This window comes from Oncorhynchus nerka, linkage group LG15 (genome assembly GCF_034236695.1).
Source record: "Oncorhynchus nerka isolate Pitt River linkage group LG15, Oner_Uvic_2.0, whole genome shotgun sequence".
Lineage (NCBI taxonomy): Eukaryota > Metazoa > Chordata > Actinopteri > Salmoniformes > Salmonidae > Oncorhynchus > Oncorhynchus nerka.
This window is the reverse complement of record NC_088410.1, coordinates 53,036,209-53,108,297: the sequence shown is the minus strand read 5'-3', so window position 1 is coordinate 53,108,297 and position 72,089 is coordinate 53,036,209. Positions and strand designations below refer to the sequence as shown.

Sequence of the window (72,089 nt, the reverse complement as noted above, 5' to 3'; positions counted from 1 at the left end):
ACAACCTTATTCTAAAATTGATTAAATCGTTTTTTCCCCCCTTACCAATCTACACACAATACCCCATAATGACAAAAGCAAAAACAGGACTTTTTTTTGTTTGTTGCTAATTTATTAACATTTTAAAACTGAAATATTGCATTAACGTAAGTATTCAGACTCTTTACTCAGAACTTTGTTAAAGCCCCTTTGGCAGTGATTACAGCCTCACGCCTTCTTGGGTATGACACTACAAGCTTGGCATACCTGTATTTGGTTAGTTTCTCCCATTCTTCTCTGCAGATACTCTCAAGCTCTGTCAGCTTGGATGGGAAGCGCCACTGAAGGACATTCAGAGACTTGTCCCTAAGCCACTCCTGCGTTGTCTTGGCTGTGTGCTTAGGGTTGTTGTCCTGTTGGTAGGTGAATCTTCAACCTAGTCTGAGGTCCTGAGCGCTGTTGAGCAGGTTTTCATCAAGGCTCTCTCTGTACTTTGCTCCGTTCACCTTTCCCTCGATCCTGACTAAGTCTCCCAGCCGCTGAAAAACATCCCCACAGCATGATGCTGCCACCACCATGCTTCACCGTAGGGATGGTGCCACGTCTCATCCAGACGTGACGCTTGGCATTCAGGCCAAAGAGTTCAATCTTGGTTTCATCAGACCAGAAAGTCTTTAGTTGCCTTTTGGCAAACTCCAAAAGGGATGTCGTGTGCTTTTTACCGAGGAGTGGCTTCCGTCTGGCCTCTCTACCATAAAGGTCTGATTGGTGGAGTGCTGCAGAGATGGTTGTCCTTCTGGAAGGTTCTCCCATCTCTAGAGAGGAACTTTAAAGCTCTGTCAGAGTGACCATCGGGTTTTGGTCACCTCCCTGACCAAGGAACTTCTCCCCCGATTGCTCAGTTTGGCTGGGCGGCCAGCTCTAGGAATAGTCTTGGTGGTTCCAAACTTCTTCCATTTAAGAATGATGGGGAGCACTATGTTCTTCGGGACCTTCAATGCTGCAGACATTTTTAATAGACAGTTTTGTGCCTTTCCAAATCATGTCCAATCAATTGAATGTACCACAGGAGGACACCAATCAAGTTTATCGAAACATCTATGGAACCAGGATGCACCTGAGCTTAATTTCGAGTCTCATAGAAAAGGGTCTGATGGGGCCTCCCGGGTGGCGCAGTGGTTAAGGGCGCTGTACTGCAGCGCCAGCTATGCCACCAGAGACTCTGGGTTTGCGACCAGGCTCTGTTGTAACCGGCCGCGACCGGGAGGTCGGTGGGGCGACGCACAATTGGCCTAGCGTCATCCGGGTTAGGGAAGGGTTGGCCGGTAGGGATATCCTTGTCTCATCACGCACCAGCGACTCCTGTGGAAGGCCGGGCACAGTGCGCGCTAACCAAGGTTGCCAGGTGCACAGTGTTTCCTCCGACACATTGGTGCGGCTGGCTTCTGGGTTGGATGCGCGCTGTGTTAAGAAGCAGTGCGGCTTGGTTGGGTTGTGTATCATAGGACGCATGACTTTCAACCTTCGTCTCTCGAGCCCGTACAAGAGTTGTAGCGATGTGACAAGATAGTAGCTACTAAACAATTGGATACCACGAAAACGGGCTAAAATTCAAAAAGAAGAAAAAAGAAAAGGGTCTGAATACTTATGTAAATAAGATCAGTTTTCTACTTTTGATAAATTTAGAAAAAGTGAAGAGGTCTGAATACTTTCCGAAGGCACTTTGTCTGCAAGACCCCTCAGTCAAGCAGTGAATTTCAAACATAGATTCAACCACAACAACCAGGGACTCGCACCACGCAGGGCCAATTGTGCCGGTTGTGATACAGCCTGGAACCGAACCAGGGTCTGTAGTGACACATCTAGCACTGAGATGCAGTGCCTTAGACCGCAGCGCCACTTGGGAGCCCGGTGACTTTAAATCAGTCAAGGCTAGGGGGCGGTATTTTTACGTCCGGATGAAAAGGGTGCCCAGTAGATTTGGATAGAAAACACTCTGAAGTTTCTAAAGCTATTTGAATGATGTCTGTGAGTATAACAGAACTTATTTGGCAGGCGAAACCCCGAGGACAAAACACCCAGGAATTTTTTTTTTGAGGTCACTCTCTTTTCAATGAGTTTTCAATGGGAATCTAGAATTCTAAGGCAGTTTCTTGCAGTTCCTATCGCTTCCACTAGATGTCAACAGTCTTTAGAAATTGGTTGATGTTTTTCCTTTGAGAAATGAAGAAGTAGGGCTGTCCAGAATGAGGGTCGAGTGAAATGTACTGTTTGTTAGAGGCGCGTGACCTGAAAAGCTCGCTCCACTTTGTTTTCCTCCGGTATTGAACACAGTTTATCCCGTCTTAAATTGTATGGATTATTTACGTTAAAAAATACCTAAAGTTGTATTAGGAAAGTTGTTTGAAATGTTTGGACAAAGATCAAAGGTAATTTATGAGATATTTTGAAGTAATTTTGCGCGAGTTGGAACCAGTGTTTTTCTGGATCAAATTAATTGAACAAAAGGACCATTTGTGATGTTTATGGGATATATTGGAGTGCCAACAGAAGAAGCTCGTCAAAGGTAAGGCATGAATTATATCTTTATTTCTGAGTTTCGTGTCGCGCCTGGTTGGTTGAATTATGATTATCTGTCTTTGTTTGATGGGGTGCTGTCCTCAGATAATAGCTTGGTTTGCTTTCGCCGCAAAGCCTTTTTGAAATCTGACACGTTGGCTGGATTAACAACAAGTGTAGCTTTAATTTGGTGTATTGCATGTGTGATTTCATGAAAGTTTAATACTTAAATAAATCGATCCTGCTAAAGGGATTTGATCCCTAAGAAGTTTTTAAAGATTTCAATAGCTGTGATAGGAGAGGATGGAGCAACAACATTGTAGTTAATCCACAATACTGTAACGGCTTTCCTCCTCTTCATCTCAGGAGGAGTAGCAAGGATGGGACCAATACGCAGCGTTGTAAGTGTCCATGATACTTTAATAATAACTGAACACGACTCAATACAAAAATAACAAAGTGAATGGAAACGAAAACCGAAACAGTCCTGAATGGTGACACAAACAACAAAACAGGAAACAATCACCCCCCACACAGGTGGGAAAGGCTACCTAAGTATGATTCTCAATCAGAGACAACTAACGACACCTGCCTCTGATTGAGAACCATACCATACCAGGCCAAACACAAAACACAACATGGAAAAAAGGAACATAGACAACCCACCCAACTCACGCCCTGACCATACTAAAACAAAGACATAACAAAAGAACTAAGGTCAGAACGTGACAAATACTAACCTAAATTATTGAAAAGAAGGAAGCCTGTACACAATTAAAATATTCCAAAACATGCATCCTGTTTGCAATAAGTCACTAAAGTAAAACTGCAAAATAATGTGGCAAAGAACTTAACTTTATGTCCTGAATACAAAGCGTTACATTTGTGGCAAATCCAACATCACTGAGTATCACTCTTCATATTTTCAAGCATGGTTGTGGCTGCATCATGTTATGGTTATGCTTGTTATCGGCACTGGAGTTGCTTACCAAGACGACATTAAATGTTCCTGTGTGGCCTACTGTAGTCACAGTTTTGACTTAAACCGGCTTGAAAACCTATGACAAGACTTGAAAATGGCTGTCTAGCAATGATCAACTACTTGACAGAGTTTGAATTATTTTTTTAAGAATAATGTGCAAATACTGTACAACCCAGTTGTGCAAAGCTTTTAGAGACATTTACAACTGTAATTGCTCTCAAAAGGTGATTCTAACATGTTTTGACTCAGGGGTGTGAATACTTATGTAAATGAGGTATTTCTGTATTTAATTTTCAATACATTTGCAAATAATTCCAAAAACATGTTTTCACTTTGCCATTATGGGGTATTGTGTGTAGATGGGTTAAAAAATTTTTTTGTTGAATCAATTTTGAATTCAGGCTGTAACACAACAAAAAATGTGGAATAAGTCAAGGGGTATGAATACTTTCTGAAGTTCCTTCTCTGAAAAAAAAAGCTATTTTATTTTTAATGTATTATATTCAAAGGGTTTATTCTATTCTATCCATAAAGTAAGGTCTTACATTTTTATAGAGATTTAACATTGTGAGCTGCTTTCAGAACAAGATTCATGACGAAAAATGCTAACCTGCAAGTCTCATTGTTGGCAAAAACCTCCTCAAAACGTTTAGATATTTTCATTTTGCACCCCACATCCCCAACCAGAGCAGCATCATATGATTAAGGGAGGAGTTTCAAATATAAAAAGGAAGCAATCAAGATCAAAGCTCCAAGTTCTATATACACTGGCAGGCCTGCCTCCGTTTTCTTTTGAAACTAGGTTGAGAAGTAGTGGGAGAAATTGATCAGACTGCTAAAACAAGTGCCAACTGCTTGTGGTTGGCACATTGATTTGAACTCTTTCGTGAGAGGAAGCGCTTGTCAGCTTCAAGTCACAGCACTGATATGATATCAAATATTCACAACATACTGCACATTTCATAAAGACTTTCTAGACCATCTCATTTGTTATTTATCCGGCACATTAAATAACATTTACTGTTTGATTTCTAACATACATCAAAACAAACCGTAATTAAAGCGGCAACACAGTCTATAAACTACAGATGGCACCAAACTCCATAATGAAAAGGGCAAGACACTCCATTTCTCTTTTCCTGCAGTTATGGCAAATGTTTCCATTTGCTTTGGAGGCTGCGTTTTTCCATACACTTTTAATTGATAACTTGGGATTTTATCACTTGACATATCAATAATATAGTGGGAAGGATCCTATAAATCAAGACTGTGTCTTTGAAGGTTTGTTTCATGAAACTACATTAGAGACAGGATGTCTATTACAAAGTCCATTCTGAATGTTAATAGATTTTTTGATTTATTCTCATCAATGACAACATTCTAGAACTGAGTTATTACTCATATTATTAATATCAAGTCTGGTATCTGGGGTAATCTAGTTCATGATTATATAATTGATTAAGTGGCCCTTTCCCTGTAGAATGTTGACAGCAGTATAGATCCCATTGTATTGCTAAGATGCCCAAACTTAACTTAATAGCTATACTCACCGACACAGGACAAACTTTAAACCTCATGCTGGCCTTGACCAAACCGGTGAATTTCCCCGCACTATAGCTGCACTTCTCCACATGGCCAGACTTGTCCCCTTTTAATGCTCATCCTTGAAAAATGCCATAAAGTCTGAAATAGATATCAAAGTAGACATACTGCACAAACAATTATCTAAGCTTAAGTGATAAGAAAAAAATAAAATTGAACTACTGCTCTGCTAACTGACTAGCTAAAGTGTAGTCAGGGGCTAGCTAAGACAGAAAGGGGATGGAAGAAGTTCCAACACTATTCATTTAATCTCAATACAGCACATGGATTCATCATGGATTGGGCAAAGGTCTTTAATCACGCTGGTGAACGGTAGCTTTGTCAGCTAGAGATGAAAGACAGAAGCTTCCTGCAGGAAATTAGTAGTCTTGCTGAGGGCTTCTCTGTTCCTAATTAGCATTTCACATTTTTTAAAGTAAATTGAGGTGAATATATTGATAAACCCCACCTTGTCCGAGAGAGAATTGCACGCTTATCAAAACATCATGACACATACTGAGTTTGAAGTGTTTGTAAAATTCAGAGCTGGTGTAAGGAGGGCAAGGAGGCCTACAAACCTGGCTCCGTTACACCAGCTCTGTCAGGAGGAATGGGCCAAAATTCACCCAACTTATTGTGGGAAGCTTGTGGAAGGCTACCCGAAACATTTGACCCAAGTTAAACAATTTAAAGGCAATGCTACCAAATACTAATTGAGTGTATGTAAACTTATGACTTACTGGGAATGTGAAAGAAATAAAAGCTGAAATCATTCTCTACACTATTATTCTGACATTTCACATTCTGAAAATAAAGTGGTGATTCCTAACTGACCAAGCACTATTGAGCACATCTGCAGCAATTACAGACTGACTGACTAGACAGGTGACTTGACCGGTGATCTGCCATGATACTATGCCTTTATGGGTGGGGGGTTATACATATTCACAAGTTATCAGTCTTTTCTTGCAGTTTTTTTCCCTCTAGTAAAACAAGTTGTTTTTGTTCAACCAATACTTCAATAAAATACATATAGGCCTATGTGTTTTCTTGCTGTGTTTTCATCCAGTACAACTGTTAAGGAGTGTACGTTAGCATACAAAAACTGTCCTCATTCTTCAGCTCCAAAGATGTCCAGCTCGAGTTATGATATTGGCAAATAATGTTCAATACTGTTTGTGTGTGTGTGGTTTCTGAAAGTACAGAATAAAGATGAATTAATAGTCAGTAGAATAAAACATCAGGATATAGCAATAAAACAATATTACAAAGAAGTGACATAACAATGCTATAAAAATTATAATTTTCATTGACAAAATCACACATGAGTTATATAACAGTAAGAAACAGTAACTGTTATGCTCCACAAGGGGGCAGGGCAGAACAGGGCTATGCTAAACAGGCCAAATGAAAACAAACCATGGTCCTAAGGCCAGGGTCGCTTCAAAAGACAACAAGCTAATACTTCTCTGATGCAGTTAGCATTGTTTTACAGAGCTAATAGAAGAATGTAGCTAGCTACATAAGCACGATTGAGTATAACACCATAAAGGTTGTGAAATTAGTAATTAGACCTTGCGTGTCCGCGATTATAAGGAATACACACAAATATATTATGCTCCATACAGTGAGCTACAGTAGAAACGATATAAAGACATACAGAAACAATTATAACGTAATAAGGCACTTACTTTGATTGAACCTCACGCATGTCCAAAGTTAGTATCATGTAGTAATGAAAACAACAATGAAGTGGAAGTGGGCACCAGCCCGGAAAATGTGAAAAACTTTGTGCAGGTCCTGTTCTAACTGGAGATGCGCAAATGTCTGCATACTTGATCTGCGGAAACAATGGGGAAGTGCTTGGGAAAGTTTGTAATGGCCAAAAAATGTATTGTCCGCAAAAGTCAAATGGCTTACTTTTATGTGAATTAATGAGGCAGAACACACCTCAATTCAAACTGTTCATAGAAAATAAAACTTGTTAGAAAATAATTTGAAATAGACAAGTTAAAAACAGCCTATAAATAAAAGCAGGCAGCGTGCCTTAAAAAAAATGCATAAAAAACTGACGCTGGGGTGACCGTTATAGATATGAGGTTAAGAAAATGACTGTAAAAACTGTGAAATCCCCGTGGATTGATGAGGTATTGAAAAATGTTAATGTTTATGGGGACGAGGAAAAGCAATGGTAATAAGTCTGGCTGCAAACGTACTGCAAATTGAGAAATCATGTGACTAAACTGAATAAAAAGAAGAAGAAACTACACTATGAGGCAAAGATAAATGACAAGGAATGTTAGTAAAATGCTTGGAGGACCTTAAATTACATTTTTCCAGAAAAGGTCAACTCAGCCCCATCATTCATTGAATCATTGAATTCATTACAAAGCCTACTGATATTGCCAAATGTTGAATTCCGTGAGTGTGGAAGAGGTGAACAAAATATTGTTCTCTATCAACAATCACAAGCCAGCGGTATCTGACAACTTAGATGAAAAATTGCTGAGAATAATAGCGGATGATATTGCCACTTTTTTTTGCCATATCTTCAATTTAAGCCTACTAGAAAGTGTGTGGATGTTGTGGGTTACTGTGTATAAATAAAGCTGGACAAAGTCCAATTTGATGGGTTTTCATTCCAGGCTGTAAAGCAGCAAAAGGTGAACATTTTGAAAGGGGGTGGTGACTTTCTATACCCACTGTAGTGCATGTCCTTGCAGCACTTATACGGGTAGTTTGCTTACCATGTAGGAGTGGACAAAATGGCTGAGGGCTCCAGCTACCTTGGAGAACTCAGCCTTTAAAAGGCCAAAGTATGCCATGTCCAGTGGCTGCAGGACATGGATGTAGTGTGGTGGAAGACAAAGAAGTATAACCCCTTCCCTTAGTGCCACCGCGAACACCTCCGAGTCCATGTGGCTCTCTCGTTATTTCCAGCGCCTTCATTATCTCAGCCAATCATGACTAAAGGGAAGGTTCCTTGCTTTTTCTGTAACTAAACCAACTAGGCTCGTACTTTAACAATTTTATTTGTATTTACAGATGGCATACAAGTTTGTTATTAAGGCACATGAAAGTTAATATGTTCCAGAAGGCATTTCTGCCCAAAATAACGCATTTTGATTTAAAAAAAAGTTTACGTTCAAATAGGTTTCCTGTGAAGTAGTGACGCGCGACATACACATTGTTTCCTGAAATGAGTCACATATGTGCAGCCATCTGTACCTCTGATCGTTTAACCACAGATAGAACAATGACACTGTCACGTTAAAGCCTTATCCAGAATATTTTTTTCCCCTCATCAATCTACAAACTTGATTAGAGTCCACCTGTTGATTGGACAGGGTTTAGAAAGGCACACACCTGTCTATATAAGGTTGGACAGTTGGCAGTGCATATCTGTGCAAAAACCAAGCTATGAGGTCGAAGGAATTGTCTATAGAGCCGCGAGACAGGTTTGTGTCGAGGCACAGATCTGGGGAATGGTACTTAAAAATGTCTACAGCATTGAAGATCCCCAAGAATACAGTGGCCTCCATCATTCTTAAATGAAATAATTTTGGAACCACAAAGACTCTTCCTAGAGCTGGCCGCCCAGCCAAACTGAGCGATCGGGGAGGAGGGCCTTGGTCAGGGAGGACTCTGACAGAGCTCCAGAATTCTTCTGTGGAGATGGGAGAACTTTCCAGAAGGACAACCATCTGCAGCACTCCACCAATCAGGCCTATATGGTAGTGGAAGCCACTGCTCAGTAAAAGGCACATGACAGCCCGCTTGGAGTTTGCCAAAAGGCACCAAAACTACAAACCAAAATTTAACACTTTGGCCTGAATACCAAGCACCAAGCATTTTTCGGGAAAATCTGACCACGACTGCATTTTGTTGCTCCCAGCCTATAGACAGAAACTAAAACAGGAAACGCCCGTGCTCAGGTCTGTTTAACGCTTGTCCGCCCAATCGGATTCCATGCTTCAAAATTGCTTTGATCACGTGGACTAGGATATGTTCCGCATAGCGTCGGACAATAACATTGATGAATACGCTGATTCGGTGAGCGAGTTTATTAGCAAGTGTATCAGTGATGTTGTACCCACAGCGAATATTAAAACCTTGCGCAACCAGAAACCATTGATTGATGGCAGCATTCGTGCAAAACTGAAAGCCCGAACCACTGCTTTTAATCAGGGCAAGGCGACCGTAAACATGACCGAATACAAACAGTGTAGCTCTTCCCTCCGCAAGGCAATCAAACAAGCTAAGCGTCAGTATAGAGACAAAGTAGAGTCACAATTCAACGGCTCAGACACGAGAGGTATGTGGCATGGTCTACAGTCAATCACAGACTACAAAAAGAAAACCAGCCCTGTTGCAGACCACGAAGTCTTGCTCCCAGACAAATTAAACAACTTCTTTGCTCACTTTGAGGACAATACAGTGCCACTGACAAGGCCCGCTACCAAAACCTGCGGGCTCTCCTTCACTGCAGCCAACGTGAGTAAAACATTTAAACGTGTTAACCCTCGCAAGGCTGCCGGCCCAGACGGCATCCCTAGCCACGTCCTCAGAGCCTGCGCAGACCAGCTGGCTGGTAGTGTTACGGACATATTCAATCAATCCTTATCCCAGTCTGTTGTTCCCACATGCTTGAAGAGGGCCGCCATTGTTCCTGTTCCCAAGAAAGCTAAGGTAACTGAGTTAAATGACTATTGCCCCGTAGCACTCACTTCCGTCATCATGAAGTGCTTTAAGAGACTAGTCAAGGACCATATCACCTCCACCCTACCTGACACCCTAGACCCATTCCAATTTGCTTACTTACCCAATAGGTCCACAGACGACGCAATCACACCGCTCACTGCCCTAACCCATCTGGACAAGAGGAATACCTATGTAAGAATGCAGTTCATCGACTACAGCTAAGCATTTAACACCATAGTACCCTCCAAATCGTCATTAAGCTCGAGACCCAGGGTCTCGACCCGCCCTGTGCAACTGGGTCCTGGACTTCCTGACGGGCCGCCCCAGGTGGTGAGGGTAGGAAACAACATCTCCACCCCGCTGATCCTCAACACTGGGGCCCCACAAGGGTGCGTTCTCAGCCCTCTCCTGTACTCCCTGTTCACCCATGACTGCGTGGCCATGCACGCCTCCAACTCCATCATCAAGTTTGCAGACGACACTACAGTGGTAGGCTTGATTACCAACAACGATGAGACGGCCTACAGAGAGGAGGTGAGGGCCCTCGGAGTGGTGTCAGGAAAATAAACTCACACTCAATGTCAACAAAACAAAGGAGATGCTCGTGGACTTAAAGAAACAGCAGAGGGAGCAGCCCCTTTCCACATCGAAGGGACAGTATTGGAGAAGGTAGAAAGTTTTAAGTTCCTCGGCATACACATCACGGACAAACTGAAATTGTCCACCCACACAGACAGCGTGGTGAAGAAGGCGCAGCAGCGCCTCTTCAACGTCAGGAGGCTGAAGAAATTTGGCTTGTCACCAAAAACACTCACAAACTTTTACAGATGCACAATAGAGAGCATCCTGTCGGGCCGTATCACCACCTGGTACGGCAACTGCTCCGCCCACAACCTTAAGGCTCTCCAGAGGGTAGTGAGGTCTGCACAATGCATCACCGGGGGTAAACTACCTGCCCTCCAGGACACCTACAGCACCCGATGTCACAGGAAGACCAAAAAGATCATCAAGAACAACAACCAACCGAGCCACTGCCTGTTCACCCCGCTATCATCCAGAAGGCGAGGTCAGTACAGGTGCATCAAAGCGGGGACCGAGAGACTGAAAAACAGCTTCTCAAGGCCATCAGATTGTTAAACAGCCATCACTAACATTGAGTGGCTGCTGCCAACATACTGACTCATCTCTAGCCACTTTATCAATAAAAAAATGAATGTAATAAATGCATCACTAGCCACTTTATATAATGCCACTTTATATAATGTTTACATACCCTACATTACTCATCTCATATGTGTATACTGTACTCTATACCATCTGCTGCATCTTGCCAATCCTGTTCGGCCATCGCTCATCCATATATTTTACGTACATATTCTTATTAATTCCTTTACACTTGTGTGTATAAGGTTGTAGTTGTGGAATTGTTAGATTACTTGTTGGCCTTGCTTAATACAATACATTTTAAATGATTTATACTTTTACTTTTGATACTTAAGTACATTTAAAACCAAATACTTTTAGAATTTTACTCAAGTAGCATTTTACTCAAGTTAAAGTGAAAGGCAGCAGCGATTACAGCCTAAAGTCTTCTTGGGTATTTAAAAAAAAAATATATTTGACCTTTAAAGTCAGTTAAGAACACATTCTTATTTTCAATGACGGCCTGGGAACAGTGGATTAACTGCCTGTTCAGGGGCTGAACGACAAATTTGTACCTTGTCAGCTCGGGGGTTTGAACTCGCAACCTTCCGGTTACTAGTCCAACGCTCTAACCACTAGGCTACATATGACACTACAACACTTGTATTTGGGGAGTTTCCCCCATTCTTCTCTGCAGATCCTCTCAAACTCTGTCAGGTTGATGGGGCGTGTCGCTACACAGCTATTTTCAGGTCTCTCCAGGCCCGGGCTCTGGCTGGGCCACTCTAGGACATTCAGAGACTTGCCCTGAAGCCACTTCTGCATTGTCTTGGCTGTGTGCTTAGAGTCCGTGTAGCTCTTCCCTCCGCAAGGCAATCAAACAAGCTAAGCGTCAGTATAGAGACAAAGTAGAGTCACAATTCAACGGCTCAGACACGAGAGGTATGTGGCATGGTCTACAGTCAATCCCAGACTACAAAAAGAAAACCAGCCCTGTTGCAGACCACGAAGTCTTGCTCCCAGACAAATTAAACAACTTCTTTGCTCACTTTGAGGACAATACAGTGCCACTGACAAGGCCCGCTACCAAAACCTGCGGGCTCTCCTTCACTGCAGCCAACGTGAGTAAAACATTTAAACGTGTTAACCCTCGCAAGGCTGCCGGCCCAGACGGCATCCCTAGCCACGTCCTCAGAGCCTGCGCAGACCAGCTGGCTGGTAGTGTTACGGACATATTCAATCAATCCTTATCCCAGTCTGTTGTTCCCACATGCTTGAAGAGGGCCGCCATTGTTCCTGTTCCCAAGAAAGCTAAGGTAACTGAGTTAAATGACTATTGCCCCGTAGCACTCACTTCCGTCATCATGAAGTGCTTTAAGAGACTAGTCAAGGACCATATCACCTCCACCCTACCTGACACCCTAGACCCATTCCAATTTGCTTACTAACCCAATAGGTCCACAGACGACGCAATCACACCGCTCACTGCCCTAACCCATCTGGACAAGAGGAATACCTATGTAAGAATGCAGTTCATCGACTACAGCTAAGCATTTAACACCATAGTACCCTCCAAATCGTCATTAAGCTCGAGACCCAGGGTCTCGACCCCGCCCTGTGCAACTGGGTCCTGGACTTCCTGACGGGCCGCCCCCCAGGTGGTGAGGGTAGGAAACAACATCTCCACCCCGCTGATCCTCAACACTGGGGCCCCACAAGGGTGCGTTCTCAGCCCTCTCCTGTACTCCCTGTTCACCCATGACTGCGTGGCCATGCACGCCTCCAACTCCATCATCAAGTTTGCAGACGACACTACAGTGGTAGGCTTGATTACCAACAACGATGAGACGGCCTACAGAGAGGAGGTGAGGGCCCTCGGAGTGGTGTCAGGAAAATAAACTCACACTCAATGTCAACAAAACAAAGGAGATGCTCGTGGACTTAAAGAAACAGCAGAGGGAGCAGCCCCCTTTCCACATCGAAGGGACAGTATTGGAGAAGGTAGAAAGTTTTAAGTTCCTCGGCATACACATCACGGACAAACTGAAATTGTCCACCCACACAGACAGCGTGGTGAAGAAGGCGCAGCAGCGCCTCTTCAACGTCAGGAGGCTGAAGAAATTTGGCTTGTCACCAAAAACACTCACAAACTTTTACAGATGCACAATAGAGAGCATCCTGTCGGGCCGTATCACCACCTGGTACGGCAACTGCTCCGCCCACAACCTTAAGGCTCTCCAGAGGGTAGTGAGGTCTGCACAATGCATCACCGGGGGTAAACTACCTGCCCTCCAGGACACCTACAGCACCCGATGTCACAGGAAGACCAAAAAGATCATCAAGAACAACAACCAACCGAGCCACTGCCTGTTCACCCCGCTATCATCCAGAAGGCGAGGTCAGTACAGGTGCATCAAAGCGGGGACCGAGAGACTGAAAAACAGCTTCTCAAGGCCATCAGATTGTTAAACAGCCATCACTAACATTGAGTGGCTGCTGCCAACATACTGACTCATCTCTAGCCACTTTATCAATAAAAAAATGAATGTAATAAATGCATCACTAGCCACTTTATATAATGCCACTTTATATAATGTTTACATACCCTACATTACTCATCTCATATGTGTATACTGTACTCTATACCATCTGCTGCATCTTGCCAATCCTGTTCGGCCATCGCTCATCCATATATTTTACGTACATATTCTTATTAATTCCTTTACACTTGTGTGTATAAGGTTGTAGTTGTGGAATTGTTAGATTACTTGTTGGCCTTGCTTAATACAATACATTTTAAATGATTTATACTTTTACTTTTGATACTTAAGTACATTTAAAACCAAATACTTTTAGAATTTTACTCAAGTAGCATTTTACTCAAGTTAAAGTGAAAGGCAGCAGCGATTACAGCCTAAAGTCTTCTTGGGTATTTAAAAAATATATATATTTGACCTTTAAAGTCAGTTAAGAACACATTCTTATTTTCAATGACGGCCTGGGAACAGTGGATTAACTGCCTGTTCAGGGGCTGAACGACAAATTTGTACCTTGTCAGCTCGGGGGTTTGAACTCGCAACCTTCCGGTTACTAGTCCAACGCTCTAACCACTAGGCTACATATGACACTACAACACTTGTATTTGGGGAGTTTCCCCCATTCTTCTCTGCAGATCCTCTCAAACTCTGTCAGGTTGATGGGGCGTGTCGCTACACAGCTATTTTCAGGTCTCTCCAGGCCCGGGCTCTGGCTGGGCCACTCTAGGACATTCAGAGACTTGCCCTGAAGCCACTTCTGCATTGTCTTGGCTGTGTGCTTAGAGTCCTTGTCCTGTTGGAAGGTGAACCTTCACTCCAGTCTGAGGTCCTGAGTACTCGAGCAGGTTTTCATCAAAGATTTGGTATTTGGTATTTTATTAAGATCCCCATTAGCTGTTGCAAAAGTACAGAATAATACATAATACAGAACATAATTAGACAAGAACAACTCAAGGACAGTACTACAAAACCAACTACATACATCTCTCTGTACTTGGATCCATTCATCTTCCCCCTTGCAGCTGAAAAACATCCCCGCACCACCCTGCTTCATATCAAAATCAAATCAATTTATATAGCCCTTCGTACATCAGCTGATATCTCAAAGTGCTGTACAGAAACCCAGCCTAAAACCCCAAACAGCAAGCAATGCAGGTGTAGAAGCACGGTGGCTAGGAAAAACTCCCTAGAAAGGCCAAAACCTAGGAAGAAACCTAGAGAGGAACCAGGCTATGTGGGGTGGCCAGTCCTCTTCTGGCTGGGCCGGGTGGAGATTATAACAGAACATTGCCAAGATGTTCAAATGTTCATAAATGACTAGCATGTTCCAATAATAATAAGGCAGAACAGTTGAAACTGGAGCAGCAGCACGGCCAGGTGGACTGGGGACAGCAAGGAGTCATCATGTCAGGTAGTCCTGAGGCATGGTCCTAGGGCTCAGGTCCTCAGAGAGAGAGAGAAAGAAAGAGAGAAAGAGACAATTAGAGAGAGCACACTTAAATTCACACAGGACACCGAATAGGACAGGAGAAGTACTCCAGATATACCAAACTGACCCTAGCCCCCCAACACATAAACTACTGCAGCATAAATACTGGAGGTTGAGACAGGAGGGGTCAGGAGACAACTTAGGGATGGTGCAAGGTTTCCTTCAGATGTGAAATCAAAATCAAATCTAATTTTATTTCTCACATACACATGGTTAGCAGATGTTAATGCAAGTGTAGTGAAATGCTTGTGCTTCTAGATTCCGACCATGCAGTAATATCTTACTTCTTATGGCTTGGGGCCAATATTTCGACGTCTGGATGAGAAGCGTGCCCAAAGTAAACTGCCTGTTACAGAGTTTTTGGGTTATAAAGAGGGACTTTATCGAACAAAACAAACATTTATTGTGTAGCTGGGACTCTTGTGACTGCAACCATATGAAGATCTTCAAAGGTAAGTGATTAATTTTATCGCTATTTCTGACTTTTGTAATTCCTTTACTTGGTTGTAAAATGTTTGTATGCTTTTGTAAGCGGGGCGCTGTCCTCAGATAATCGCAATGTATGCTTTCGCCGTAAAGCCTTTTTGAAATCTGACAAAGCATCTTTAAGCCGATGTATAACACTTGTATTTTTTTGGAATGATTATTATGACTATTTCTGTATTTTGAATTTGGCGCTCTGCAATTTAAAAGTAAAAGTGACTTTCACTTTAACTTGAGTAAAATGCTACTTGAGTAAAATTCTAAAAGTATTTGGTTTTAAATGTACTTAAGTATCAAAAGTAAAAGTATAAATAATTTAAAATGTATTGTATTAAGCAAACCAGACAACACGATTTTCTTGTTTTTTTAGTTTACGGATAGCCATGGACACAGTTCAACACTCAGACAAAATGTACAAATGAAGCATTTGTGTTTAGTGACTCTTCCAGATCAGAGGCAGTAGGGATGACCAGGGATGTTCTCTTGATAAGTGCGTGAATTAGAGAATTTTCCTGTCCTACTAAGCATTCAAAATGTAAAGAGTACTTTTGCTTGTCTTTCCACAAGTTACCACCAGCTAAATCTATGACGTTAAAATGCCTATTTACTTTGTTCCATCTGACTGCGCAGTCTACTGTCTCATCAGCCCGGCCAGTCAATTTCTAAACTAAAAGCATTAATTAATTTTCAACAGCGGAGATTTGTGTATACCTTGCTCTATCTCTCTGACATTTGCAACATTGTTTCAGTATTCAAATTCGATCTCCCGCTGTCCCATATGAACAATTTGGGACGAGACAGACAAGCAGGCAGTGTTTCTCAGCCAGTCGAAATCATGAATCAGCTGGCATAATTTTTAGCAGCTAATTTACAGTCTTTCCAGCTTCCGTTTGAAGTCATTGTTTTACTGTAGCTGTGTTGCTGGCAAAGCTCCTCTGGACAACAGACGAGTGAGAACATTTTCTTTGCCAGGCAAAATCACACCTCATTAGCTCCTTGTTATTTATGTATCCAAATAAATGTCACTAGAAAACAGCTTAAATGAATGCAAATGCAGCTACTTTGCTGTTATACTGGTGTCACGTCCTGACCATAGAAAGCCTGTATTTTCTATGGTAGAGTAGGTCAGGGCGTGACTAGGGGTTTTAGTCTAGTTTATTATTTCTATCTGGGGTTCTAGGTTTCATTTTCTATGTTTGGGTTGGATAGATACAATCAATGGAGCGTAAGTACTTCCACATGGATGATATCCCCTCCATCTACACGTTGGAGAGCTACATAATAGAGAGACCTGGTATTGTTCAAGCTCTGAGCGAGAAGATGACGGTATCCGTGAAAAAAAGGCTCTGCCGACATGGAATTGCAATTATCGATAAGAAGCACTTTCCGTGTTTCAATGATAACAAAGCCCTTTAGTGTCAATCAAGATGTTAATCACTGATGACCATTGCAATTGATCTTGACTTACAAAATATAAATGAATTTTTTTTGAATGATGCTTATGTTTTTATAGTTATAACACACAAGTAAAAAAGCAAACATTCAATGTCATAATACTGTTTTTACGAGAAAAGGCAGTCATCTTCACCGCAACAAAGAGCATAGAAACACTCATTTTCCAATTTAAAAGCGATATTAATATTTGACTGAGATGTTACAAGTAAACATTTTATAGCTGCAGAGGGAGATATAATGTGTGTGTTAGGGAGATATTTGGGTCTTAACTGTGCTTTCAACATGGAATGTTTCATATGCTTCTGTTTGTGTTGGCTTGTACAAAATCATTTGGTACGAACAAATGGAACCACTTTTTTAAGACCGAGGAATACATTACATTTCTTTACAACCCTGCTGAGCTCTTTTGCAATCAACCATGACATAATTCTCATTTATATGACATATTGTTGTATTCGTATTCTTTCTAAGTGTCATTCAGGTGGACTCCAGTGTTTTGGTGCGTGTGAATGAGAATGCGTTCCTCATTGCTTTTCTCCGGTCTTGAAAACAGTTTATTATGTCTTAAATTTGATCGATTATTTACATATTAGGGTACCTGAGGTTGGATTAGAAACAGTGTTTGAAATGTTTGGACCAAGTTTACAGGTAACTTATTAGATCCTTTGTAGGCATGTTGGGCGAGTTGGAACAGGTGTATTTCTGAATCAAACGCAACAAATAAACAGACATTTTTAGGAAATAAAGGACTTTATCAAACAAAACGACCATTCATTGTGTAACTGGGACCTTTGGGATTGCAAAAAGATGAAGATCTTCAAAAGGTAAGCAATTTATTTTATCGCTATTTCTGACTTTTGTGATGCATCTGTCCTCAGATAATCGTATGGTGTGCTTTCGCGGTAAAGCCTATTTGAAATCTGACAAAGCGGCTGTATTAACAAGAAGTTAAGCTTTTAAATGATGTAAGACACTTGTATCTTCATGAGTGTTTAATATTACGAATTTTGTATTTTTGAATTTCTCACTCTGCAATTTACCGGATGTTGTCAAATCGATCCCGGTAACGAGATTCTAGCCGTAAGGGTTTTAAGAGTTGAAGAGTTACGGGGCTAATTAATGTTGCACAAAATTGGCCAAAATATGGAAAAACTGGCACAACATAGACACTCCCTGCAAGAAAGTAATGTTTCAACTGTAACTCAATGCGAAAATGTACCTCACCCTAGTTGTAAAACAAAGCTTTGGCCATTTACTGTATCAGATACTAAGTACTCATAAAGTGCATCACCTCAAAAGTTAAGTTGGAATAATTCACTTAGGGGCCAATTCAGACTTTTACACCTTTCCTACACACTCCTTTCACACGCACTTCTCAGTATTTGGTATTCAGACTTAATTCAGTCGCATAACGCGCTCTGCAGATGTGGCTACCTTGCGTGCTCTGAATACTTTTCATTCAACCACTGAAAACCCTCAAACTTGCAGGCCAAAATATTTTCTTGTGGACTTTTCAGTCAATAGGTTTTTCAATACATGTGACTTAAGTCATCCCTTTAAAGCTGCTATATGAAACTTTTTGGGCGACCCGGCCAAGCTCACATAGAAATGTGATTTCTAGATCTGTAATTTTCATTGAAAGCAAGTCTAAGAAGCGGTATATCTATTCTATGTGCACTATTTCTATGCTTCCCATTCTGGTTTAGTTTTTGCATCTTTTAATTTCAGTTTTGTACACCAGCTGCATACAGCTGAAAATACAATATTTTTGGTTATGGAAGATATATTTCACAGCAGTTTGAATGGTACAATGATTCTCTACACTGTACTTGCTCGTCACCGAGCTTAGGACTTTAGGTCTGAACACCTCCCTCTGCAACTGGATCCTGGACTTCCTGATGGGCCGACCTCAGGTGGTGAGGGTAGGCAACATCACCTCTGCCACGCTGACCCTTAATACAGGGGCCCCACTGGGATGTGTGCTTAGTCCTCTCCTGTATTCCCTGTTCATCCACGACTGTGTGACCACGCACAACTCCAACACCATTATCAAGTTCCCTGACGACACGGCAGTGGTAGGCCTGATCACCGGCGATGATGAGTCAGCCTACAGGGAGGAGGTCAGTGACTTGGCAGTGTGATGCCGGAGCAACAACCTCTCGCTCAATGTCAGCAAGACCAAGGAGCTGATCGTGAACTACAGGAAAAGCGGGTGAGGTGAGCACGTCCCCATCCACATCGATGGGGCGTCAGTGGAGCAGGTAGACAGTTCCTCGGTGTCCAAATCACTAAAGACTTCAAATGGTCCACACACACACACACACACACACACACACACACACACACGACAGTGCCTCTTCCCCCTCAGGAGGTTGAAAAAGTTTGGCATGGGCCCTCAAATCCTGAAAAGGTTCTACAGCTGTACCATTGAGAACATATTGACTGGCTGCATCCCTGCTTGGTATGGCAATAGCACAAGAGGGTTGTGTGGACAGCCCAGTACATTACTGGGGCCGAGCTCCCTGCCATCCAGGACCTCTATATCAGGTGGTGTGAAAAGAAGGCCCTGAAAATTGTCAAACCACCCAAGCCATAGGCTTTCTCTGCTTCAACACGGCAAGAGGTACAAGTGCATCAAGACTGTCACCAACAGGCTCTTGAACAGCTTCGATCCCCAAGCAATACGACTGCTAAATAGCTAACAGAATAGCTACACGGACTATCTGAGTTGACCTTGTACCTTTATTGACCTTTCATTTCAATATTTGTCTCTATGCAGACTCACAGTACCTTACACAACACAACACAAACACTCACTCCATCACTTGCTCACTCACACATAATATGCACATACATTTATATGCACATACACACACCCACTCACAGTCAAGCTGCTGCTACTCTGTTTATCTTATATCCTGTTGCCTAGTCCCCTTACCCCTATACATATCTACCTCCATCCCTCCAACATCATGTAACTATGGTATGGCTTGGATTTCCTGTATATAGTATGCTTACTTACTTATTTATATTGTGTATTTCATATTCTTATTTCTTGTGTTTTTTTCAAGTATTAAATTGTTATTGATTATTGCATTGTTGGGTTTTGAGTTTGCAAGGCATTTCACTGGACTTGTGCATGTGACAATAAAACTTGAAATTTGTTTTGTCAATAAACTGAAATTAGGCTAAATATTACAGTTTTTGCTACCAGGAAATGGTGGAGCGATTTCTCCACAGTGCTCCTTTAAATATGGTGTACCTTTTAGTTAGAATTTTGTCGACAGACTCACTAGAATACTGAATATCGAGAGAATGGGTTCAGAATATTAGGGATTAATGAAAGAAAGCCATCTAAATATACCATAAAACTTCCATTAATCCCTGAACACAATAGGCCCTTGTTAGAGACATGTTTCTATTTGAGCCAGGTGTCTATTTCTTTAATGTACACAGCTTTTGATCATTTGCATAGTTTATTGTTTAATTCCAGCATTCACTTTCAGCATTTTAATCAATTTCTTCATTTCCTGCACTAATGTGTTATCATTTACACACTGTGACACTTTTATTTTGATTCAGACACCTTGACTTTTTCCACATTTTGTTATGTTACAGCCTTATTCTAAAATGTATGACATTAATTTTCCCCCTCCTCAATCTGCACACAGTACCCCATAAAAACAAAGCGAAAACAGTTTAATAAAAGTTTGCAAAAAAAACGAAATTACCTTACTTTACATAGGTATTCAGACCCTTTGCTATGAGATACGAAATTGAACTCCGGTGCATCCTATTTCCATTGACAACCCTTGAGAAGTTTATACAACTTGATAAATTCCTGTGATAAATTCAATTGATTGGACATTATTTTGAAAGGCTATATAAGGTCCCGCAGTTGACAGTGCATGTCAGAGCAAAAACCAAGCCATGAGGTCGAAGGAATAGTCTGTAGACCTCCGAGACAGGATTGTATCAAGGCACAGATCTGGGGAAGGGTACCAAAAAATGTATGCAGCATTGAAGGTCCCCAAGAACACAGTAACCTCCACCATTCTTAAATGGAAGAAGTTTGGAACCACCAAGACTCTTTGGTCAGGGCGTGAGTTGGGGTGGGCATTCTATGTTTTGTATTTCTGGTTTTGGCCTGGTATGGTTCCCAATCAGAGGCAGCTGTCATTCGTTGTCTCTGATTGAGAACCATACTTAGGCAGCCTGGTTTCCCACTATGGGTTGTGGGTAGTTGTTTTCTGTGTCTGTGTTTTCCATACAGAATTGTTTCGGTTTTCATTTATTTCTCTTGTTCTTTTGTATTCTGTGTTCAGGTTAATAAATATATTATGGACACTTACCACGCTGTGCATTGGTCCGATATTTCATACTCCTCGTCAGAGGAAGAAGAAAATCGTTACACAGTGTCTATTTGAAACAGCCATTTATTTGATGAAATGTGTGACAATGCCCGGCTATTAAAAGGGATAGGCGGCTATTTGAGACTGAGCGTTTAATTAAACTTTACAGTATCCATCTCGGTTTCAGCACCAATTGGTATATTTAAAAATATGATGATCTTGTAGATTATTTAATTTTAGGAAAGTATTTATGAATCATAAAAAACAGGTTTGGAGAGCCTTTACGCACAATATAAAGAAAACGGTGATTTGAATCATTCTTAAAATTGCCACTTTCAGTTTTTCCACCCATGGTAATGTTGGAAGATTTGTGTATATTATAGAATTATAATAGGGAGAATAATGTAGGTTATACCCTTGTCTATTGCCTGCACTAACCATGGAACTGTGTGATGACGGCCATGCCTCTGGTTCAAACTGTTATAGCTTGGTCTGCTCGCTGCTCCTTTGTCATAACGAGGAGACCAAGGCGCAGCGTGATTGGAATGCATTCTTCTTTTATTTAACGAAGAACACTTAAACAAACGAACAAAACGAACGTAAAGCTATAAACAACTAGTGCTGACATGCAACTACACATAGACAATAACCCACAAAACCAAAATGGAAAATGATAACCTAAATAAGATCCCCAATCAGACAACGATAAACAGCTGTCTCTGATTGGGAACCAATTCAGGCCACCATAGACCTACATATACCTAGACATACCAAAACCCCATAGAATACAAAAAACCCTAGACAAGACGAAAGCACACATACCACCCTCGTCACACCCATAGCCACCTATCCCTAATAAAGAAAGAAAACAAAAAGAAAACAAAGATAACTAAGGTCAGGGAGTGACAGTACCCCCTCCCCCAAAAGGTGCGGACTCCCGGCCGCAAACCTAAACCTATATGGGAGGGTCTGGGTGGGCATCTAACCTCGGTGGCGGCTCTGGTTCTGGATGCTTCCCCCCTTCTTTACTCTGAGTCCGCTCTTGACCCGTGGATCATCTTCGGAGGCTTTGGACTGCGGATCCTCGCCGTAGGCCCCGGGCTGGGGACCCTTGCTGCGTGGATCATCGCCGGATGTTCTGAACTGGGGACCGTCGTTGGAGGCCCCGGACTGGGGACCGTCGTTGGAGGTTCCGGACTGTGGCCCGTCGTTGGAGGTTCCGGACTGTGGCCCGTCGTTGGAGGTTCCGGACTGTGGCCCGTCGTTGGAGGTTCCGGACTGGGTACTGTCACCGGACGCTCCGGACTGGGTACTGTCGCCGGACGCTCCGGACTGGGTACTGTCGCCGGACGCTCCGGACTGTGTACTGTCGCCGGACGCTCCGGACTGGGTACTGACGCCGGACGCTCCGGACTGGGTACTGTCGCCGGACGCTCCGGACTGGGTACTGTCGCCGGACGCTCTGGACTGCCGAGGCGCAATGTAGGCCTGGTGCGGGGTGCCGGCACTGGTGGTACTGGGCTGGGGACACGCACCTCAGGGTGAGTGCGAGGAGCAGGAACAGGGCGTACTGGACCCTGGAGGTGCATTGGAGGCCTGATGATTGGTGCCGGTACTGGTGGTACTGGGCTGGTGACACACACCTCAGGGCGAGTGCGGGGAGCAGGCACAGGACGTACTGGACTGTGGAGGCACACTGGAGGTCTGGAGTGTAGAGCTGATACAATCCGTCCTGGCTGGATGTTTATTTTCGCCCTGCAGACTCACCGGAGACACAGTACGCAGAGCCGGCGCAGGATTTCCTGGTCCAAGGAGGTATACTGGAGACCAGGAGCGCTAAACCGGCACCCTCCTTCCTGGCTGGATGCCCATTCTAGCCCGGCCAAGGCCACCATAAACCTACATATACGTAGACATACCAAAACCCCATAGAATACAAAAAAACCTAGACAAGACAAAAACACACATACCACCCTCGTCACACCCTGACCTAACCAAAATAATAAAGAAAACAAAGATAACCAAGGTCAGGGCGTGACAGCTCCATAACGATTTAATTAGACTACATGTCTTTTAGCTCGTATCAATAGCTCAAGTTGTAATTTACAGTGCATGGAGAATGGTGTTATTTCTATCTGAAAATATAGTAGATGCTTTTCCCACTTGGAACTGGTAGGGTCGCTAAACTTTATTAATGGTTTCCTCACGCATAAATGTGGTTGAATTATTAGGGAATTAAGTCAAAGCCAGAATACAGAGTATCTGTAGACACACCTCCGCCACACCTTCATTTATTTAATCTCCACCCCAAACTAATAGTGGGTGAATAGCATTCTATACTCATGCTTAAATTAAAGGTCAAAATGCACATATAGAGAAAAGTACATTAAAAAAGGAATGTAGAGATATCCTTAATAGAAAAAACAAGCTTAGAGAAATATTAACAGATTCACACGAAATGGCAGAGCAATGAACCCTAAATTTAAACATACAATCCAGTTATGCAAAACAATTATGTCAAAGTTTAGCTCACATTTACAGTACGCAAATACAATTTGCAAAAAAAAAGTAGGAACGTTGAAATATTTCATAAGCAGGCCTCACAGTATGACCTGTCCATATCACATCTTGTCAATCATAAAATATTCTGGCACATTCTGGCCAAAATGTCCTCCATTTCTTTGTCTTGGGGTCTTTATCTGTGGTTAATTTAAAATAGTCCTCTTGGCTCATGGATATGAGACATTCCTATATATTCATTTGATGTTGTCTTGATGATGACAGCTTCAGAATGTTCTGGAATAAACACTGAGGGTGTGAGGGAGCTGTGTAAATGTGTATTTTTGACATCACTAGCACAGTGTGGTAAAGCAAGACATCAGAGGACTGAGAATCTGGCACCTTATAGTATATATTAAAAAGAGCTGAGGCCAGATCTACACTGCATAAAGGTGCCAAGTGACGAAGACTATCAGTCTGGTCTCTTCTGCTGACTCCCAACGTTTTCGCTTGTACTAAATGACACCCAGTCATCCAGTGACTGATTGATTGTTTGCTATTAAAAACATAAATTTACACCTGCTTTTGTCCTGGAGACAATGAGGCAAAGAAATGTATGTCCCTTTCCCATTCAAAGCCCTTCCCCTCTCCAAATGACTGTCCCTTTCCCATTCACAGCCCTTCCCCTCTCCAAATGACTGTCCCTTTCCCATTCACAGCCCTTCCCATCTCCAAATGACTGTCCCTTTCCCATTCACAGCCCTTCCCCTCTCCAAATGACTGCCCCTTTCCCATTCACAGCCCTTCCCCTCTCCAAATGTATGTCCCTTTCCCATTCACAGCCCTTCCCCTCTCCAAATGACTGTCCCTTTCCCAATCACAGCCCTTCCCCTCTCCAAATGACTGTCCCTTTCCCATTCACAGACCTTCCCCTCTCCAAATGACTGCCCCTTTCCCATTCACAGCCCTTCCCCTCTCTAAATGACTGTCCCTTTCCCATTCACAGCCCTTCCCCTCTCCAAATGACTGTCCCTTTCCCATTCACAGCCCTTCCCCTCTTTAAATGACTGTCCCTTTCCCATTCAAAGCCCTTCCCCTCTCCAAATGACTGTCCCTTTCCCATTCACAGCCCTTCCCCTCTCCAAATGACTGTCCCTTTCCCATTCACAGCCCTTCCCCTCTCCAAATGACTGCCCCTTTCCCATTCACAGCCCTTCCCCTCTCCAAATGACTGCCCCTTTCCCATTCACAGCCCTTCCCCTCTCCAAATGACTGCCCCTTTCCCATTCAAAGCCCTTCCCCTCTCCAAATGACTGCCCCTTTCCCATTCACAGCCCTTCCTCTCTCTAAATGACTGTCCCTTTCCCATTCACAGCCCTTCCCCTCTCCAAATGACTGCCCCTTTCCCATTCACAGCCCTTCCCCTCTCCAAATGACTGTCCGGTCTTAGAAGTCGGATGGTCGGATCATCATGGCTGTCGAACTAAGTGAATAACTCGGTCCCCGAAAGTGATGCCACTTTATGCCGTTCAGCTTGCGGATGTTGTGGCCCACGGTGTAGTAAATGCCGTTGAGGTTGGACAAGCCACAAGCGTCAAACCACCAACCTAAAAAACAGAAAGAGTGGTTGGGTTATAGCAGGATGGACTCCAGGAGATATGTCTTTGTGTTAGCAAAATGGTTACAGCAATTAAAGTGGAACCGACACTTGTGAACAGCTTGCCACACAGTCCTTAAGCCTCAATTAATCACCCCCCCCCCTTTTCCAACCAAGTTCTTTCTCTCTCACCAAATGTGGTGTTTTGACTCATGGTAGTGGTGTGCTAACCTGCTGTGCATAAGGTTCTTATTCCATTTCAAAGCAAACATGGATCCTGCTATGAGAACCACACTCGCGCCTCAGAGAGATACTGCAAATTCATCTCTGATTAATCTAATATCACCTCACTGCTGTTTGCTTTGGATGGCATGTGTCAAGAGGTTGTACCCATAAGCGGTTTGATTACGGATGACATAGTTTCAAACATTTTGAAAGGGGTTCCAGCTGTGCTGGAGCAATTAACTTAAACAAGTTTCAGAATCAATCAAAGTTTTAGTATTAAAAAGCTATTTATCTTGGAGTTTGTGTGACTGAGGGAATGGTTTGAGGTGGGATGTGTTTTACACAGCACTTAGGAGATAGGAGCTGGAATGCTTGTATCTGGTGAAGATCCCAGAAATTGCGTTTATGCCTTGTCTTGTTGTCTTTAGCTCTGGGCCTAGAGTCAAGACCCACTGGGCAAAAACTGATTTAATTAAACGTTGTTTCCATGTCATTTAAACCAAAAAATATATATGGGATGATGTTGAATCAACATGGAAAACTGATTGGATTTGCAATAATTCATCAACGTAAAGAGAACTTCTGATTTTTTTCACCCAACTTTTATTAACCTAAATCCAATGACAGGGTGATTTCACATTGAATTGAAATTAGTTGACAACTCAACCCAAAGTAAATTAAAACTAGAAGTTGAAATGACGTCTGTGCCCAGTGAGGAGTCAAGAAGAGAGTAAGCCATTCAGATTGAAACTGCTGTATGGAGTTCAATGAGTTTATCAGGGTGTTACACAAAAAGCACAGGAATCTCAGACTAAAATAAAATGATCGAGAGTACTATAGTACCACAAACAAACTAATAATTATATACAAACATGTAGACCTGAAAAACATATATATTTTTAGTATGTAGGTATTTACAGTGGGTCCGAAATCATTGACAGCCTTGATAAAGATGAGCAAGAATTACTGTATAAAATAAATCATTCAAATACGGAGCTACAGTATATTGTACGCTCAATAAAATTGGGAAATATATTATTTTATACTAACTAATACAATTGCTCAGAAAAATAGATTTTGTTTAAGTAAAAAATATATATATACAAAAAATGTTGGGGTTAAAACAAACATTCCAGTTTTCTATAATAACTTTCAATAACTAACCTGGCGAGGATAACGGCACTTTTTCTAAAATGTTTTATGAGATTGGAGGACATATTGGGCCAAAAGAGCTCGGTTTTCATGCCATCTTACAGTAGCACCGGTTCCAATCCAAGTGCCAGTGCCGTTTAGCAAACTCCAGCCATTTACATTTGTTGAATCACATGAAAATAAAGCTCTTTGGCCATGCACACAAGTGGTGGTTTTGGCGTCGAAAAGAGGAATTATATGCAGAAAAGAACCACATACCTACTGTAAAATATGGTGGTGGATTTGTGATGTTATGGGGCTATTTTGCTTCCACTGATCCTTGGGCCCTTGTTAAGGTCAACAGCATCATGAACTTTAAAAAACCTGGTTGTCTCGGCCAGGAGGCTGAAACTTGGCCGCAAGTGGATCTATCAGCAAGACAATAACTCCAAGCACATATCAAAATCCACAAAGAAATGGTTAATTGACCAAAAAAAATCTACATTTTGCAATGACCATCTATGTCTCCGGACTTGAACGCCATTGAAAACATGTGGTTTGAATTGAAGAGGGCCGTCCATTAGTACAGACAAAGAAATATCAAGGTTCTGGAATGATTCTGTCTGGAGGCATAGTCTAATTGTCACATTCTGACCTTTATTTCCTTTGATTTTGTATTTATTTAGTATGGTCAGGGCGTGAGTTGGGGTGGGCAGTCTATGTTTGTTTTTCTATGATTTGGGGATTTGTATGTTTCGGCCTAGTATGGTTCTCAATCAGAGGCAGGTGTCATTAGTTGTCTCTGATTGAGAATCCTACTTAGGTAGCCTGGGTTTCACTGTTTGCTTGTGGGTGATTGTCTATGTTAGTTGCTTGTGTCAGCACAGGTCTCATTTGTAGTTTCACTGTCGTTATTTGTTTATTGTTTTTGTATAGTTTGTATTCAGTGTTCAGTGCTTTCTTTTATTAAATATTCATCATGAACACATACCACGTCGCATTTTGGTCCTCCGATCCTTCTCGCCTCTCCTCTTCAGATGAAGAGGAAGACGTCCGTGACACTAATATCACTCCAAACGTGTTCTCCAATATCATAAAACATTTTTAGAAAAAGCCTCACTGCCATTAGCTGGTGAGGTATTGAAAATAGGGGTGTTGATCATTTTGCCCCCTACCCTTCTGAGAAAAATAAATATTCCTTGGTAAACAAAATCTATTTTTATGAGCAATTGGATTAGTATAAAATAATATAATTGTAATATTTTGGAAATACAATATAGCTCATTATTTGAATTATTTATTATACACTGTCATTTTTGCTAATCTTTATGAAGGGTGTCAATAATTTCAGAGCCCACTGTATATGTCACACCAAGTACTTAACAACTGATTAACTTTACTTGAGCTTAAACTGTGTTTTTCTTGTCATAGCAAGGTCAACAGAATACATGTCACAACACGTCATAAAAAACTGCTGGCATGTTATGACATGTTGACACCCACGTAATTTGATGAAAACAAAAACATTATATATTTATGTCACGACATGAAAGGCATTAGCTATGTTATTCATTTACCAGAGTGAGAAGCCATATTGGCAGCATGCCTCAAGTCAGCTAGCTGTAAGAAAGGGGTTACTGCTTGTATGTCACTTTCACATAACATAATGCCCTAAATTCCCTCGTGGAGGACAAGTTTTAACCCTTACCCCCAGTCAGCATGAGGGCACACTTGCACAGGCAGTTGTCGTTGTCGGCGTCGCGGGTGCTGAAGCTGGTGCCATGTGATACCAGGCTGCTCTGCTCTCCCGCTGTTCCACTGTAGCCCCACAGGAACAGCCTGCAGATGGGAAAGTGAGCTTGACTGGGACTGATGGATTTCTGATGCCAAAATCACATTTTGAATTCATTCCATACAAAAAAAATAGCTATGAGATAATACTGTGAGGAAAGTTGAAGCAGAAAGCGAACGCTGTAGACTTTTTTTCAAAGTAATTTTACATGGCTTTCAGATATACAATAAGAACTGTATTATTTTCCTTGTAATGGAAAGGCGATATGTGATTAATAACAACATTGATATTTATTCCTATATCATTGGATCCAGGATTATTCATGTGCAATGAGTTTTGTTGTGGTTACAAAGACATAGTAAACTTGAACTGTGTACATATTTGCATAGTTCTTGCCAGAAATCCTGTTACCGTTCCCCATTTTCTATACTGTGGTCCTTTGAGTCAGATAAAGAAATGACCACATCGACATTGTGACTCAGTGTTACTCATGGTGCAGGCATTTGTCACCACACACCTCATCACAAACTCCTGACCTTGAACAAAGTGAAGCAGACAAACTTCAAGGCCTTTGCTTGCCACTTCCCACCCACTTCTCCTGTCAGCCAGCCAGATCAAGTCCCTACGATCCGTCTCGTATGACCATAGCCTTAGGAAGTCGTTTGGGAGTGGGAGGTCATGCCATTTTTTTACCCGGGGATGCAAGAAAAAAGAATGACTGCACTGAAGAAGTCTAAAGAAGAAGTCTATATTGGTCCGCTAAAATACAGGACTACTAAAGGCACAGTGCACTACTTTTGTAAAAACATTTCAACCAAATGTATTTGAGTGTTTACTTGCGGAATATAAAACCAGAGCATTGCAAGCCCCACGTTGGGCACTACCATTGGTGCTCCTGAGTGGCGCAGCAGTCTAAGGCACTGCATCTCAGTGCTTGAGGCATCACTACAGACACCCTGGTTTAATTCCAGGCCGTATCACAACCGGCCATGATTGGGAGTCCCATAGGGCGGCGCACAATTGGCCCAGTGTCGTCCGCGTTTGGCCAGTGTAGGCTGTCATTGTAACTAAGAATTTGTCCTTAACTGACTTGCCTAGTTAAATAAAAAAGCAACATGCTCTACCAACTGAGCCACATCATCAAAAACCACTTGATGTCTCAATATACTCAATTACTGTAGTGTGCATAGTTTTTTTCATGGTGATGGAAAGTCTGCAGGTACAAACCTAGATGACCAGCCTATGTACAACACAGCCTGTGTACATTTACATGAAGTCGTTTGTAAGGATTGTAAATTAATACTGCACAAAACTGGTTGTTTTCCATGTTATTTGATCAAGAAAAATATTTAATTTGATGTGGATGTTTTGTGTCTATGCCCATAACTTTTCACCTTTTGATGTGTTTGAGGACAGGGTGCTGTTATTTCTGTATCCCATTAGAATTACAATCGCAGAGAAAGGGGCAGGGCAACAACTTTTACATTTCCAACTATTGAATCCTGCAAGATACTGTTATATTGGTCTGCTAATACTAGTAAAGGCCAAGTGCACTACTTTTGTGAAAAAATTATATTATCTTTAATTGTTATGTATTTTTGGATTAATTGTCACGATTGTTATAATGATTGGAACAAGACAAGTGCGTAGAGCTCCACATATTTTAATGAACCGAAACTCACCAAACAATACAAACAAGTACAACCGAAACGTGAAGCTACTGGTGTGCACACAGGCAACTAACTGTAGACAAGATCCCACAAACACAATGGGGAAAATCTAAATATGATCCCCAATCAGAGACAACAATAAACAGCTGCCTCTGATTGGGAACCATATCAGGCCACCATAGAAATACAATTAGCCTAAATGACCCACCCTGGTCACTATCACGCCCCAACCAACATAGAGAATAAACAGCTTTCCATGGTCAGGGCGTGACATAAATATTGTTTTTAATTCCGATTTTTCAGCGGGTGCTGCAGCACCCTTACTTCCCAAGGCTATGTGGGAAGTAGAAAATTGTGTTCAGCCATGAAAAATCAGTTTCGAAAGAGCTACGTTTTCCATATGGACATGGTGAAGTCACGAGGTCGAGTACTGTACCTGTATTGTTGTTTCTCACTGGCCAGTTGGAACTTGTCGTAGTGGGAGTAGGGTGTGTTCCCCTCCCAGTCTCTCAGCTCCACTCTCAGGGCATACTGGGTCTGACTGGTCATCTGAAACGCCAGCTCATTCCCAAGCCAGTGCTCTCCCGCAGGGTCCCCAAAACCCTACAGACAAACATCGGATGATCACACCATTACACAAGGGCACCTTACATCTATATTTTAAGTTCAAGTAGTCCATGTTTGATGCTTTGTCAGCTCTTGGCATCTGAACTGGTCTGCCAATGGATGAATAGGTGTCCAAGCGGCCCAATGGATGAATGGGAAAACATTTTACACAGGTCTTTATTGGGACAAGAACATTATTCTCAGCACCCGCACAACACATCTAACACAGGTGGGTACAGTACAGTAACATCCCTAACGTCAGCTGTGAATTCCAAAGTTGGAGGTTGTCAGGAGTACCCACCATTTTGTATTCCTTCCATGTTCTCTGGAAGTCCACACTGCCGTTGACTCTGCGCTGGAACAAAGTCCAGCCTCCACCACTAGTCTCCATGTCACAAAACACCTGGTGAAACAATAACTCAAATCTAGTCATTGCACTCATCAACGACAGAGGCACCACTCAACAAAACTTTGATCTATCAGCCGCACTTGGAGAAAGTTGACAAGAGAAAGTTGACAACGTAAGAGTTGGATTGAAACATGCAGTGTACTCAGGATGGTGAGGATGATGACAGTGTTATTTATTCACCTGGGTGGGTTCTGTCATGTTACTGATGTATATGTAGTAGACTCCACTGATGTTGTGTCCTGCTTTATAGGCTTCTGCACAATCACAAAACCTCTGGTCTCTCAGCAATATCCCTACACACACACACACACACACACACACACACACACACACACACACACACACACATATTTTGAAACAAAGCCAAAAATAAGTGTTTTGTTTAAAATCTACAAAGGGTAGACAACCATCTGATGACGATAATTGAAAGCAGTCTCATTTGAGTTGGGAACGTCTCCGGAAACAGATGCTGACATGTCCTACTCAGGCAAGATGTTGATTGGGAAGTTCAAATGAGAGTTATCAAAGTGAATCCAAGACTTGACGGCCAAAAACATCATGAAGTCAGCTCCCAACAATCTCTCTCTCTCCTTCTCTCGCTCTCTGTGTCATTAACGACTGGATGTCATTAAGACCGCACAACACATATGATATCCGCACCCATTTTCCAGAATGTTAGTTTTATCTGAATTTAGGAATGTGCAATGGTCCCCAAACGTGTACACATTGTGGCCCACCCAAAGTTTTTACATTTTCATGTTGACCCATCAAACAAACAAGCCGCGTCTTTAGCTCCAACCCAGCCTTAAGCTGTGACTCTAGAGAGGAACTGGCTCGGATCCATCAGTGGATTCTATTTCCCCAGAAGGGACCTAGGTGTTGATGTCTGATAACGTTTGATATTTTCATTGCCGTGAAAGTGTGCACTCATGGTGATTTACAGCATGTCTATCGACTGTCTGTCACAATGACATTATGAACATTCTATCTATCTGGAGTTAGACACTGGAGTGTACTGGATTTTGATTTGACACTTCAACAGAGCGCCGGAGTCTGGTTGAGTTATGACACTCGACTCCCGGACCACCTCTGCAATGTGGTTTGAGCCTTGGTTCGGTCGCTGTCTGTGGCCTTCCTTCCCGTCATTCCTGCTTTATTGTCTGTTCCCCTAACTTCATTCTGTCCTGTTGAAAAACCAATCAAAACAACAAAAGGTTGTTCGACTGATCTCTTCAGCCGAGTGTGGACTTATCAGAAAGCAAACTGCATTTGACAAAACCTGAGCTTCTGAAGGTGTTCCTACCTGTACCGGTAGACACCATGTTGATGAGCGCGTGGACCGACTCCATGAGCTGCTGATGCTGCCTTTGCAGGGCTGAGTTGTTGGTGCTGGCCACACTCAGCTGCCTCTCTAGAGCCTCGATGGCTGTCGTCTGGGTCCTCACCAGTCCTTGTAGCCTATTCTTCTCCTCCCTCATGTCCTCCAGCTCGTCCCGCTGCTGTGACTCCAACACCTGCACCTTGTTCTCCAAATGACTGAGAAGATAGGTGACAAGTATATTTCGTAGTATTTTGATTACCAAGCCTTCTTTTGTCGCTTGTTCTCTAAATTACACACCAAAAGGGGCCGGGTGTTTATTTGGATAGTCCATCTGTAGATGCTCTACAAACTATCAGCAACATGTCAACTGCATGTCTGTTGACTTTCAATGATATACTATGTGCTTTGATAAAGCATTCTACCTCCCTACTGTACCTGCCCTACATCGATTGATCATTAATCTACAGTTTTGGTGTAAACTTGAACCCTTGCTTTACCAGAATAACCACAATGATAGAAGGACAAATAAGTATTTGAACAGGCCCCGTTGTCTCTTGACAACCAAGCTAACTAATTCACTTTCACTGCTTCCATGTGTAAGTAACTCCAAAAAAATACTAACCGTCGAGTAGATAAACCCATGCTCTAGGGTCGTAGCTGAAAATAGATGTGGACTCTGGTTGACTAAACACTGAAACAAGCCAAATGTATGTAACTTGATGAGAGGATAGCAAAGTGAACATAGCACTAGATGAACAACACTGCAACTGAATGTTTGGCCAAAGTACACATCTGGTGATTCTAAATGTGGCTCAAAGAGTGGATGAAACAGGTAGGTAAGTGTATGTCAGTGGTTTTGTAAAGATGTAACCTGCTTCAATTACATCTTTCACAACTGCTGTTGGAGTGAAACAAGGCTGACCTTGAATTGTGCTTCTAAAACAATGTATTTACATGGGCAAGTTGTTACGCCCTGAGCTGTTTCACCTGTCTTTGTGCTTGTTTCCAACCCCCTCCAGGTGTCGCCCATCTTCCCCATAATTCCCTGTGTATTTATACCTGTGTTCTCTGTTTGTCTGTTGCCAGTTTGTTTTGTTCGTAGAACCTACCAGCGTTTTGTTCCCCTGTTCCTTGCTCCTGTTTTCTAGTTTCCCGTTTCTGACCATTCTGCCTGCCCTGACCCTGAGCCTGCCTGTCATCCTGTGCCACACTAATCTGGATTACTGACCTCTGCCTGACCTGACCTGACCTGTCGTTTGCCTGCCCCTGTTTAAAGAATAAACTTTTGTTTCTTCAGCACTGTCTGCACCTGGGTCATACCTTAAAACATGATACAGGCATAATGTAACTAACTATCTGCATAGCTCAGTAAACCTGTTGACATTCATACATAGACATCACATTGACATTACACATTCTGTATATGAAAAGATCTCAAACAAGGGTGAGATCCTAGCAGGGTAATTATGAGTTTGGTTGAAACTGCACACAGATATTATTGTTGTAATCCCTACACGTAACAATTTGTACATTCACTGTAATTACACCTGAACAATGTAAAAACTATGTAAATACCAAAAACCATGTAAATAATAGTTATAGCAACACTAAGTGACTTGGGCATTCAAAACCCTTACATTGGCACAGTGAGATCTGAGTTGAGGCTTAAAGCCATTGTATCATTATCCTATACTGCATACCGTATGAGTGATTTCATAGCTTTACAGTAGTGGATGTCAGAGCCAAACTAAATTTGCGCAAAATTATGAATTCAACATACTGACCATTGCAAAGCAACATAAATTGTGAAAATTATGATTATTCCTAATTGAATGATTTTTATGTTGCTGTGGCCTGCTGCTGTTGATTATGGGCACCAGTTCAGTTGTAATGGTGATCAAGAAGCTGAGAAAGGATCCCCTTATAGAGTCAATTTTCATATGATGTAGTGGCCCATTATATTTGTCAACGGTACCCCATATGGCCTGATGTGTAACCAAAACAGAGTGCAAAACAAGATTCAGCTGTGAGCCCCATGATCTCATTTAAGACAAATTACATCAGTCTATCTGTTACATCTTGAACTTTTATGGGAAATCTGTCACATTTCTCAATGAAAACTGTACCCAACTACCTCATCCCCATATTGTTATTTATTTTGTTGCTCTTTTGCACCCCAGTATCTCTACTTGCACAACATCATCTACACGTCTATCGCTTCAGTGTTATTGCTAACTTGTAATTATTTCGCCACTATGGCCTATTTATTGCCTTACCTCCTCTAATCTTGCTTTATTTGCACACACTGTACATAGATTTTTATATTGTGTAATTGACTGTACGTTTGTTTATCCCATGTGTAACTCTGTGTTGTTGTTTGTGTCGCACTGCTGTGCTTTATCTTGGCCAGGTCGCAGTTGTAAATGAGAACTTGTTCTCAACTGGCCTACCTGGTGAAATAAAGGTGAAATAAAAATGTTTAAAAAAAAGTTTTGCAAGGGCTTTACTTTTGGGAGTTTTGTTTATATTGTAGTTATTTATTAAGCATTATTTTGAATTTCTCATGACATACATTTTACTGCAACGTGCTCTGTCCAAGATTCCCCAGTACAGGAGTAATGTTATGGTTTCAAATATGCTTCTTTGCACGGATATGTCTTTTCAACATAAATTATTTTTCAGCTCAAAGCTGCAGAAATATGTAACAGCTATTTTAGTTGAGATTGTACCACACGTCTTAATGAGGAAATAGCAAACTTATGCAGATATCAAAATGTTATACTGTACCTGTTCTTGTCTTGCAGTTTAGTGATTTTAGAAGTCTGTACCAATAATTCCTTCTCCAGTTTGTCTGTAGATAATGAGTTCTCCAACAACTTGATCTCAATTCTTGATGTCTGGTTCATAACCTACACATAATGACAATAAATGGTAACACTTTACTTAGAGTGGTGATATGTAGCATTCATTCTCAATGCGTCGTCAATTATTTCCAAGGTAATGTACAGAACGGCAGCCTTAATCCCTTCCTTAATGATTACTATGTCACCAATATAAGTAAAGTGTTACCAAATAAACAGATTCCACCAACGTGTGAGCAATGTTAAAAAATAAATACATTCCACAGTTTTATTCTGTTGACCAGAGAGACAAATTAGCATTATGAGGCTATGCAGAACTTTTACCTCTGATGGTGTTCTTGAGCCAAAAGGGGTCCTATAATTGGACAGAAATATTTACCCGAAATGACCTTATTGGACAGAGAGCTGCAATCTTCCATAAACAAATGAGCAAACATTTTGCCTAAAACTAAGGATTGGTGTGGTTTCATGAGATAATACATTGATTTGTATTATACTGAACAAAAATATAAACGCAGCTTTCAACAATTTCAAAGATTTTACTGAGTTACAGTTCATATGATAAATCAATCAATTGAAATCAATTAATTAGAACCCAATCTATGGATTTCGCATGACTGGAAATACAGATATGCATCTGCTCACAGATACCTTCACAAAGGGCCTCGGGATTTCGTCACGGTATTTTTGTGCATTCAAATTGCCATCAATAAAATGCAATTGTGTTCATTGTCCGTAGCTTATGCCTGCCTGCCTGCCCATACCATAACCCCACCATGTGGCACTCTGTTCACAACGTTGACATCAGCAAACCGCTCTCCCATACGATGCCATACACAAGATCTGTTGTTGTGAGGCTGGTTGGATGTACTGCAAAATTCTCTAAAACAATGTTTGGTAGAGAAATTCATATTAAATTCCTGCAGTCAGCATGCCAATCTGTGGCAATGTGTTGTGTGACAAAACCGCACATCTTAAAGTAGCCTTTTATTGTCCCCAGCACAAGGTGCACCTGTGTAATGATCATGCGGTTTAATCAGCCTCTTGATATGTCCCACCTGGCAGGTGGATGGATTATCTTGGCAAAGGAGAAATGCTTACTAACAGGGATGTAAACAAATTTGTGCACAATATTTTAGAGAAATAAACTTTTTGTGTGAATCAAACATTTCTGGGATCTTTTATTTCAGCTCATGAAATATGGGACCAACACTTTACATGTTGTGTTTATATTTTTGTGCAGTGTATATCATTTGAACCAAACAGCAGACATTCAAGCCAAATATTAACGTCTATTAGCAACTTAAGTTCCATAGTGTGTCTCTTAGGATATATTTTTTATAGAGTATAAGTTTTTGTTTCATGCATATCCTCATTGTTAATTAGTTTTATGGAACATCTCATTTAAGAAGCATCTTTGAGATTCTGATCACATATAACTCAGATGTAGCCATTACCTTAGCCTCGACAACGTTTAACTTGTGGGTCTGTTCTGCAGTCTGAGTCAACAGGTTAGTTCCGATTTCCAGCATGGTAGCAGTCTGGTTGTGTACTGGATGGTCTTGAATATGCACCATCTCCATCTTGATGTTTTCCTGGATATACTTTTCTAGCTGCAGACACACAAAAACAAATGTTTAACTTCTAGAGCCCCAGGTTTTTGTATTCTACAGTAGATTCATTTCAGTTTACCTTCCCACCTTGTGCAGTAATTGTTCCATATTTTGGAGGGTAAGTATGGAAACAAATTATGCATAAGTTAGGAAAAGGTTGTTGTGAAAAATGTCTATTTTAAAATAATTTTTATCTCTCACATACAGTGACAGATGATCTGAAATCTCAACATTTCCAGTCATTGAGTTCAGTCAGAGTGGCACAAATTTCTACATTGCTTTAAATAACCACAATGCCTGAGCACCCCAGGTTGAGGACAGGCTGTTTGTTATTAGAGACATACTGCACCCCTCTTCGTAGTCATCCTATGACCTGGGCTCTTTGGGAACATGCACTGGTGCCAGCAAAGGTGCGGAGAAGTGGCCTCTAACTCAAACTCAGCACAAATAAATACTCGGTCCCCACGATATCAGAAAACACAGAGAGAGAGAGGGAGCCGATACATTTATCTTAACTGTAACAAACACAGGAATCCCTGGGGTATATTTCTAATGTGGTCAGTAGAACATTAGCGTGATAGCGTTTTAAAGGTTCAAGTTATTCACAGGCATCAGTGTGCCCTTGGTTTGTTGACAAGACAAAAACGGCCAGAGGAAGTAGATGGAATATGGCCAATTTTCCTCGTCAAGGTTCCCTTGACACTCTAATTACTTTTGCAATGGCTAATAACTCCACCTGATTCAGCCATGGCAGGGACCGGAGGTTTAGTGGGGGGAAATTAGTTGACATAAACAAGAAACAAAAAGGTCACATTTTTTTTGTTGGTTCCCCAAAGACACAGTGTGCTTTTACTGGTTAATTGACCCTTGCTTCCTGCCTTTGGATTAAAATTACACAAGACCTGCCCATAATATGAGTTTGGGAACACAGCTACACTTTCTAAGGGTCTGTTAAACTGCTGTTAATTTAAACCAGATGTCTCGTTCTTTCTGATCCTAGTACCTCGGAGTGACTGTGTGACCAAACAGCCCTAATAAAAAAGGGAACTGGCACTGATAAAGAACTAGGTAACAACTGCATAGAAGTGTGTCTGGAACTATTGCAGGGGAGTCATTTCAGCTAAACCTAGGGTATGGCAGTGTGACAGGGAATTTCCCTGCACGGAATTGTTATAAAATTGAAGCTCATTTACTGCATTTCTACACAATTTAAAAACTCAAATAGTTTATTTTGGAGAACAGCAAAAAACAAACAAAATTGACTCCAGTCATTATCACATAGTTGATGTAGCTTCATTCACCTCAGTCAATAGGGGACTTAATGTTCTACAAACCCATGTCATACAAGAATGATCTGCTACGCACTAGCTCAGCATCTGCTCTGTTTTGAGAAAAGATTGCGCTGTTTCCTGCAGCTGAGTCATGGGCTCTCCATAAAGCCAGCCAGCCATACAAACAGCCTTCCCTCCTGCTCCCAGGTGTTTGCATGGTCCTAAAGTCAGTCGGGTTAATACCGCTAAACTGTATTTGTCTATTTATCAATATTGTAATGATTTTAGTAGCCTATTTTAAACTGTTGGTGTTGCTAGGGTATGGTGACTGCTAGGGTATGGTGACTGCTAGGGTATGGTGTTGCTAGGGTATGGTGACTGCTAGGGTATGGTGACTGCTCGGGTATGGTGACTGCTAGGGTATGGTGACTGCTAGGATATGGTGACTATTTTATTAGCACTTACTTGTAACCTTCAAGCTGTTGTGAAGGCTGGTATCACATACGATAAATCTCCATCCCAGCATTCGTGAGACATTACAGGTCAATCATACACCGTCATACCAAATGGTCTCATTGCATGACAAGTGAACACATCAAGATGATCACTTAAAGAATGCACACATTAGCTGAAAATCACTGCCACAAAACTGAAAAAACGTGTATATTCAAAATGTTCAATTTAGCAAGTAAGTGAGTGGTTAGCGAATGGTTAGGGGTGGGTTAGGGATTAGTTAGTGATTTATGGTAAAGCATAGAAACTAGTTTAAGGTTAGGATTAGAGATAGGCCTAGATTCGTTTTTTTTTTTACCGTTAGGGTACATCAAAAAATGTAAACAACAGGCATGGATTCATACCACCATCACGCATACCTGGGTTCAAATAATGGCTGTTTGCTCGAGCGTGTCTGGGGTGCCAGATGGGTGGGTTTGTACTTTTTTTGACAATTTGATTGGTTCCATTGTACAAGGCAAACTCAATCAAGCACAGGTAAAGTATTTTAAAGATTTCTAATACTATTTGAAGCCAGGTTTGTTGTGAACTGTGAAATACCGTTGTAAATACTCAGAATTTATTTGCTATAATTCATCGTATGATTATTACATTTGAAAAGACAATTCCTGAAATTGGGGACACAGGGTAACCGAAATAAAAGTTGTCCAACTTAATAAGGCATTTTGCAAATGAGTCCAAAGCTAAAACACATACAGTGTCCTTGGCCAGTCGCACACGTTTCTCTGTAATCCCCCCAAATCCTTAATATCTTTGGGGTTTGCCTCTGTCTAGGTTGCTGCCTGAAGTCAACCACTCCACTCGGCTGAACAAAACAATAACTTCCTGCTCCTGGGCTCTTGACTGGTTTCCAGAAGAACTATTAGTAGTAAAACCGTTTTAACCCTCCATCACTTCACTCTCATACGACAAGCCCAAACACGGACTGAAGCAATGGCCTGAGGTTCTGTTGCTAAATTAATTTCCAGTGGCATGGAGGAAGGCCTCCGTCAAACTAGGAAAGTTAGATAGATTTGAATAATTCATTTCCTAATAAAGATAAGAAAGTGTGGTAAGAAGGGGTTTCCTTAAACCTCAGATTAATTGGGAGAAGAGTGGATATTCCAAGAACTTGATTAAAAACGAATGTTGCATTATGTGTTCATGGTATTCATGAAGACATGGTGGAATCTAGGGAAGTATTTTAGACACGTAGAAACATTGGAGTCATAAGAGTCATTCAAATTACAGCTATGCTGATTTGATTTTGTAGACCGTGACTGTATCAATTCAAAGTATATTAAAGCCTCCAGCTTTGACATTAAACCCCTTGTCTGCATCATCTAATTGCAATACCACACATTATACCTTCAGCTACAATGACATATTTTGTTATAAGTAATAAGCCCAGACAGCAACCGTCTGCGGGGCATATCTGGTTGTTTTGTGACACAAATGGGTCAGTGCACATCATATGGCTCAGATATTGTCTGAATGTGGGATATTCACAATTTCCTATGGGCCAGATCTGGCTTGAGGTAAGTGGCCCGAACAGCTTCCTGTAGTTGCTGGCCCACTTTTGGACTGAATGTGAGCTGCATTTATCTTGCTGGGAAAGTTCTGGCCTTTTCATGGCCAATATCTGGTTTGGTTAAAACTGTGTTAGCCTCTCTTGAGCTTAAGCCATTGCATTAGTTTGTGGAGCTAACGCAACTATTCTGGTCTCAGGCAAGGTTACTCAACACGTTACAAGGACATCAATGGCAAAAGTGCATAGAGATGGCTGAATACAGACATGCCATCATTGTTTTAGCACTGTGTGTTAAGACGATTGTTATGAATGATACTGCAACACTCATAAAGGTGTTATGGCAGGTTTCAAAAGGTGTTATGGCTGGTTTCATAAAGGTGTTATGGCTGGTTTCATAAAGGTGTTATGGCTGGTTTCATAAAGGTGTTATGGCAGGTTTCAAAAGGTGTTATGGCTGGTTTCATAAAGGTGTTATGGCTGGTTTCATAAAGGTGTTATGGCTGGTTTCATAAAGGTGTTATGGCTGGTTTCATAAAGGTGTTATGGCTGGTTTCATAAAGGTGTTATGGCTGGTTTCATAAAGGTGTTATGGCTGGTTTCATAAAGGTGTTATTTTTTCTTCTCTTTTTATGTCTCATAGAGAGAAAAATGGATAGGGTTCAAAGATCAGCTCGTTCTACATTATATGGGATAAAGATGTTGCTATAGAATACGGACAGAGCCATCTTGGGTGCGGCACAAACATATTCCAATTGATAAACACAGCATGAAGCATTCTTATTGCTGAAAGTCCACAATGTGGATGTTTTGGTATCATCTGGGAGATGCACGGAAAACTCCCCTGAACATTGCTCAGTTTAACCTCAATACAAGCCAAATGTGTTTATGTTGGACGGATCGGAAACATTGTCTGCCTTCAAATGTCACTCTAAAAGTGTGTTCCGCAACAATGTTATGTAAATGTTATTGTTATGTATAATGGTTTCTAATTTGTGTTCATAGGACAGCATCGTTTTTACAGAGAGTCATGTTGTTGAATGTTCCTAGTGTCCCTCTTTTTCATCACTCAGTTAGAGAAGCAGTTTCAGCATCTTTTGAACGCTGGTTTGAATCTAATTGTATGAAGTTGTGGGAGTTTTGTGGAGGCCTAATTTGGGTGAAACTTATTTTAATTTTATATGATTATCTAAACTCTAGTGCATCATCCTCCACCACACACCGAAAATAAAACAATGACCAACCACTGAAGCTACTACAACCTTCAAAATTACTTTAGCAACTCTTATTTTGGGTATTTCTTATTACCATGGATGTTTGAGTAAAGAAGGGCAAAACAGTTACTCCACACCAGGTGGCAGTTGGCAGGCACAAGATACAATGATGTCCTGATGATTGAGAAGAGCTGGCGTGTTTACAAAGCTTTAGGGTCTTATGTATGGAAGTGGGCTATGCTAATATTGACCTAAACATACCTTCCATTTTATTTTACGTGGTGCCAAGCAACATCTAATCCCTGATGAAAAGTGACCACTGTGGATTCTTCCTTATCCACAATCCTCTAGCTGAAAACTTCCCACAATAACAGGTCATCAAAAACATATTGTTATGTAGAATATTATCTGTTTAGAGTACACAGCATTCAAGTCCATTCCCAAAATACATAATGACTATGACTGTACCGTGTAAGCCTCGCAACACTCTCTGAGTATGTGGGAGGGTCAGGGGGAGGTTGCTAATCCCCTACAAACAAGCTGCAACAAACATCTCACTCATCCAGGCCCAAATCAGGACCAGCTGGACAAAGTCAACAATGGGTACTGCAAGCAAGCTAAAGGTCCCTTTCTCTAGCTCTGTCAACATGTACAGTGCATTCGGAAAGTATTCAGACCCCTTGACTTTTTCCACATTTTGTGACTTTACAGCCTTATTCTAAAATTGATGAAATATTTTTTTCCCCTTCACCAATCTACACACAATGCCCCATAATGACAAAGCAAAAACATATTTTTAGAAATGTTTGCAAATGTATTAAAAATATCACATTTACATAAGTATTCAGACCCTTTACTCAGTACTTTGTTGAAGCACCTTTGGCAGCGATTACAGCCTCAAGTCTTCTTGGGTATGAAGCTACAAGCTTGGCACACCTATATTTGGGGAGTTCTCCCATTCGTCTCTGCAGATCCTCTCAAGCTCTGTCAGGTTGGATGGGGAGCGTCGATGCACAGCTAAATAGGTTTCTCCAGAGATGTTCAATTGGGTTATAGTCCGGGCTCTTGCTGGGCCAGACAAGGACATTCAGAGAATTGTCCCAAAGCCACTCCTGCGTTGTCTTGGCTGTGTGCTTAGGGTCGTTGTCCTGTTGGAAGGTGAACCTTCGCCCCAGTCGGAGGTCCTGAGCACTCTTGTGCAGGTTTTCATCAAGGATCTCTCTGTACTTCAACCCGTTCATCTTTCCCTTGACCCTGATTAGTTGCCCAGTCCCTGCCGCTGAAAATCATGCTCAAAGCATGATGCTGCCACCACCATGCTTCACCGTAGGGATGGTGCCAGGTTTCCTCCATGCTTCACCGTAGGGATGGTGCCAGGTTTCCTCCATACTTGGCATTCAGGACAAAGTGTTCAATCTTGGTTTCATAAGACCATATAATCTTGTTTCTCATGGTCTGAGTCCTTTAGGTACCTTTTGGCAAAGTCTCAGCGGGCTGTCATGTGCCTTTTACTGAGGAGTGGCTTCCGTCTAGCCACTCTACCATAAAGACCTGATTGCTGGAGTACTGCAGAAATGGTTGTTCTTCTGGAAGGTTCTCCCATGTCTGTCAGAGTGACCATTGGGTTCTTGGTCACCTCCCTGACCAAGGCCCTTCTCCCCTGATTGCTCAGTTTGGCCGGGCAGCCAGCTCTAGGAAAAGTCTTGGTGGTTCCAAACTTCTTCCATTTAAGATTGATGGAGGCCACTGTGTTCTTAGGGACCGTCAATGCCGACCAAATGTTTTGGTACCCTTCCCCAGATCTGTGCCTCTTCACATTCCCATCTCGGAGCTCTACGGACAATTCCTTCGACCTCATGGCTTGGTGTTTGCTCTGACATGCACTGTCAACTGTGGGACCTGTGTGTGCCTTTCCAAATCATGTCCATTCAATTGAATTTACCACAGGTGGACTCCAATAAAGTTATAGAAACATTTCAAGAAGGATCGATGGAAACAGGATGCACCTGAGCTCAATTTCGAGTCTCATAGCAAAGGGTACGAATACTTAAATAAGGTATTTCAGTTTTTTATTTTTAATACATTTGCAAAAATGTCTAAAACCCTGTTTTTCGCATTGTTATTATGGGGTATTGTGTGTAGATTGATGAGGGAAAAAAAGTAATTTCATCAATTTCAGAATAAGGCTGTAATGTAACGAAATGTGGACAAAGTCCAGGGGTCTGAATTATTTCCGAATGCACTGTATATAGTGCATTGCCTTGTCTATGTCTATGTCTCTTGCATACAGTGCCTTGTTTCAAAGACCAGTGTAAAAGTACTTCAATCGCACACCCCCTTTGTCCTCCTCAGCTTCCATCCATGGCAAATGTTACCCGAAGAGGGAAGTAGGTGATGGTTGGGTGAGAAAGGCATTATTTGCTATGGTGCATTCATACTGTACTATATGAATGCCTGGTTGGGGGCAGGGTTGGGTATGTTACTTTCTGAATGTAATCCATTACAGTTACTAGTTACTGTCCAAAATTGTAACCAGTAACGTAACTTTTGGTTTACCCAAAACTCAGTAACATAATCTGACTACTTTCAGTTACTTTTGGATTACTTTACTCAAGAGGCATTAGAAGAAGACAAAGAGGATCCATCAAACGTATTTGGTGTGTCATCATAGTTGTCTCTGACTTGTGGTCAGACTTGCTCAGGTGGAACAAACTTAAACTTCCGCCTTTTTATAATTATGAATTGAATGTCATTGAGAAAGCAGACAGGTGTCAATGTATTTTTTCGCAAAAACATCCTTGCCAAATTTAAAAGTAATCAAAGAAATAATCATCTAGTTTTTCGAAACTATCTGTAATCTGATTACAAGTACTTTTGCTGGTAACGTAACTGACTACAGTTAAAAAAAATTGTACTCAGATTAAATGTAATCAGTTACACTCAAACCCTGGTTGGGAGGATATGGTTTTAAGCTGACCATAGAGGATGATACTGTGTATATGCATATGGAGTTCAAACCCAAAACACATAAAGGTCCTGCTTATCAATCTTGTTAATCAAAGACCTATTATTTCAAGCCATGTCACGCCCTGACCTTATAGATCCTTTTTTTCCCCTCTATGTTTGGTTAGGTCAGGGTGTGACTCGGGTGGGAAAGTCTATGTTTTCTATTTCTTTGTTTTTGGCCGTGTGTGTGTGTGTGTGTGTGTGTGTGTTGTTCCCAATCAGAGGCAGCTGTCTATCGTTGTCTCTGATTGGGGATCACATATAAGTTGTCATTTTCCTTTTGGGTTTTGTGGGCTCGGCTCTTGTTTTATGTTTAGTGTCTGTACCTGACAGAACTGTACACTTTCGTTTTCACTTTTGTTATTTTTGTTTGAGTGTTTAAAAAAAGATTTTAAAAATATCATAAACACTTTCCACGCTGCGCTTTGGTCCACTCTTCGCTTTGGTCCACTTTCGACGAGAGCCGTTACAAGCCATTTGACTTGGCACACAGATGACTTCATTTTTGAAACACAGGGATTTGACGTTACATGTAGCCCTACTTATTTTATTAACTATGATAATAAATACCCCCCACATGACTATTAATAATAGCTATTAACAAACTCCGTTGTCAATGTGTTTTCACAGATGGCATTTGACGGACATCTAAGATTAACAACATTTTGTAACTCGGGTACTGTTGAGTCTGTCCATCTACAGATGTAGGCTCTTAATTTGATCACTATTTTGGTACTGAGAATTTCCCTGCAAGGCAGGACATGCGAAGTAGTAGTGCATTTGAGTTTTAAAAAGGCTTCTAAAGTTTGTCATTTTCACACTGAAATGTCAGACTTGACAAACGAAACATGTATCAAGCCATACAGACATTTCCATTAATTATAATCCACATAATAATTCACATTTCCTGCTGTAGAAAACTGGCTCAAATTAAGATCCAACATCTCTACTCTGTTTTACCTTGATTTGTGTCTTGAACGCATTCAACATGCTCAATTAGCCTGGATAGCATCTCAGGAAAGTGCACTCTCCCCCAGAGTGGCACTACATTACACACTGAAATAGAAATCATGTTGACAACAAGGAACGGGACAAAGTCAACCTAGATCTGTCTATCTAATTAAAATCAGGGTAACACTTTATTTGTATCGTCCATCTGTAGACTATCTGTCTATCTACAGACTATCAGCAACATTTCAACTAACTAACTATCTATTAACCTTAACCCTTATCCTAACCCTAAACTTAACCATTACCCTTAGTCTAAACCAAACCCTAACCATAACCTTAGCAAGCAGTTGCTTATCAACAGATAGTTTGTTGATAGTATGACCGTATGTAGAGCATCTACAGATGGGCTATTCGAACTACACAAATAAAGTGTGGCCAACATCAGCCATGGGGTTTCATTGTCCAACGATCTACTGTCCTGCTGAGGAGACCTTGCTGTGGATTTTAGAGCTTGAACAAGGCTTGTTGGTTCTCTGTGATAAAAAGGGAATGTTTTAGGCGCTTGGCCTGGCTCCAGGGTATGGAGAGGGGGTCTCTAGAGACCCTGCATGGTTGTGAGCAGACTGGCGCTCTGCCACATGCACTGTGAATCTGCCCCCGTTCCCAACCCCTCAACCCCCCCAACCCTCAAACTCCGATATCGCCACTGCAACACTCCCCATCTGATCATACTATTTCCATGGCTACAGAAAGCTCCTTGCCTGCCAATAAGCCTCATAGAAATAAGTCATTTTCATCAAAAAGAGGCTGACTTTTTAGCTCTGCCGCTGATAACACATGTCCATGTTAGAGACAAATACTTGGCCTTTTGGACATAGATAAATCTCACATCATACAGCATGTGCTTGTTCGACAGCACTTTCATCATATAATATGACAGTATATCTTAAAAGGGAGCCTAACCTTGAAGCCACATGCACGTCGTACTAATTCAACATGATAGGAAGGACTGGAGTCTAGTTCTTGGCCTGAGAATCTTCCCTACAGAATGGAATATGTTAATGAGCCATAATGTTGCCGTATAGAGCTCTTCCAATGGCTTGGCATGCAGCATTTACTGCAGCATTACTGCAGCATAAAACTTGTTCAGTTAAAAAAATGCCATGACTAATGGCTTTATCATTCTGGGACCCTCTCAGAGTTGAAGGCACTTCAAAGAGTTGTGAACGGATATAGTGAAGCGTAAAATGATTCCCAAAATTCAAAGAAACAGTCAGAGACATAATATACTGTATCCTATTTGCCGAAGGTAAAAGAATCCAGCGAATGTAATAGATGGTCTGAAAATATGACCCACCATCAGAGGATGTAGTCATTAAATCATCCATCACGTTCATTGATAAGTATGCAGTAAAATAAGAGGATTTATAGAAGGTTTTAAAGAAAAATATTGCATTTTTGAATGATTTTATTGTAATTTTGTTCAAGTTATTCAACACATGTTGTTCAACACATGTTGATCTACTCTGAATTGTAGAGAATCATCCATATTATACAAATGCTGACTGGTATGTCTGTTATAACAATTGCATGGATTAGATGGGATAGACTTAAAGGCTATATTGAATGTTTTCCACGTCATGCATATGGTTGCAGTATGTATGGTCATATTGGCACATTGTGTATTGATGCATGAACATTTTACAGTCTGACATAGATTCTTGAGCAATTCTCGACCATTTCTGATAGAGAAGTGACAGATCAGTAACATCTTTTTAAACTGACTTGTTATAAGCATTTATATGAACCCGTACAATGTCTTATTAGGCTTATCGGGTTAATAATATTTGAATAGACTGAAAATAGCTGTTATTTAGTCAGGATCATTATGAAATAGGAGTAAGACATTACAAGGGGTTTCTTACATATGCTTATTGGAAGTTTTACATTTACTGTACCTGTCGGCTTTAACCTTTCAGGGCCACATGATCCCCTTTGGGATCAAGCCCCACCCCCCCTGAGCTGTAAATGTGGCGCAGGGAACGCAAGAAATAATCCTAAAAATATTTAACCCCCACAGAATCGCTTGAAAAATGGCTCAAAGGAAAGATAAAGAAGTTATTTATCTACCCAGCCAGTCAGATTTCTAAAATGTTTTACGGCGAAAACATAGCACATATTTATGTCCAACCACCACTGCATACATACCTCATTAGCTTAGCCAAGTAGGAAAAAATATGCAATCAACAAACGCAGGATTAAAAGAAAAATCATTTCACTAACCTTTTGAAATCTTCATCAGATGACAGTAATATAACATGTTACACAGTACATTCATTTTTTTTCAATAATATGCAATATATATCCATAAATCTCTGTTTACAATTATGCATCGTTCAAAAAATGCTACTGCAATGTCAGGAGAAATAAATAGCTCCGGCAGATAACGTCAGCTAACAAGGAATACACATCATAAACTTTGACTAAATATGCATGTTTTACATATGTATGGCAAGATAAACTTCTTCTAAATGCAATTGCTATGTTACAATTATTTTTAACGTTACATTTGGCGTTTACTAGGCTATAATAGAGAGTCGGCGCTCTCATTTAGCATGCTGACTCCTCTATCATGGAGTCGGCAGAAACCCAAAATGAAGACGTAAATATTCCCTTACCATGGCTGTTCTTGCTTCAGAAGACGTGGAAGGGTTAATACTCACCAAGTTAGCGTTCAGTTTGCAAGTCTGTGTCTTTCCGTTCTCAAACTAGACACTTTTCGGTCGAAATGTATGCAAATTTCAAGTGGCTGCGCACCAAAACGTCGAAAGTATACATTATATTTCGAGTAAACTTGTCAAACTATGTTTATAATTAAGCCTTAGCATGTTATAAAGGTCTACAGCAATCGTGAGGGCGAACAGATTAGCACACGTTGTTCAGTCTGTCCTGGGAGAAAGAGAGAAATATCCAATCTCCCATTGGTGAAACTTTTTTTTTGCGTCACCGGGACGTTTGGTCACGCTGAACGTCTCGTGAGCACGCGATTCTCACAGTTACACGCCTCATCGAAAGCAGGCTTCACGCTGAAGACATAGAACGTGTTTCCATGGTTATAGCTGTTTGGGAAGTGTGTATACAATGACGTCAAAGTGATGGCAACTTTTCCCATTACAAGAGAGACTTTGGGAGAATGCATGCCCTGAGACTTCTGCTTTAGCTAGAGACCAAATTTAAACGGTTTTATAAGCTTTAGAGTGTTTCCTATTCGATAACAATTTTTAATTGCATATATTAGCAACTTTTGACAAAAATTTATCATGGTTTATATGGGTGCCGAATTCCTCCAGAAGGGGCAGTATTCAGGCCTGTCCCTATGAGGTAAAGTGTTACCAAAATATCTATTTAAAAAATATGTACGGACATAAAGGCATTACACATCCTCTTCTCCATTGTTTGTTTTTGTTGAGGCGCACCTCTTCATTACGAAGAGTGTCACTGTCACGATCACAGTCTTCGTGGAAATGACCGGACCAAGGTGCGGCGTGGTGAGCGTACGTTTTACTTTATTATAAATGTCGCCAACAAAACAAGAACCAACAAAAACAAACGTGACGCTTACTAAGGCTATACAGGCCACTAAGACCAACCACACCTTGACCAACCAAACATAGAGAATAAAAATATCTCTACGGTCAGAGCGTGACAGTCACTAACAAATCAACAATCATAGGAAAAAGAGTATGTTAAAATGTTATGACGAGACACACTGAAGACACCACCACTACAATCTCGGTTTGTTTAGAGGAGAAACTAAGAGCAAAGCAAACAGTACCCCAAAACGGTTTCATTTTTCCCCTTCACTTTGAATAACTTATAATGAGGTGGAGGGTTAAGACCATATTTGACTGAACCAGATTCCAGCCTTAATTATCATTATCAAAGTTACAAGTCAGCTGGAAGCAAACCATGTTTACTTAGCAATTGAAATCATGCTGTGACCAATCGCAAGGAGAGAGCTGACCCTGTGTAAAGGGAAAGTGCAGTGCTATAGTGCAAGTGCAAAGATTCCTCTCCCTAAGCTAACGCACAATGTTTAATAGACACTGCTAAGGCGAAGGCTAAGACTGAGTAAACTTCAATGGAAGAGAGCCTAAAGAGTGAAAAGAGTGAGGGGTTGTTAGAGTTTATGAGAAACACCATTATCTTTGAAAAGAGTACAGATCCAGAAATGGTCTGAACTACAACATAGTATTTGTGGTAAATAAATCAGAGGATACCATGCTCCTGGTAGCCTGGCAGAGTGAAAACTGTAAAGCCCGACGCTGGAGTAGAGATGCAGGTACGGGGAGTCAAACATTTAATAGGAACAGACATGAAACAAGACAGGAACAGCGTCAGCACACGGGTATACAAGGACAAATGATGAATCGTGGAACAGAGTGGGGGAACAGACAGATATAGGGGAGGTAATGACAGAGGTGATTGAGTCCAGGTGAGTCCAATAATCATTGATGAACGTGACAGGGGAAAGCAGGTGTGCATAATGATGGTGGCAGGAGTGCTTAATGCTGGGGAGTCTGAGCCCCAGGGGGGAAGAACGGGAGCAGGCGTGATTGTCCCGTCCCCTCTAGGGGCGCCACCCAGCGTCCCACCTAGGCAAGCCTGACGTGCCGGCCGAGGCACGGGCGCTGGACAAGCCGGCAGGGTGTGAAAACCTGACGTACCAGCAGAGGCGTGAGAGCCTGGCGAGCCGGCTGAGGCCTGACGTGGGATGGGCGCCTTCCCGAGCCAACCTGGGCAAGAAACCTCTCAAGCCAGCTAGGGCGTGACAGGCCGACGAGCTGGCTTAGGCACCCCCGGTTCCTTCGGTGGCGCCCCCAGGACCCGACATTACCACCAACCAGAAAGGCAGCACAAGACAGGAACAGCGTCAGCACATGGGTATACAAGGAAACATGACAATCAATGCTGAAGCGGGGAACAGAGCGGGGGAACAGACAGATAAAGGGGAGGTAATGACAGAGGTGATTGAGTCCATGTGAGTCCAATAATTGCTGATGTGCGTGACAGGGAAGGCAGGTGTGCGTAATGATGGTGGCAGGAGTACGTAATGCTGCGCTCTAGAGCGCCAGCGGGAAGAGCGGGAGCAAGCGTAACAATTTTGAGTCTGATTAAACTCATATTACTGTTACATAATGTCAGATACTTGTGAAGATGTCAAATTGCTCATATATTTCTTGGAATCATGATGGTAAAGACATCTTATAAGCAATACATGAAGTTTATTTCTAAAACGTTACATCCACACATTTTTCACATCTGTGTTTTTTAACCAGAAATGATTGCTTATGGGTACCTTCATGTGTGTGTAAAATATTACCATTCTCAAATGTTTATTTGTATATTTGAGGTGTGTATAATATACAGTACCAGTCAAAAGTTTGGACACGCCTACTCATTCAAGGCATTTTCTTTAGTTTGACTATTTTCTACATTGTAGAATATTAGTGAAGACATCAACACTATGAAATAACACATATGGAATCATGTAGTAACCAAAAAAGTGTTAAACAAATCAAAATACATTTACAATTTGAGATTCTTCAAAGCAGCCACCCTTTGCCTTGATAGCTTTGGAGACTCTTGGCATTCTCTCAACCAGCTTCATGAGGTAGTCACCTGGAATGCATTTAAATTAATAGTTATGCCTTGTTGAAAGTTAATTTGTGGAAATTATTTCCATCTTAATGCGTTTGAGCCAATCAGTTGTGTTGTGACAAGGTAGGGTTAGTATACAGAAGATAGTTCTATTTAGTAACATACCAAGTCCTTATTATGTCAAGAAAATAAGCAAAGAGAAACGACATTCAATCATTACTTAAAGACATTAAGGTCAGTCAATGTGGAACATTTCCATAACTTTTAAAGTTTCTTCATGTGCAGTCGCAAAAACCATAAAGCGCTATGATGAAACTGGCTCTCATGAGGACCACCACAGGAAAGGAAGACCCAGAGTTACCTCTGCTGCAGAGGATAAGTTCATTAGAGTTAACTGCACCTCAGATTGCAGCCCAAATAAATGCTTCAGAGTTCAAGTAACAGACACATCTCAACATCAACTGTTTAGAGGAGACTGTATGAATCAGGCCTTTAGTGGTCGAATTGCTGCAAAGAAAGCACTACTAAAGGACACCAATAATAAGAAGACACTTGCTTGGGCCATGAAACACAAGCAATGGACATTAGAATGGTGGAAATCTGTCCTTTGGTCAAAATTTGCGATTTTTGGTTTCAACTGCCGTGTCTTTGTGAGAGGCAGAGTAGGTGAATGGATGATCTTCGTATGTGTGGTTCCCACCGTGATGCATTGAGGAGGAGGTGTGATGGTGTGGGGGTGCTTTGCTGGTGACACTGTCAGTGATTTATTTAGAATTCAAGAAAGACTTGCATTCTGCAATGATACGCCATCCCATCTGGTTTACCCATAGTGGTTTACCCACATTGTCCTGTCTTTCAACAGGACAATGACCCAAAACACACCTCCAGGCTGTATAAGGGCTATTTGACCAAGAAGGAGAGTGATGGAGTGGTGCATCAGATGACCTGGCCTCCACAATCACCTGATCTCAACCCCCTGGAAGCCTGTATTTCAGACATAAGGGAGGGATGGTTGCAAATGTTTTAATTTTAAACTCAGAAAAAACAGAGAAGCTAGTTCTGGGTCACAATAAACAAAGAGAGCTGCTGTTGGATCTGACAATTAATATTGATTGTTGTAGAGTCATCTCAATTAAAACTGTGAAGGACCTCGGCGTTACTCTGGACCCTGATCTCTTTTTTGATGAACATATTGTGGCAGACCATGGAGTTGGTGTCAAAACGTTTACACAGATCAGACATGGACAGAGTAGGATGAGCTCAGTTTCAAAGGTGTTTATTAAAATAATAGTCCAAACGAAAATAATAGGTCTTCCCCAAGAGACCCTCTCTGGGATACCGTCTTCTGGGCTCCGGGTCTTGCTGTATCCTGTGGGGATCAAAAACTGAACTCCCTCCTGGTACCTCTGGTACCGTCCCCAACTATACCGGAGTCCTTCCCTCCCCCCAGTCTCTCCCCTGTGTACTTCCCTTCTGGCAGCTTCATGGGAGTTGTACAGCTGGTGAGCAATCAGCCCTTGATTACTCACCAATCCCCAATCAGCCCCAATTAGTCCTGGCCGGAGAGCCCGTCGAGACCTGGCACGTCCTGCAGAAGGAGCCTTCGCCTCGTGATGTATACTCCGTCTGTCACCAGGCCTCGACATGTCTGGTGGCTGACCTGCTGTACGCCACAATATCAATAATATTTCAAGGACAGCTTTTTTCCATCTCCATAACATTGCAAAAATCAGAAACATTTTGTCCAAAAATGATGCAGAAAAACGAATCTATGCTTTTGTCATTTCTAGATTAGACTACTGCAATGCTCTACTCCCCGGCTACCCAGATAAAGCACTAAATAAACTTCAGTTAGTGCTAAACACGGCTACTAGATTCCTGACTAGAACCCAAAAATATGATCACATTACTCCAGTGCTAGCCTCTCTACATTGGCTTCCTGTTAAGGTGAAGGCTGATTTCAATGTTTTACTGCTAACCTACAAAGCATTACATGGGCTTTCTCCTACCTATCTCTCCGATTTGGTCCTGCCATACATCCCTACACGTACGCTATGGTCACAAAATTCAGGCCTCCTTATTGTCCCTAGAATTTCTAATCAAATAGCTGGAGGCAGGGCTTTCTCCTATAGAGATCCATTTTTATGGAATGGTCTGCCTATCCATGTGAGAGACGCAGACTCGGTCTCAACCTTTCAGTCTTTATTGAAGACCCATCTCTTCAGTAGGTCCTATGAGTGTAGTCTGGCCCAGGGGTGCAAAGGTGAACGGCAAGGCACTGGAGTGATGAACTGCCCTTGCTGTCTCTGCCTGGCCGGCTCCCCTCTCTCCACTGGGATTCTCTGCCTCTGACCATATTACTAGTGCTCTTCCATGTCCTCCCGTCTTTGGAGGGGTGCGTCACTTGAGTGTGTTGAGTCACAGACGTGATCTTTCTGTCCGTTTTTTTGCCCCCCTAGGGCTCGTGCGGTGGAGGAGATATCCGTGGGCTATACTCAGCCTTGTCTCAGGGTAGTAAGTTGGTGGTCTGTTGATATCGCTCTAGTGGTGTGGGGCCTGTGCTTTGGCAAAGTTCACCATATGTGCTTCCTTGTCCCGAACCTGCTGTTTTCGACTCTCTCTACTGCACCTGCTGTCTCGACCTTTGAATGCTCAGCTATGAAACACCAACTGAAATGGAGTTATATCTGAGATACTGACCTGTTGCACCCTTTACAACCACTGTTTTTATTATTTGGCCCTGGTGGTTATCTATGAACTTTTGAACATCTCAAAGAACAATCTGGCCTTAAATGGCCATGTACTCTTATAATCTCCACCCAGCACAGCCAGAAGAAAACTGGCCATCCCTCAGAGCCTGGTTCCTCTCTAGGTTTCTTCCTAGGTGCCTTTCTAGGCAGTTTCTCCTAGCCACTGTGCTTTTACATCTGCATTGCTTGCTGTTTGGGGTTTTAGGCTGGGTTTCTGTACAGCACTTTGACATCTACTGATGTAAGAAGGACTTTATGAATACATTTGATTGATTGATTGATCAGATGATCTGGCCTCTACAATCACCACAATCAATGGTTTTGGGATGAGTTGGACCAGAGAGTGAAGGAAAATCAGCCAAAAAGTGCTCAGCATATGTGGGAAGTCCTTCAGGAAGGTTGGAAAAGCATTCCAGGTGAAGCTGGTTGAGAGAATGCCAAGAGTGTTACAAAGCTGTCATCAAGGCAAAGGGTGGCTACTTTGAACAATATAAAATCTAAAATAAATAAATCAAAATATAACAGTTTTTTGGTTACAACATGATTCCATATGTGTTTTTTCATAGTTTTGATGTCTTCACTATTTTTCTACAATGTAGAAGCCCTTTAATGAGTAGGTGTGTCCAAACCTTTGACTGGTACTGTATATATATATATATTATTTTGCCAAATACTATACAAAACATTAAGAACACCTGCATTTTCCATGACATAGACTGACCAGGTGAATCCAGGTGAAAGCTATGATCCTTTTTGATGTAACTTGTTTATTTGACTCTGTGGTAGTCTCATCTAGATATCTTAAGATAAATGCACTGTAACTGTAAGTCGCCCTTGATAAGAGCGTCTGCTAAATGACTAAAATGGCAAATGTAAATGTTTTATGTACAAATCTCATATTACTGTTTTGACATTTTTTTTTTATTGATGTCACAAATATATCGTTTTTTATTGATTTTATTTTTTACATTTGACTCTGTAAAACCTAGCAGTACTACTTATTTTTCTGAGAGCGAGGCAGATATATAGGGTTTTGCCAAAGAAATATCATTAGTCTCTCTAAAAATAAAACCTCCAAGTGATAGATTCAAACAAATACATGCCTGTCATTGAACAAGCCCATGCCATAATTAGATGGTGAAAAAACAAACCAACCTTTTTCATTAGTTCTTTTAACAACAAAAGCTAATTTACCAACATTTCTGAAAATGTATATACACTCCGTGTACAGTTTATTAGGTACTCTCATCTAGCACCATGTCGGACGCCCCTTTGCCTCCAGAACAACCTGAATTCTCCTGGGAATGGAACTGTTGCTCAATTGGTATCAAGGGACCTAACGTGTGCCAGGAAAACATTCCCCACACCCTTACACCACTGCCACCAGCCTGTACCGTTGACACCAGACAGCATCGGGCGGCAAATCCTGACTCTGCCATCAGCATGACACATACGGAATCAGGATTCGTTGGACCAGGCCATTTTTTTCCACTCAATTGTTCAGTGTTGGTGATCGCGTGCCCACTGGAGCCGCTTCTTCTTGTTTTTAGCTGATAGAAGTGGGACGTCTCCTGCAATAGCCCATACGTGACACGGACCGGGGAGTTGTGTGTTCCGACATGCCATTCTGCACTCCACTGTTTTGAGCCGCCTGTTAGTTTGCACAATTCTTGCCAATCTCCCAGGAGCCCAGGAGACCAACCATTTCAGAGATACTGGAACCGGTGCGCCTGGCACCGACGATCAAAGTCGATTAGGTCACTCGTTTTTGTCCATTCTAACATTCAATCGAACAGTAACTGAATGCCTCGATGCCTCACGTGGCCACATGACTCAATGTCTGTAGGAGCTAACCATTTTTTGTGATTGGGGTGGTGTACCTAATTAACTGGCCACTTAGTTTATAGCATTTTGGAAAGAAACTCTGCACATATTTGTTATTAAAAGCCCTGGAAGAATGTTTTGCTACAGTAATGGCCAAATGATGGTGTTCAGTTCATGTGTTCTTTACTTTTCTTCAACCACAGTTTCATGTCTTGTAAAAACAGCTATTTGAATCCATCTAATGCTTCACAATATCACAGTAATGTGCAGTTTGAACTCTCAACAGAGTCATTTGGAATTCAGAAATTTCTCCTACAACGCATTCTCAAAATCAAAATTGCCCTGAACTTTGTAGAGAACAAACAGTACTGCAGTACACCATCCATAAATATCACATGCAGGGACACACTGGAGAAATACATTAACAGAAAACAACTATAGTTGTTCCCTTTGGCCAGAGCCTCCTAGTATAGGAGTTTCCAGTAGGAAATAGGCTTGCTGATGGTCTTTCACCAACAATGGATCAAACTGTAACATAAAAAAAAATGACACTAACATAATAACATTTGTATTTATTGTACCTGGCAAAGCAGTGGTTGATAGATTGTCTTCATGAAACGAAACGAGAATCTATCCAAGAGCAAGTGCGTTTGCATTACTCTGATGAATGATTAAATATTAGTATCGTTGTCAAAGTCTGATTGGATGCCAGACCCTCACTGTTTGGCAGACGCACCGTTTTACTGGTAGTTGAATCCTCACTAATTTTATTCTGAGCCACGGGATGCGTCCCAAATGGCACCCTATTCCTTACATAGTGCACTTCGATGGGCTCTGATCAAAAGTAGTGCACTATTAAAGAACAGTGTTCCATTTGGGATGCAACCATGGTGTCAGATCCATTAGCATGGCACCTATTAACATGACACAGGTATATTTACAGCTAACACTGTCTGCCTTTGGGCTACCAACCCCCACATGTACGTCACACATCCTTGGAAGTCGTGTCAGAGTCACTTGGAGTGGGTGTCACTTGGCACCCTCAAACAGGCAATAAGGAATACCAGTTAAAACTATACTCTGAGCAGCGTCTAACTTTTAAATCCAAGCAGCAAACACAGTTTGTGTCTACCAACCTCAGCTCCTCTAAAAGGGAATAAGTAATAGCAGGTAAACTACACACTGACCAAAGTCTAACTTTTAAATCTGAGCAACAAACCAAGTTTGTGTCTGTGTAGGGAGCTGGCATCAAACATACTGACAGGTTTACCTTGAGCTCTGTTCCAAGCCGTCCTTATGGTACCCAGCCTGCTACTGTGCCTCTTGCCTTACATCATTTACATGTGATCTCCAGGCAATATAGGCATAGACTCCAGATTACGTGCTTGATTAAGAGCTAATATATCTGATTTCGGATCAGATTCTGGTAGAGCTATGTCAGGCCCTGTCTGCTTCCAAGTCCTCGACGTTGCTGTCAAGGAAATAATGGGAAAGTGATGTTTTTTTTGTCCTGGGGATGTTTTTGTTTCTGCCAACTGCTTCCTTCAATAACCTTTCTTATAGGAAAGGCCAACTGACAAATTCATCTTGTAAGTATTTTCGTACAATGGGAAATCTGTTGGTTGATTAGTGAACCAGTGGACACAGGGTTTGCTAATGTATTTGGCTTTTTGTTAGCATTGTTTAGAAGCTAAAGGACTTTACAAAGCAGAAAGACATAAGGCAAGGCCAGGCAGCATGGATAAACCCTCATTCTTGCCAGCGTACACGAGAAACAGAAGATACAGCTTAGTTTTGAGCAATGAACAGACAGTTACAGACAGTATTGTATCACCATTTTACAGTACTTTCATTGATACAGTCACATATGCATTAACATCGATCTGACTTTAGAGGCGTAGAAGCTCCAGCCTGGCTCAGTCGGTCATAGTTCCAACATAAACCAGTTGGAACGGAGACAGAAGCAACACACAAGCCAACGATTTACGAGGGAGTTAAGAGACGTCCTTATCACTGTCTGGGAGACCGATAGTGGGGATGGTTCCTTCCACTCCAATGTTGACTGATGTCGTTGCAGGCGACAACTCTGAGAGTGCAGCCCCCCTCGACCATCGCGGTCTTGGAGATTTCTGAGACACTTCCTCAAGAATGATAATCATGGGAGAAAATGTTTATTTAGCACACGGAGGCCTCCTCCACTGATCTGAGCCAACCCAATGTACACAAACAGGCTGCAACAGGCAGCCCAATTCTGATGTTTTTTACACTAATTGGTCTTTTGACCAATCACATTGATCTTTCCACATCAGATCTTTCTCAAAGCTGATCTGATTGGCCAAAATACCAATTAGTCGAAATTCAGCCAACGTCTGGTTATGACTGTGACGTTGGCACACACTGGATTAAGGCTAGGATTCAAACAAACCGCAAGGGCAGACTTTTAAAGTCAAATGCTGTACAATGTTGGCGTACTGTTACATATCATATGTATTTCACCATCTGCGCACTCTTTCTTTAATGTTGTCTGACAATGCCACATGGAAAGCAAGCTTCTTAACTTTTTCTCCGGGATTGAATTTCCATTATGGAGACGTTACTGTAGGGTTTTTCAGCCTCTCAAACTGTTCAAATGACACAAACTACAGCAGAATTCCTCTAGGACTTCATTCTTTTCCCAGAATGAACTCCACATATTGTCGAGGGCATGGCACTTCGTATGAGGCTTTGAACAAGGGGTTCTCGTCATCAAACATGTGGCAAATTAAAGCTGTAAGAGCTTTTGATGCGTTTCTGCAGAAGTCAGATCCTTCCGATTGATAAGCTGGTAATCAGCGGAGGCTGATCTGAGATCTGGCGTTAGAGGGGAGTCCCGTGACAAAGGCCTTTACGAGGTCGTTAAAGACACTGCAAAACGCACTCCCCTCTCCATGCCCTTCACAGCCTGCAGTGAAAACATTCTCAAACTATTCCCAACATTTCCTCCCATTTTTAATAATCACTCCAATTCACTCCCTGCAGGGAAATGAAACCAGTGAGAACCGAGAGACAAAAATCTATTAACTAAGGCTTCAGGGACTTGTTAATGCAGTATTATAGGAGGAGAAACTCTGCGTATTCAAAGAATCATTGCTATTAAGTATTATTAGAGCTGTCAGATAGAGATTGGTAGAATCTGTTTGAAGTACACTATAAAGAATGACGGCGCTGGGACGTTGGCAAGGTATCCTCAAACAGATAATCTGTGCAGGAAGAATACTACAAGGATTCAGCGATATACGTTTGAAGTTGAAGTTGATCTATTATTGAAATAGTTTGTATTTGCTCTTTTCTTATGTTCAAAGTTCAATGCACAACAAAGTATCACAACCGCAACAACCATTCATTCACAACAATTACAGTTTTGTCCAAAACGATCGTACAAAATAATAAACTGGGTACCCAATAAAAATGAAATGTGAGTGCACTCATTTTTCTCAGTTCAGTTCAGTTCCTACCACGATGTACCAGTAGAGATAAGAGATAAGGTGATGATGAGGATTGTAGAAGCTGCAGATGACGAGCCTCTGTAAACTGCGAAATGATCATCAATATCAAAAGCATTCATGCTTATGTAAATATCCTTACTGGTTTTAGATCCTAAATATTATGTACACATTAGTTATTTATCAAGACAGGCATAGAACTCAGCTAGCTAACTCTTCGTTCACAACATCAAGGGAAAAGACTCCCAATTATCTTCTGGTTCAGCACACTGATTATCTAAGCACTTGATTTGGGGCGGCAGCGTAGCCTAGTGGTTAGAGCGTTGGACTAGTAACCGGAAGGTTGCGAGTTCAAACCCCCGAGCTGACAAGGTACAAATCTGTTGTTCTGCCCTGAACAGGCGGTTAACACACTGTTCCCAGGCCATCAGTGAAAATATGAATGTGTTCTTAACTGACTTGCCTGGTTAAATAAAGGTCAAATAAAAATTATTCTGTAGTAGTAATTATTACTTTACAACTTTGGTTTCTAGATTTCTTTCTGCTTCAAAGTTTGTGGGTGCTCTTCTCCAAAAGCAAGATGGAAAGAGAGCGAGATCGTTCAGGGGTTTGCCAACAAACTCCAAACCCATAAGATTTGTGTAAAGAAATTAACTTTAAGCTGTCAGTACCTGCAATTGGGCACTATAATTACTTTTAAAAATACGTACAGTACCAGTCAAAAGTTTGGACACACCTCCTCATTCAAGGGTTTTTCTTTATTTGTACTATTTTCTAAATTGTAGAATAATAGTGAAGACATTAAAACTATGAAATAACACACATGGAATCATGTAGTAACAAAAAAAGCTTTAAGCAAATCAAAATAGATTTTAGATTCTTCAAAGTAGCCACCCTTTGCCTTTATGACAGCTTTGCACACTTGGCATTCTCTCAACCAGCTTCATGAGGTAGTCACCTGGAATGCATTTAAGTTAATTTGTGGAATTTCCTTCCTTCTTAATATGTTTGAGCCAATTATAAGTTTTGTGACAAGGTAGGGGTGGTATACAGAAGATTTGGGAGAATACCAAGTCCATATTATGGCAAGAACAGCTCAAATAAGCAAAGAGAATCGACAGTCCATAATTATTTTAAGACATGTAGGTCAGTCAATGTGGAAAATTTGTGCAGTCGCAAAAACCATCAAGCGCTATGATGAAACTGGCTCTCATGAGGACCGCCACAGGAAAGGAAGACCCAGAGTTACCTCTACTGCCGAGGATAAGTTCATTACAGTTAACTGGCTCTCATGAGGACCACCACAGGAAAGGAAGACCCAGAGTTACCTCTACTGCAGAGGATAAGTTAATTAGAGTTAACTGCAGATTGCAGCCCAAATAAATGCTTCAGAGTTCAAGTAACAGACACATCTCAACATCAATTGTTTAGAGGAAACTGTATGAATCAGGCCTTCATGGTCGAATTGCTGCAAAGAAAGCACTACTAAAGGACACCAATAAGAAGAAGAGACTTGCTTGCGCCAAGAAACACGAGCAATGGACATTAGACTGGTGGAAATCTGTTCTTTGGTCTGATGAAACCAAATATGCGATGTATCTTTGTGAGACATAGAGCAGGTGCACGGATAATCTCGAATGTGTGGTTCCCACCGTGAAGCATGGAGGAGAAGATATGATGGTATGGGGGTGTCTTTGCTGGTGACACTGATTTATTTAGATTTCAAGGCACACTTAACCAGCATGGCTACCACAGTATTCTGCTGCGATACGCCATCCAATCTGGTTTGCGCTTAGTGAGAATATCATTTGTTTTTCAACAGGACAATGACCCAACACACATCCAGGCTGTATAAGGGCATCAGATGACCTGGCCTCCACAAGCAGCCAACAAGTGCTCAGCATATGTGGGAACTCCTTCAAGACCTTTGGAAAAGTGTCATCAAGGCAATGGGTGGCTACTTTGAAGAGTCTCAAATATAACATATATTTAGATTTGTTTAACAAACGTGTCCATATGTGTTATTTCATAATTTGGATGTCTTCACTATTATTCTACAATGTAGAAAATAGTACAAATAAAGAAAAACCCTTGAAGGAGTAGGTGTGTCCAAACTTTTAACTGGTAGTGTATATGTTTACATTACTTTTTTGATTGATTTCCCACAATGTTATAAGTCAGAAAACAGCAATCCATACCTTCCTAGGACCATGTAAATGTCCTATGTCGAATTAACTTGTTTTTGCCTCCCTCTGAAGGTTGGCTGCATCCCTCCATCCGTTTCTATCACTTCACTGCAACTTTACGTCAAAGGGGCGGTCCTTAGAAAAACATTTATCCAGCTCGACTGCTTCGTGGCACAGACATGGCAAAGCAATTGCTGAATTTGTCTTGAGCAAGCGGATCTCAATATATTATGTTCAGAGCTCTAAGATAAAGAATGCAACTACACACTTCCTTAAACCTGAAATAAATAAAGAAGTAATTTTGTGTGGAAGTCAAACATTTGTATTATGTTGGAGGTAGACACATCGAACATGCTCAGAACAACTACATCTATACCTTTACATATCCCTTCTACCATTGTCTGTAGGAGGGATGCACACTATTTAAATGGCCCAAATGTTGATTTAGACATTCATTAATTTAACACATTTTGACTTTCACTAATGTCATGATATGTTTGGTAAATAGTAAAGGTGTAATATTTTGAGTGGATGTTCCTAAACCAGATAACTATACAGTGCATTCAGAAAATATTCAGACCCCTTCACCTTTTCCACATTTTGTTACGTTACAGCGTTACTCTAAAATGGATTAAATCACATTTTTCCCCTCATCAATTTACACACAATACCCCATAATAACAAAGTGAAAACAGGGTTTTAGCCATTTTTGCAAATGTATAAAAGTTTAAATACAGAAATAGCTTATTTACATAAGTATTTAGACCCTTTGCTATGAGACTAAAAATTGAGCTCAGGTGCATCCTGTTTCAATTGATCATCCTTGAGATGTTTCTACAACTTGATTGGGTCCAACTGTGTTAAATTCAATTGATTGGACATGATTTGGAAAGGCACACACCTGTCTATAAAATATCCCACAGTTGACAGTGCATGTCAGAGCAAAAAGCAAGCCATGGGGTCGAAGGTATTGTCCGTAGAGCTCCGAGACAGGATTGTGTCGATGCACAGATCTGCGGAAGGGTACAAAGGTCCCCAAAAACACAGTGGCCTCCAGCTTTCTTAAAAGTTTGGAACCACCAAGACTCTTCCTAGAGCTGTCCACCCGGCCAAACTGAGGGAGGTGACCAAGAAACTTTCCAGAAGGACAACCATCTCTACAGGACTCCACCAAGCAGGCCTTTATGGTCGAGTGGCCAGGCAGAAGCCACTCCTCAGTAAAAGGCACATGACAGCCCGCTCAGATCATGAGAACAAGATTCTGTCAATTGATGAAACCAAGATTGAACTCTTTGGCCTGAATGCCAAGATTCACAACTGGAGGAAAACAGGCACCATCCCTACGGAGAAGCACGGTGGTGGCAGCATCATGCTGCGTGGATGTTTTTCAGCGGCAGCGACTGGGAGACTAGTCAGGATCGAGGGAAAGATGAACGGAGCAAAGTAGAGAGATCTTTGATGAAAACCTGCTCCAGAGCGCTCAGTACCTCAGACAGGACAACGACACTAAGCACACAGCCAAGACAGCGCAGGAGTGGCGCAAGTCTCTGAATATCCTTGAGTGGCCCAGTCAGAGCCCAAACTTGAACCCGATCTAAAATCTCTGGAGAGACCTGAAAATAGCTGTGCAGCGACACTCCCCATCTACAGAGAAGGATGGGAGTAACTCCTCAAATACAGGTGTGCCAAGCTTGATATTTCAGGTTTGTATTTTTTATAAATTTGCTAACAAATACTAAAATCTGTTTTATGGGGTATTGTGTGTAGATTGATGAGGGGAAAAAAAGACTTCAAAACATTTTAGAACAAGGCTGCAACGTAACAAAATGTTGAAAAAGTTGAGGGGTCTGAATACTTTCTGAATGCACTGTAAATAAACAATTCCAAGTGAAAGCCAAAGGTCATATATTTCTAGTGGGGGAGGGGGCACTACTACATGAATGAAATATTGCCCTCTTGCTAGATTGATGACTAAAGCCATTGCGAAACAGGGCTGTCAGCTCAACTGGTTAATTAAGGACCGTCTTGTTTTGTGAAAACATTAGGGAATGTCTAAAATAGCATGGTGTGTGGTCCCATTAAAAAATGTAACCTTTATTTAACGAGGGAAGTCAGTTAAGAATACATTCTTATTTACAATGACGGCCTAGGAATAGTGGGTTAACTGCCTTGTTCAGGGGCAGAACACCAGATTTGTACATTTTCAGCTCGGGGATTCGATCTAGCAACCTTTCGGTTACTGGCCCAACACTCTAAAAAGCATTGTAATTTATAATGAAGCACAGGGAAATCAGCAGGTGCAAAGTAGCAAGCATATCCATGTTCATATTGAAAGTTTATGGTTCCACTACAGTATGTCACTAGAAAGCCCTAATCATATGAAGTGGTGAGCATCCCGAGTGGCGCAACGGCACTGCATCTCAGTACTAGAATCACAACCGTCTGTAGGGCCGTGCACAATTGGCCCAGTGTCGTTTGGCCGGAGTAGGCTGTCATTGTAAAGAAGAATGAGTTCTTAACTGACTTGCCTAGTTAAATATTTGTATTTATTTTCTAATTGTGAGGCCTGCGCCCCCCAAATGTGCCCCCCCCCCCCCCTTGGCAAGTGGCAGAATTTTCACTCAGTACAACCTGGGGCCCGACCATATCTTAAGCTCTTTCAAATAGGACATACAATCACTGATCCCTGTGTCTTTGATGGTGGCAGAGCTCTTTTCCAGAGAAGCCTTTGGACCACAGCCATAAAAAAAAGCTGAAACTTCAAATGGCTTCTGCCTTCTCCATTCTCTCTCTCCCCATTCTTTGGAGCCGATCTACACTTTCTGTAGCCAGTGATTGGTGCTGGCTATCAGGGAAAGGGCACTCTGCCACATCAAAGGGTGACTCCACTCTGTCCATACCAGGCTGAATGAGAGCCTCATTTGATGTCAGTCATTTGGCAGCAAGCTAAACAACCTGCTGTTAACTGCCTCACTTACTGGTGTTTACAAGGAAACATGTCAATTGAATATTATTCTCCACAAACACTGATGCATTCAGAGAGTTAGAATATTCAGTAGGAAAAAGTCAAATGCAACTGTACATTTTTTTTGTTGAAGGTTGGGTAAAATACCTACATTTTCTGTAGTGATTTGATATGGTAAACTGACCTCTGTAAACCCAGAAGGTCAAGGGTCATCCTCCTCTCTCCTGTTGAGGTGAGGCAGTCTTGAGCTCTTTTACTTGACCCGTTGCATGTTTTTATCGAAGTGGGAGGTACAACGCACACAGTCGATTTGCACACACACACACACACACACACACACACACACACACACACACACACACACACACACACACACACACACACACACACACACACACACACACACACTTTATTCTTATTTTCATCATTTGTTCGATGAATCCCCATAAGCATAATCCCAATAAATCAAATTGAACTGGTGTTCACACTCCAGAATATAGATTAGAACTGAGGTATTTCAAAGCAATTAATTTCCATTTCTTCTTCTGGGTCGGTTTCCTATTGGTTGAGCACAGTTAGAATTTATAGGGCCAATTATAGTGGAAATAATGAAACGTTCATTTGGTTCATTAAAGTAATTCTCCTGGGATTTAAAAGCAGCACCGTAACAAAAAATGGGCACATTGTTCAGGCTTAATTATCACTGTTATTCTTGTGCAGCATTGTAATGATGATGAATGTAGACCGTAGGGGAGAGTGGGGTAAGTTAAGCCTCTTTTACGTTAAGCATCACTCCGTTAAGGGACATATAATAAGTATTCAGACCCCCTGACTTTTTTCACATTTTGTTACGTTTACAGCCCTATTCTAAAATGGAGTATGGCCTGAACGCCATCCTTTAGAATGCACTATATATTTCATGATGTTGTGTGTACCTGGAAATAATCAGAATTCATGTAAACATTACAGTTTTGAAAACATAGCTTGTACAACAAAAGTGGTCTCTTGGCACAACTCACCTCAGGCATGGGGTAAGTTGAGCCAAGGGACAGGTTAAGTTAAGCTGCCTACACATGTCTGTATTAAGTGAAATATTACCACTACCGTTGTAAAAACCATGTATATATTTATTTCCCAAACACAATTCAACACAATCACAATCACTTGTTTGTCTTTTAATAATTTTAAACATATATTAACACAGGCTTACATACACTTCATGTTTTTTTTAACCCTTTTTACATAGGCTAAGCCCTGTTGTTACTTCATATCCCAGCGATAATGTCTTGCATTACGCATGGGAAGAAAATACTTCGATTTGCTCAATTTGCCATTGGTTCCACCACTGCCAAAACACCAGTTAGAAGTTAATGTTTTATGCGATCAGTTAAGTAAGAACTAAACAAGGGAAACTTGCGTGTGGTCTACATTCACCATTGCTCACTGAGGACCACTGCTCTTTGCTTTGCTCTTGCTCCCTCTTTCTAAACCCACAATATCAGAACCATATATTTGGCTCCCGATTGGCGCAGCGGTCTAAGGCACTGCTTCTCAGTGCACAATTGGCCCAGTGTTGGCTGGGGTAGGCCGTCATTGTAAATAAGAATTTGTTCTTAACGGACTTGCCTAGTTAAATAAAGGAAAAATAAAAAGTACAGGTATCAGCTCTTACCTTCTGCAGCCACTGCGTGTTGTTCTCCATGGCCGTCTCCAGGTGCTGCAATTTCTGTGCAGACCAGTCACTCTCTGCAGGGGGTGGTTTGTCCCTTTGAACCATGTTGGTGCTGCCGTATTGGACCGGGCTGGCCTGACAGCGCTCCATCTCTGGTAGGATGAAGGTGTAGCTGCAGTGGCCGTGCTGGACACGATGGAGCCCCCTGCGCTTTTCTCCTCTGCGCCTCTGCCCTCTACCACCTCCTCCTCCTCCACTAGCACCCACTACGCTAGCCCCCATTACCCCAGCCGTCAGCATCAGCCCCCAACCCAACAGCATTTTCCTCATGGTGCTCCCCACACCTTAACGCCCAGGTAGTAGCACCTGTGCCGAGGTGTTGTGATAAAAGTGCCCCCTCCCCCCCCACTTCACTCACTCACTTGAGGTATGGATGTACATGGTTCCAAGCAGAAAAAGGAGAGGAAGCCCTTGTGTTCTCTTCTTCTTAATTTAGATGTATTTTGTCTGTGCTTTGGTTCTTATTATTCTTGATAAAGTCCTGATTTTCTCCCCGCAGGTCCCTGTTTCCTCTAAACTTTCCCTGGCCCCAGTGCTACGTAAGTGAACAGACACAAACATTGACCCCTAAATAGCCACAGAGAGGGGGGGAGAGACAGAGAGAGAACAAGAAAGTGAGGGAGCAGCTCCAAATGAGTCTCAATCTTCAATGTCCAAAAAAGAGAGAAATGCTTTCCTCCCATCCCACTCCAGTGGGTCGAGTTTCAGAAATGGCCAAAGTGAAATAGTTCTGCCCCCTCTTATCTGAGGGTTGGGGGAGGGGGGGGGGGGGGGCTGAGGGAGGTCTATTAGAACACCCCGTCTCTCCGCTCCACTAATCTGCTCTGTCCACGCTGGGGATAAAGATGCCATGTATGGTCTCTCCCCGTTTCAGCCCAGGTTTGGAAACATACATAAGTAAATGCACATGAATCAGGGCTTGTTGCTTTTTACATTTTCTATCTCTAAGGCACTTTTGGTCACTTTTCACTGTTTTCCGAAGTGTCGATTCATTCACATGCGTCTAAACTTTTGAGAGCAAGCCAAATTAGCACAAATCAGTCAACTGAATGTAAAATGTGTCATTTTTCACATTTTCTGAATAGAATGTTTAACTTGTCTAAGCTTGAACGTACACAACGTCATCCAGTTCTACTGTAGTCAGCAAATATACCATAGCATGCAGCTCATTGGTGAAACCATTTTTCGTCTACTGCATCTCGTTGCCCTTTATTTATTTTCTACACGATCCTTATTTTTGGCATAGTTTGTCTTGTATCTTATGTTGCGGCTGTTGCAGTCCTTAGGGAGAGAGGTCACAGGGAGTGCCTTTTTGCCCTGCCTAAAGTGATTCTCATGAGAACTGGGAGAGAAGCCTGGTGAAGGTTCTTGAATATTCTATTTTGACTGAAATCAGGACTTTCAGCAAGTGAAAATCATAAACTACCCCTTTCACCTTTCCTGTGGGAACATTAGTGATATATTTTTATTTTGCATTCTTTTTCAACTCTTGCATGTGGTGGTCATCATGCTGTTTGGTGTCTTTTTACGTTGATTTTTTAACTTGGTTGTTTTATTTCATATCACACTCCGACAGCGCTGACTCCAAGTCAATCTTCAGTGGCCTGAATGGTGGTAGGATGTGGAGGAGAAGGTGAAGGAGGAGGGGGTAGGATTTCTATTGCCTTGATTGCTGTCTGGGGAGCAGAGCAGAGTCTCTATATCACACCCAAAGGACACATTCATAGCAACAGATTGAGACATGGAGTGAAAGGTTAACACCTTCACAATATAACTTCCTGTCGGACTGTTTCAACTGATCATTTTAGCAGTTCAAACTCTCCCTGGTAGTAAGACAAGATCTGCCAAATCAATCACAGGTTTTCTGTGTGGGATTGTGGAGTAGTGTGATTTATTTTACTATTACGTGGTCATCCCTACTGCCTCTGGGCTGGCGGACTCACTAAACACAAATGCATCTTTTGTAAATAATGTCTGAGAGTTGGAGTGTGCTCCTGTAAAAACAAGAAAATGGTGCCGTTTGCTTTGCTTAATATAAGGAATTTTAAATGATTTATACGTTTACTTTCGATACTTAAGTATATTTAAATCAAATACTTGTAGACTTTTACTCAAGTAGAATTTTACTGTCTGATATTCACTACTTTTACTCAAGTATGACAATTTCATACTTTTCCCACCACTGTTGTGGAGTGTAGGTCAGCATCTGTCAAAGTTTGTATTATAAATTTGATAATTTCATCTTTTCAAATTAAATTCCTTTCATTTTGTTGGTTGGTAAAGCCTGGTAACCCCAAATCTCAACAATATTACATATGTGGCCGACCGCATCGATTCGGTCTTTTGGAATACTGTTTTTTACACTGGATAAAGTATAGACTCAGCGCTACAAAATGGTATATCATACACTGCAGTTGAGGAACAATGGGAAAATAATTCTGCTTTGAAAGTTGATAAACTTGTAACCCCAATTTTGAGAAAATAGCCCTTGAATGTTGTGACACACCTACTGGAGAGGTTTTCTTTGCCTACACCTATTCAGCATCGTTCACCACCTCTTAAGCCTTAGCCCCACCCATTTCTTTAAGGATTCACATGTGAAGCCATGTGCTAAACAGAGTGAGTGAGGTAGTGTAGTAAACAACCAAAGATTTCAAGACCAAAAGTGGTGAAAGTAGTAGCCTACAATAATTTTAACCCCAGGTAAAAAATATACTTTATCTAGTCTATATCCTACTCTCCTTGGTTCAGGTCATGTTGTTCTTCACATTTTGATCTGGATATTGCTACTCTGCAAACATGCAACTAACCATTTCACTGTACCGTTTACACCTTCTGTATCCTGTGCATGTGACAAATACACTTTGATTTGATATAGAGTGTTTTAACCAGAGATTATATTTTCTAAGTATTAGATGATGCTTACCCAGACACACGTGTCTAAAATGATGGGTCATGTGAAAAAAATGCTAAATGCTTCCCCCAGTCACATTTAGCTACTGTATGTGGATGGTTCACTATTGTCTAGACTATTGTACACATGTTCATGAAATACAAGAGATGGCAGTAATCAACCCCAGACACACCTGACTAACTTGATGGGTCATGTAATCATCTGGCAAAGAGGAGTATTTTGTTTAGACATGTAGCTAGCTAGCTAGCTAGCTAGCTAAACAATGAACAATAATCCCAACCTGGGTTGTGCCGTGGCGGAGATCTTTGTGGGCTATACTCAGCCTTGTCTCAGGATGGTAATTTGGTGGTTGAAGATATCCCTCTAGTGGTGTGGGGGCTGTGCTTTGGCAAAGTGGGTGGGGTTATATCCTTCCTGTTTGGCCCTGTCCGGGGGTGTCCTCGGATGGGGCCACAGTGTCTCCTGACCCCTCCTGTCTCAGCCTCCAGTATTTATGCTGCAGTAGTTTATGTGTCGGGGGGCTGGGGTCAGTTTGTTATATCTGGAGTACTTCTCCTGTCCTATTCGGTGTCCTGTGTGAATCTAAGTGTGCGTTCTCTAATTCTCTCCTTCTCTCTTTCTTTCTCTCTCTCGGAGGACCTGAGCCCTAGGACCATGCCCCAGGACTACCTGACATGATGACTCCTTGCTGTCCCCAGTCCACCTGGCCATGCTGCTGCTCCAGTTTCAACTGACCTGAGCCCTAGGACCATGCCCCAGGACTACCTGACATGATGACTCCTTGCTGTCCCCAGTCCACCTGGCCATGCTGCTGCTCCAGTTTCAACTGTTCTGCCTTACTATTATTTGACCATGTTGGTCATTTATGAACATTTGAACATCTTGGCCATGTTCTGTTATAATCTCCACCCGGCACAGCCAGAAGAGGACTGGCCACCCCACATATGCTCTCTCTAATTCTCTCTTTCTTTCTCTCTCTCGGAGAACCTGAGCCCTAGGACCGTGCCCCAGGACTACCTGACATGATGACTTCTTGCTGTCCCCAGTCCACCTGACTGTGCTGCTGCTCCAGTTTCAACTGTTCTGCCTTATTATTATTCGACCATGCTGGTCATTTATGAACATTTGAACATCTTGGCCATGTTCTGTTATAATCTCCACCCGGCACAGCCAGAAGAGGACTGGCCACCCCACATAGCCTGGTTCCTCTCTAGGTTTCTTCCTAGGTTTTGGCCTTTCTAGGGAGGTTTTCCTAGCCACCGTGCTTCTACACCTGCATTGCTTGCTGTTTGGGCTTTTAGGCTGGGTTTCTGTACAGCACTTTGAGATATCAGCTGATGTACGAAGGGCTATATAAATACATTTGATTTGAACCCCTAGCTACGGTATAAACGGATTGTCATAGCTAGCCACTATGCATGAAATGCTGTGGTATGAATCTGTAGGTAGCTAAAGCTTACCTACTAGGTTCAATATTATCTAACTACCTAACATTAGGCGATAACCAGCAATGCAAATTATTTCTGTGATACGAATAACACATAACATTAGCTAGTGAGCCAGCAAGCTAACGTTAGCTAGCAGTATGCTTTAAATTGCAATGAAAATTACTTTCTGACAAAATTAGAAATGTTTCATATCTGAAAATGTAGCTGGACTCTTACCCATAGACATGGATGAACCCTTCACGGCAGCGTGTTTTTTCCATTTGCTTTGTAGCTAGATACAGCTCGTTTGGCTCGTTTGGCTGAATCACAAGAGACACCACCTGGTGAAGTAAGTTTAGTTTTTTTCAAGCGGCCATCTTATCTTCTACTGTCACTGTACCTCAGAGGAGGCTGTTGGGGTGGGGGGAGCTATGGGAGGATGGTCTCATTATAATGGCTGGAATGGAATTAATGGGCCGGTATCAAACACATCAAACATATGGAAACCACGTTTGACTTCATTCCACTCATTCCATTCCAGCCATTACAATGAGCCTGCCCTCCTATAGCCCCCCCCCACTTGAAAAAAACGAAACTTACTTCACCAGGTTGTGTCTCTTGTGATTCTGCCATTCTTTAAGGATTGTGAATGGCTGGGTCATAACCTGCCTTACAATTCATAATGCTCTCCACCGGCACAATCACCACTGGGGGGAGACTCACCACAGACTGGCAGTAACTTGAGAGGGTACCATAATACAAATGGCCTAGCTGCATGACATCCTCACTGTTTCGATTGTCTAAGTGTGATGATAAGGCGGATTTATTTTCCCGTTTTAGATCTCAGCTCTTATGAATCAGTGGCATTTATAGACATGAGAGAGAAAATGGACTACAGGGTGGGGTAACTCGACAGCTTGGTCATTCCGTAGTCATTCTGCAATATATGACATTTACTTTTTGTCGCTCCATGGCAAAATACTGCACATGGCAATGGTTCACATATAGTGATATCTAATGAAATGTTCAGAAGTGCGACATTTAGATGTTTCTGAAGTCTCCTATTACAGAAGTGCTGATATCAGTATTGCATACCTCTAAAGGGGCAACCTGACATTGCTGAATCCAGAGTTAGTGGAAATGTGTTTGTTCACATTGCAACACCATAATACCAAAACAATACATTTCCAATACATGTTTAAGTACAGTGTCTTCAGAAAGTATCCACACCCCTTCCACAAGTTTGTTGTGTTACAGCCTACATTTAAAATGTATTAAATGTATATGTTTTTGTCACTGGCTTATACACAATACTCCATAATGTCAAAGTGGAAATGTTTTTTGAAAAGTTTACAAATGGAATACTTGTTGTCTTGAGTCAATAAGTATTCAAAAATGTTGTTATGGCAAGCTTAAATAAGTTCAGGAGTAAAATGTTGCTCAACAAGTCACAATAAGTTGCATGGACTCACTGTGTGCCACAGTAGTGTTAAACATTATTTTTTAAAGGACAACCTCATCTCTGTACCCCACACATACAATTATCTGTAACTTCCCTCAGTCGAGCAGTGAATTTCAAACACAGATTAAATTACAAAGATCAGGGAGGTTTTCCAATACCTCACAAAGAAGCATGGTGAAGTTATTAATTACACTTTGGATGGTGTATCAATACACCCAGTCACTACAAAGATACAGGCG

At 41.7% G+C, this 72,089-nt stretch overlaps 1 protein-coding gene and 1 long non-coding RNA gene across 2 annotated transcripts; both read right to left on the bottom strand.

Annotated features, from left to right (window-relative positions):
• Positions 1-2,937: 2,937 nt before the first annotated feature.
• Positions 2,938-7,174, bottom strand: LOC135560206 (uncharacterized). Its single transcript, XR_010458782.1, has 2 exons — positions 6,793-7,174; positions 2,938-6,294 (listed from the first exon to the last, which is right to left on the bottom strand). It is a non-coding gene; the product is annotated as an uncharacterized LOC135560206 (long non-coding RNA).
• Positions 7,175-23,520: 16,346 nt separating this feature from the next.
• Positions 23,521-66,743, bottom strand: angpt4 (angiopoietin 4). The gene is made up of 9 exons (XM_029682686.2): positions 65,988-66,743; positions 36,830-36,985; positions 35,299-35,420; positions 32,494-32,726; positions 31,371-31,483; positions 31,083-31,184; positions 30,612-30,778; positions 28,422-28,552; positions 23,521-25,367 (listed from the first exon to the last, which is right to left on the bottom strand). Exons 1-9 carry the CDS (start codon positions 66,315-66,317, stop codon positions 25,207-25,209), a joined length of 1,515 nt encoding a protein of 504 aa, XP_029538546.1. The 5' UTR covers positions 66,318-66,743; the 3' UTR covers positions 23,521-25,206.
• Between the last annotated feature and the right edge of the window lie 5,346 nt (positions 66,744-72,089).

Coding starts and splice junctions, on each gene's coding strand:
- angpt4 (XM_029682686.2), bottom strand. CDS start 66,317: ATGAGGAAAATGCTGTTGGGTTGGGGGCTGATGCTGACGGCTGGGGTA. Junction 32,727..35,298: donor AAACTGCAAGACAAGAACAG/GTACAGTATAAC, acceptor CTATCTTCTCAG/TCATTTGGAGAACAAGGTGC. Junction 31,484..32,493: donor CATGGTGTCTACCGGTACAG/GTAGGAACACCT, acceptor GTGTGTGTGTAG/GGATATTGCTGAGAGACCAG.